Consider the following 65,415-nt stretch of genomic DNA (forward strand, 5'->3'; position numbering starts at 1 on the left):
TCACTGTTCCAATTTCGGTTCTTTTGATGTTTGCAGGACGACAAGGTCCTTTTAGCCAAGGATCAATGTAATTTGTTTATTGCGTCGTTCCGTACAGCCCATAGAGCCCAAAGCAAAGTGAGAGAGGAGGCCAAACTAGCTTTTTTGCCCAATACAGAGCCAGAAAAGAGCCGGAAACCGAGACGGGAAAATTAAAACCGCTTTACAAATTAAACTAAGAGTATAAAAATATGCCTCCGCGGATAAATAAAACTACTTGTCTCAGTAGACCAATTTTTTTAAATTGACAGAATTTAAAACCGTAAATAACACAGGAACCAAATGAAGCACCAATTTCAATAGTTCAATAGAGACAAAAAAAACGAGAACAGTTTTCCAGAAACTACAAAAAATTATATGAAATCACTTATTCTGGTCAACAACAAGAATAAAACGGATATATAACGCCAAACGTACAAATGAGAACTAGCACGAGACACGGAAGATAGAAAAATTGGTACAACCGACATCCAGTCGAAATTTTGTCTTCAAGAAGACAACACTGTGCAAGACCGAATCCGAAATATTCTACGGGTACACACACACCGTTTTACAATAAAAACAAAATCAAAAGATAAGCGATACGAAAACACAGCCGATCAATTTATTTATGCAATGTTTGAAACAATTGCCGACCTTTTAGCGAATCCAAAGGCTTTGGTCACAAAAACAGGGTTTAGCAAGACAACAGGCAAGGGAACCTCATCGAGAGCACTTATTGCAAGGTTTAAAAAATTCACAGCCGATAGAAATGACTGGAACGGAACTAATAGCAAAAGTTGTTTGACCCTGAAATCCCGATCAAGAAACAAAAACCAGAGGTACAACCTGTCATATAAGAATACACAACTAACGGAGGAAGCACAATTAAATTTCTGCTAATATAAACAGATAATTAATTATAGATAACGAAGGTAAAAACTCAAAGTTTCCCAAAACAGACCGACAAAACCCAAAAAGACATGAACAAGAAAAATGGTTTCCGCAAAAGAAAATAAACTTCTGAAGCCTTGCAAAGACTAAAAGACATCCTCAACTAGCAGGAATGCCAACCATATCAACTATACAATTAAAAACCACCCAATACATCCGACAGAAGGATTCCATGTGGCCAAAACAAGACCTTAAAAAAGTGATTTCAGAACCATAGAAACTGCTTACAAAACACCGCTTACAAAACTTGTTCTTGTTCCGAACAAAAGGAATGAAGAAACCCCCAAACAGAGGAAGATCAAAAAACAAGAAAACTTCACCCGATTCAAACCACTCGCACTCATCCTACACGAGCTCAAACATTTCGGTATTAAAACAGCTCCCCAAGAACTATGGGAATTCCTTGTTTCTTAACACTGGACAACGGAATAAACTTTTGAGACCTACCTGAAAGCTTAGAGAGGCACTTAAGGACTGATAGAAAGCCGAGGAACAAAAAATGTAAAAGTGGAAGAAATTTCACAACGAGACAAACAAACAGTTCTACACTCAAGCCTATACCGCTGCTAACGTACCCAAACTTGACTGCAACCATCAGAAGATCGATTAGCAAATTTAAACGGTTAGCAAATAGGGCAGAAATGAGAAAGCCGACTGGAACCCCTTCAATTCGAATCGAATCCACTCATGATGGGACCCAGTAGAGGTAGTGATACAAGAGATAATAGTAAAGGCAAAGTAAAATTAAGCAGATTAGGTAATTTAGACCGAGTAGGCCGCCAGAACAATGAGCAATCAAAAATTAACGATGAACCATAAACCAACAGACAAGGAGAAATCTAATGCACATACCAACAAATTCATACGCAAGTCAAGTGACAGATAAAAACGCAAATATGTTCATCTAGTGTGATAGAAATAATATTGATTATTTTTTTCTAGATCGTCATGCAGAGTTTTGAGTAAATCTCTGAAAATGGTCCAGCAACTTAAGAGAGGATTAAGTCTAACAAGACTTTTTAGGTGTATTGGAGAGCTGACAACAGGCAAGCAACCAGATGTCGGAATACACCACAAAAGTCACAACCCGCAAACCCGAAACAAACCCAAACAAAGAGACCGAAGCCAAAATTGGTCTGAAGAAGACAGCCGGGTTCTATTCCCGTAAGAAACTATATCTGTAAAATCTATATCCCGTCAGAATAAATAAGGTTGTCAACATGATCTTCAGAGTTCAACCTCTTATCAATCGTCAAAACTAATATAATTGGGAGTGTTTACTTTTTCTTTTTTTATTCTTTAGCGTGCTCCATGTATTCGCAAACTGTTTTGTCTCTGTTCAGAGTTTGTTTGATTATCCAACAACGTGTTTCCGCTCTATTTTATAGTTAGTTCTGTGACTCCCTATTTTTTATAAACGAAGTTTCAATCACCTTTAAAAAATCTTAAGAAAAGGTGTAGTAGTGCTACTAATAAACTTCCTTTTTCAGAGGAGCAAAGGACCTTTAAAGTTTTGTAAACGTTACCTTCAGTTCCCATGTTTTGTGTTGTTTTAGTAACTTTTAGGAATTTTGCTAAATATATGGAAAAACATTAACACTAGATTCATTGGTTTTGCGAAGAAATATAAAAGAAAGTTACTGAATTGTTTGAAACAACTCTATTGGCTAAAATTTTGATTAAACAACTCTTTGAAAATTCAGCATATTTTTCTTTTCATGAATAATGGCATGACATTTGTTTTTTACCCCATTTTGTCCAATTTGACCATTATTGCAGACATGGAAACTGCTGACAATAATTTTCGCGTTCTCAAATGAGGGCTTTTTATGTCCAGCTTCTAAGAAAATGTTCTGGGACAAAGAATTTAGCGGCCTTTCGCTAATTTAATCGATATTTTTCAAAAATAATTTATTTTTGATAAATTAAGATTTCCGCTTGCCATAAAACTTATCGGGCAATTGTCGTGAAAAATGACGTTTTTAACAGCCGTTCAGTGACAGCAAGGCCAGCTCTGGTCCTATCTCCATTTTTGCGATGAAATAGGCTTGGGATCGTTTTTTGGGTCTGTCCTTTTCAAAATGCTTTCCGCATATTTTTTCATTCCAAGTAGAGACATGTATGATTTCTTTCAACAGTCCTCTAATGAGAACTACTTGTATGTTCAAATGATACCCAATGAATAACTACTTTGATTTCTGAGTAAATTTCAGTGTTTTTTGGCTCCGACAAATTGTTTTCGTCAATTTGGTAATGAGTTCTTAAATTTTGCCAGCATTCTTTTGGTAGTCTTTTGACTGAGTATCATTAATCAAAGTCCTTTTTTTATATTAAATATGCTACCAGCGAAACTATCTATTTCATTCAAATTCCACCTAATGATTTTTTGCTAATTTAACTCGATAAGTATCCAAAATTCATAATTTAGTTTTGATTTAGATTTTTTTTCGCCAAATTAGCTATTTTGGTACCATTTTGAACACTTCTTCGTTTTGTTGGATGGACAGCAGTATCAAGATAGTCTGCTTTTTGAATTTTACAATTCAAAAATCATCGGGATGAAATGGGCTGCTGTCTTTTTTATTTTTTGCCGTTTCTTTCTTTTACGTTAACTCATAACCAGAATCAATTCAAATAAAATTTTACCTATCAACAGATGTATTTTAGGTGCAAAAAAACCAATGCATTCACGTAATAATTTTAGCGATGAGTTCATCAATTTTTGGCTTCAACTCTGTTTGCCTAAAATTGTTTGTGAAAGTTCATCTTCATTCGCTCTGCCTTTATTCGTTGTTATTCTGTAGCCTTCTGACTAATGACATGTCCGATCCTATTCTTAAAAGCTAAAAATAAATTTCACTGTTTTTTATTCCAAAGCTTACGGTTTTAGAAAAAAATTGTTTTTTTTTAAAAAAAGTATCTGTTTGAGATTTGTCAATTTCAACTTTTTAGCGTATTCTCAGCAAAGAGAGTGGTTTTTTCGAATGAATAATAATTGATTTTCACTGTTGTTTTAAGATTTTAATCATGTTCTTTTGGCAATGATACTAAGAGTTTTAAAACTTTTTTTATTTTCGACAATTTTTAAACTTTGAGGTTCTTTTTGCTGTAATGTCAGTTCATGACATTGGTGACACAATACAATGACAATTGACTAGAAACAGTAATGGCGTTTAAATAAGGCGCAATCAATAACAATTAATGTTTCCATTTAATAGATTATAATTTTTTAGGCTTCAAAACCGTTTTCTCGAAAAATTTAACTGAATTATTGAGTTTTTGCCCGAGTTTGTTCTTTTTGTAGTCGTATGTCATTCTGGTTATTGGCAGGTCTTAATGGTTTTTGGAGGAGAAAATGAAGTGATTTGATGATTTCTAATGATAGTTAATTGTTTTTGTGGCTTTGAAGTTATTGGTATTCAAAAAGTATAAATTTCTTCTCTTTAGTCCGTTTGTTTTTTGTGTGCTTTTTAATTGTTGTCAATAAAGATAGGTCCGGTATCTTTTTTGTGAATTTCAAGTTTACTTATTTGGTCAGTTTTTTTCGATGCTTTTTTGATTTTGTCATCAATTTTTTTTTGGAAATAGAAAAACATGGGGTTTTGGTTGTAATTAAGGCTTATTGTTCCGAGCCCTTTTAAGGGTGGGGGGGGGGGCAGGAATTAAATATACTCAAATGAGTTTTTTAGCCAATTTTGACCGAACGATATGTTCATCGTAGAGAGTTGAAAGTGGTATCATTGAAATGCCCCTCCACCGTAGAATATTGATTTAAAAATATTTTTTATTTTTGTTTGCTAGAGCGAGTTATCTTGGTTCAAATTTTTGTGAATATCAGACAGATTTGAGTTACTAATATTTGCCTAACATTTTCTCAATTTTGTAAAATTGTGTAAAAATGATTAATAATAGTCCTGTTCAAATTATTTATAAAGACAAAAAGTATTGTTCACTGTTTTGATTCAATTTTTTTGCCTAAAATTTTGGCTAAATACTTCAAAATTAAGCCTGTTTCAAAATGCCCGAATTAAGCTATTTTAGTCCACTTTGATTAAATTTGCCGGAAGTACAGGCCCAAAAACAACTAACACGATCTTTGAAAACTACAATGGGAGCTATTCCCGCTTCCACTTCCATTGCATTGAGAGTAGTCTGGAAATAAAACTTTGGCGTTTTTGGCTAACTTTATTCTATGATTATCAAAAACGCAGCCTTTGTTTTTGATCTTTTAACTAACAAATTATCTGGATCTATGACAATCGAAACAGTTGTGTGTTATTAATGGATGAACAGCAATAGCTAGGCTGGTTCTGATCCAAACTTGGTCTGTTACAAACCAAAAATATTTCAGATTGTAATCAGTCAGTCTTTTTGTTGAAAAAAATTAGATCTCTTTATGTTTAATTAAAGAACAGAATAATTCAAATAAAAGCTCACTGTTGATAGTCCAAAATAGTTTCCGAATCAGTTGGTATATACGGTATCTTTTTTCTTTTCTCCGAGGCTTTTGGTGGTTTTGACTTTTAAAAATGGTTGAATTTTAAATAAACAATGGCTTATTGAACTTTGCCACTATTTTTCTATTATTTTGGTCAACTTGTCGCTTAGTCTCCGCAAAAAGGAATGCTTCGTCTTCCTCTTTTTTCCTACTGACTTAAAATATAATCATTTTTGCGGTTTTACGCGTTAAGTTTTGACTATCTGACTTCGATACTAGTAGATTTCGCATTTTTGTTTCTGATTTTCAGGCATTGGCCCGTTTTTCATGTTTTTATCTCTTTTTGTCACATTATCACTTTATCGACAGTTCAAAAATTATGTTATTGGCATCCAAAATCAGGCACAATTGAACATATAAAAGTCTTTAAAGGCATAAATAAAGGTTTTAATGGCTTCGGCACCCCTTTCTCGAAAAATTTGATTTATTTTTTTAATTTGTCTTTTAACTAATGTTTTTACTTTGTAGTTTTAGTCCAATGAAATTTCCTGGATAATGACAAGTCTCATTGGCTTTTAATGGCAGAATAAGTGAGCCTGTTTTCTGAATTGTTTTTTTGATCAGAGATAGCTGATGGCTTTCATGATTTTGAAAACAATTGTTTTCAATATTAATAAACCTTTTCCAGTTCGCTTTTTTTGTTCTTTTTTCGGTATTTGTTTCCTAGTCTGGATATTGACAGGTCAAATAAGACATTAGTGTTGTCAAAAGACGGTTCCATTTTTTCAAAACCTAATGTTTTTGACAAAGCTCGTTTTGAATTTACTGGCTTTGAAACCGGGATTTCGAAAAAAAAGTAAATTAAAATCTAAATTTTGACTTTATTCGACGTTCTTTTTGTAGACATAAAACATATCATAAATAATTATAGGTCTCATGCACTTATATTGGACAAAAAAAGGAACCTAATTAATTATTTCGTTTTGTAGCTTATAGCTTATGACTTTCAAAAAAATTGTTTTCGATAAATAAAAAATTAAAACTTAATTTTGAGCTTTTTTCTTTTTTTTGTTGTGTTCTTGATATGCAACCTCTCATTAATGAGAGGTCGCATACCACGTTATTGGTGTTCGCGGAAGGCTCAACTGATCATATTTTGAGTAGCAAAACATGGCTTTACGGCTTCGACAGCGTTTTCTCGCAGGTTGTAATTGAAATTTTAATGGTTGTCTCTATTTGTTGTTCTTTTTGTAACCGCACAAAAAATTGAATAAAAAAGGTCTTAAAACCCTCCTAAAGAGGCGTATGTGATCATAAACAGGGTGGATGCGCTCAATTGGTATCTAATTTTTTTCATTACTTTGAAATTAATTGTTTTTAAAGAATTTAAGCCAAGCCTTATTATGGAGCGGTCCCAAATCTTTTCTAGTGAATTATAAATTATTTTCTCTAGTTACAATTTAATTTAACGCTATTTTAGCGTTGCTAGTAATTGTTTTTTTAAAAAAAATGGATTTAATGTTTTGGATGTAATTAAAAGTTTGTTCTTATTGTGGTTTGATTTTTTGTTCGTCTTAAACTGTTTTCCTAATAATGGCTGATCTCAACAATCTTTATCAAAATTTTATTATTTCACTGAGTTATTTGCGTCGGAGGCGATCTTTTTATTCATACACAGTTTTATTTTTAAAAATACTTGGATTTTTGGGGGTTTTCTATCTGTTCCTCATTTGGTAGACATTTATGCCAAAAATGTGGATGAGCGGGGTCGGAACTCTATGTGCAAACGCACATTGCCGAGCCTCCTTGCTGTTTTATATGATTTTATTGATTGTTTTTATCTGTTATTCTTTTTATTCGGAGGTATCATCGACACTCGAATGAAGCATTATTTATCTTGTTTAGTGGTTAGCGCTTAAAGGGATTTTTGAAATGGGTACACTAACTATTTTTGAACAAAATTATGAAATTCTTAAAATTTTCTTTTTCTCATTTCGTAGACAATTAGGTCGAAAACGTGTTTGAGCGTGTTTGGTACATTATATGCTAACACACTTTACTGAGCTGCCTTGTTTAAATTGAGTCTTAACTTTTTTGATCAAATAATTTTCTAATTTGTTTTGCTCTAAATCTCCACCGTACTTCTCGTACTCCTGAATATAATGGTTTTTATCACATTTTATTTTGTCCATCGCAAAAAATTTGTTCGAACCGCCTATCAGAAGTTTTCAATATCTCTTGCCAACACCTCGCATTTTTCACTTCTCTTGAAATTTTGTTGCCGTGCAGCACCACAAGATCTTGGTATGATTTATCGTGTTTTATCAGTATTTGATGTAAAAACTTTTTATTGTTATATTAGGTTTTTCTTCACTGGCAAAGCATGTAAAAATTTTTCTCATTTTCCCAACTTCCCATTTTGATCATGAAACTGTTTATAAATTTCTAAGTAAGTTTTCGAAGCTCAGCGCATCTCAAATTTTTGCAAAGTTCTTAGTACTCTGTTAATTTTTACTTGTAAAGGAGCTATATTTGCTGGAAAATTCAATGATGTATGCTTTTGATACGCCGTTGATGACGAACAAAAGAGTTGATCAATTGCATCTTCAAAACAAAAATAACCAAAACCATTCTCTTACCACATGAACATAATTTTGAGTGAATATTTTTACACGAGCATTCATTGACTGCTGTTTTACCATTACTATACATATCATTACTTGAAATGATTAACTATATAAAAATAACGTGAAAGCGCAGAATAGAAACTGTCAAATCTTTTTTTAAACATTGGATTGATTATTGACGTTCAAAATCAAAAAAATTAATTTTTCACTTTGTCTTTTGGATAGTAGCTTTTGTCCATTTTAGGTTTCTTCTGATTCTTATCAAAATTTGATTTATTAATTAAAACACTTGCTACTTTGGAGAAATAAAGTCATTCTTTCTGTCTGGATCTCATTTCAGCTGATTTATCAATCGAAAGAAAATTGAAAATTGAAAAAAAATAAATTAAAAAAGTCATTCAATTACAATCCAACGAGTTTTGATTGCTTTAAGAATTAACCGGTCGCTACTATATTTTGTTACGGATAATTTGTAAAATTGTTTTTAACGAAACCTTTGAATATTTCAAACACAATTTTGTCCACTGTTGTTTATCTAATTACAATCGCTGTGCACTTTTATCAAAATTAAAATAGAAAATTTTCAGATATATTTCTTCATCTATAAGCTTTGCTGAATGTCTCTGAGAACGAGAATCAACTGTTACACAGCCTGGGTCAACTTCCGACTCTTAGAATACGATGTCAATCTGAACAATGTCATCTCTGACATCCTGCAGGGTTCCAATTTGAAACTGTTGGTCAACTCGATGGTCGGGTACCCTCCGAAGCGACTGGCATCCTTGGATGATCTCACTCAAAATCAGGTATAAAAAGTTTGAAGAAATTCACACCAAAAAGGAAATAGTTTTTCCTGCCTCATTGTAATCTGTTGCCGACTACAATTGTGCATAAGAGTTTTGTAAATTAACGGTTATACTGTAAACTCTTGCAAGAATTTTACAAAATAACAGTATTCTTGGAAGATTTTGAGATTTGGCAAGATAAAAGTCCCTCACAAAACCAAATGAAAGAACCGTTTTATGCATGAATCTTAGAAGATAACTATTGGAGTTCGACTATGACATGAAAAGAAAACAAAATCTTTGAAAATTGGACTCATATGCGAGGCCGACTTGTTTTCTTCAGTCATTCTTCATTAGATCATTCAACAGTATTCCATTTTTTTATTCATAGGTCATAACCAGAGTCGAATGGGCTGTGAAGGAGCTGAAAAGCATCAATGTGATCCCAGCGAAGAGTGAAATAGACGGAAGACTGTTTGCTATGAGGAGTTCAGATCAGATATTCAATTTGTTAGGTCTTCTAGTCCAACATGACATCCAGTTTCTGTGGGATCGGCAGGAGTTCCTGAGGTCAGGCCATGTTAGCCTAGCTCATAAAAATGATAATATGCTAAACAAATATAGTATGCTTATCTTGCAAGATCTTAAAGAATCTGGCAGAAATTTACAAGTTGATACATTCTTGAATGATCTTCCTTAATAAGCATCCATCTGCAAATATACAAACTCTCTCAACAAGTTTGAGCATTCCATCAGCATATAACAAAATGGGTGATTCCGATCACATTTTTTAAATATGGCACTCTCTTATTTCTAAAACAACTGTAATTTGAACTTTGTGTGATAAATGAAAATATAAGTTGTATTCGAGAAAGAACACATTATTTCCTTCCAAAATGAGAATTATTTTCTTCCAAAATATTTATGAGAACTTAGTCAGCCTGCTGAAGTCAAAATTGTTTTCATGCCTTTTTGGTGACGAGGTAGTTTTCTAGCTCGCAGTGTTTGATTTAGTTGTCAAAAATCTAATGCCGGAGGCATGGAGGCCTCGAGAGGTAACCGAAACTCAGACAAAATTCGGCTACGTTCGAATTCGAAGTTTAAAGACGGCACAAAAATGACCTTAAACGAATTTTTGAAATTGTAACGGAGTTTCAGTGCACGATTTGGAGATTATTTGGAGATTAAACAAAAAAATAATGTGATGGAACCATATAGGTGCGAAAACACACAATCGTTAATTTAAATTGATCGAGATCGATAACTGCATTCAACAACGTATTAAGGCAAAAAAGCCCCTCTCCATGGCCCGGCAAATCCAGCTTGATCTTTTTTAGCAGGTATTTGTCTGAGTCGATTTTCGACTCAGATTGGTCACCGATACGTTTTCGAAACATAAAAATATTAAGCCTAAAAAGAGCGCAATCGATTCAGTATATTAGTAGGCTCAACGAAAATTATGTTTAACGAACTTTTTCTGAGCTCTCTACGTATAAAAGAACGGATATAAGGCTTATATGGTTAAGAGATTACGTAATAAACTTTCTCGCTGGATAGCGCATAGATTTCTCGCTGCTCTTTTATTTAAATAGCGCTTTAAATAGATTGTTCATTTAGTTTACTCGGTAACATCCTCCGGCCCGGAAGAAAATGTTGGGAGGATTGGTACAAGCTTAACGAGTGGGCGGACGAGCGATCCGGATGACGTGCGTAAGACGGCGGAGCGGGCGACGCTGTCGGAGCCGTACCGAAGTTCCTCAATCCGAGCGGTTGGATAGTAACTCCTAGGGTTGCTTTCTTCAACGATCCAAACTAAATCACCGACCTTGAGGTGCTGCTCGGCAGGCGTCTGCCACTTAGATCTACGGTTCAACGCAGGTACATACTCCTTGAGCCAACGTGCCCAAATTGCATTGGCGTAAGACTGTGCACGGGCGTACCGCTTACGATGATCGAACTCGTCGACGCCAACGATAGACGGAATTCGGGTTGCTTGGTTACCGAGTAGAAAATGGTTAGGTGTTATTGCGCCTAGGTCGGACGGGTCGGCGCTTACGGGCGTTAAGGGACGTGAGTTTAGTGCGTATTCGACCAGACAAAAAGTAGTGTTCAACACCTCATCTGTGAGGCGACGCGTACCGAGGATAGTGTACAGTACCCTTTTAAAACTTCGAACTAGCCTCTCCCAGATGCCACCTTGGTGTGGCGCACTGGGTGGATTGAACCTCCACTTAATGCCCTTATGTGCAAGTTCGGTGGCAATGTTAAGCGTATTCCATTTTTCCACACATTCACGGAGCTCTTTCTCCGCTCCAATGAAGTTCGTACCATTATCCGACCAAATCATAGCAGGAGTACCCCGACGGGAGACGAACCGCTCCACTCCCATTACACAAGAACTAGTGTCCATGGACGGGACAACTTCAACATGGACAGCACGAGTAGTGAGACAAGTGAAGAGAAATCCCCACCTCTTCTCGGTAGTCCGACGAACTGTGACGTAGAATGGGCCGAAGTAATCAACCCCGGTGTTGGTAAAGGGAGGAGACTGGTATGCCAGTCTCTCCTTTGGGAGGTCTGCCATGATAGGTTGAATGGTTGCTGCACGGAACATTCTACACAAGACGCAGTTTGATTTGATGGAACGCAGGGTGGAACGTAGTTTTAGGATGGCATAACGTTCCTGTACCTTTGACCTTAAGTAATCAATGCCCTGATGATGGTTCTTCAAATGAGTATGCCGCAGAAACAGTTTAACAAAAGTATGACGTGCATCCAGCACGATAGGATGCTTAGTGTCAAAGTCAATTTCCGCTAGCCGTCGGAGTCGACCAGAAGAACGGATGAGACCCTGAGGCCCAATAAACGGAGTAAACTGAGCAATGCGGCTGCTCTTCTTAACAGATTTGTTGTCAAGAAGATCCTTTCTTTCAGTACTAAAGGACTCTTCCTGAACCAAGTACTGGAGATGACGCTCGGCTTCGTCAAGCTCAACAGGATCGGCTATGCTGCCGTCTACGGTACGGTAACTTTCATGAGATGGTAAAAGACGGAGCACATATGCGGTGACACGCAGTAATTTTTGATAAGAACTGAACTTATCAAACGGGATTAGATTGATACTTTGTTCCTTAGGGGGCTTGGTTACGGATGCGGCTAAAGATGAGATGGAGTCATCATCTTGTTCCTTGGTTACAACGCCGAGTTTGATGTTATCAACGACGTCAGTATTTGGCACAAAAGGGAATTGCTTAGTTGTCAAGAAGTCAGGACCCCTCACCCAGCTACTTGATTGCAAAACTTCAGCGGACATGCCACGCGTGCCAGCATCTGCCGGATTATCACAAGTGGCGACGTGGTTCCATTGGTCAACGCTGGTGTTCTCCAGGATTTCACTAACACGATTTGCAATGAAGATGGGGTGTTTGTTTGTTGAGTTTATCCACTGCAAGACGATGGTACTATCTGTCCACATAAAGACTTTATCCACAGTAACCGTTAATGCTCGACAGATTTCCCTTTTTAAACGGGCAGCGAGGAGAGCGGCTTGTAATTCCAACTTAGGAACTGTCATTACCTTCATAGGTGCAACACGGGCCTTGCCCAAGACAAACGCCAGCTCTGTTTTAATCTCCCCGGAGGTGCAAGTTACTTGAGCCCTGAGAAAACCTACTGCACTGAATACGTCTTGCGAGCTATCACCAAACATGTGGAGTTCAAGATGTTGGAATGGTCCTGAAAAGTAACTTCTCGGTATAGTGATCTCAGCTAACCGCGGCAGTTCAATACACCAGGCAAGGAATCTATCAACTGTGTCCTTAGGTAACTCGTCATCCCAACTTTGCCCATTGACACGCCAAATGTCTTTCAAGATTAACCGAGCACCAACAGTGAAAGGTGCGACAAGACCAATTGGGTCGTAGACCTTTGACACAAGACTTAAGACCAAGCGCTGTGTTAAACTTTTCGTGATGGTGCTGTTAGTACCCCTACTCACAACCAGAGTATCGTTGTTGTGATCCCACTTAAGCCCAAGCACGTGCATTGATTCCTCCTTTGATGAAACGATGACCTTCGGTTCAGTGGATTGAGCAGACCCATCAATTCGGTCAGCCAGATCTGGTACATTGCTTACAAACTTAGTAAGCTTGAACCCACCTAGATGGAGAAGATGTACCAATTCCTTCGACCTAATGAGGGCCCTCTCGGGGGATTCCACTGAGTCCAAGTAGTCGTCCATGTAGAAGTTCTCAAGGACGGCTTTCGCAGCTTCTGGGTGCTCCTTAGCATTATCGCGTGCCGTGCGCTGAAGTGCGTAGTTGGCGCAGGTGGGCGAATCTTTTGCCCCAAAGATGTGGCGCGTATACTGGTGTACCACAACATTTGATGTGGGGTCCTCCCGCCACAAAAAGCGCAATGATGGCTGATCACATGGTAACACTCCAACTTGGAGGAACATTCCCTCGATGTCGGCGGATACGGCAAATGGATGTTGTCTGAACCGTAGGAGTACATAGATTAGGTTTTGCAGTAGGTCAGGTCCGGTGAGTAATGACTTATTGAGAGATGCGCCATGGAATTTTGCTGCTCCGTTTAGTACCCTACGAACCTTGCCCGGCTTGTTCGGGTTAACAACCGGATGGTGTGGTAGGTACCACTCTCGTTCCGAGCGACTTTCCACCTTATGAGCATCTTTGACCCTTACTACGTAGCCTTTGTCTAAGTCCTCTTTGATTCGAGTACTTTTCCCTTAATGTCTGATCTTTCGTTAGCCGCTTTTCCAAAGACTTTAATTGAACAAGCGCTGAGAAATAATTGTTGGGCAGTTCGATGTTATCTTCAGCCCATAGCATTCCGACATCGTACCTTTTTCCATTATGCACGGTGGTGTTTTCAAGAATTTCATGCGCACGTGCATCCGAGGCGGATCGTGGGTCTACTTGCTTAAGTGCGCCGTACGACTCCATGTCGTACCAAGATTTTACCTGACTAGCGAGTTCAAAATCCTGCTCCAAATTAGCTTTGAAACAAGTCGAGACTAAACCTGAAGACGACGGTAGAGGGCCGCTTAGAACCCAACCTATGGGCAAGCGAACAGCGAAGGGCGAGGACTTCTCGTCGGCAGCGAAGTACTCTAACGGGCGGATGGCATGATACACATCCTGTCCAAGTATCATCTCGATGTTTCCGTAGCAATATGTAACTGGGTCTAGAACTGCTAGGTGCGGGTATGTTTCCTGAAGTGCTTTAATGTTGATGATATCGGCGCCTACATTTAAATCTTCCTTTACGTAAGGGCTTACTTTAAATGGTTCAAATGCTTGGTTGTCGCGTGGTGTTACAATTAGTTCAACTAACTTAGTGTCTATAACCTCCTCGGTATTTATACCCTTGACTGTTAATTTCAATGCTGTACCGTGCAAACCAAGTCTATTTGCAAGATCATTGGACACCCAAGAGTTACTGCAAGCGGTATCGCACAAAACTAAAGCCGTGGTGTCTTTACCGGAAGAGCTCTTCAACTGTAATTCAGTCACCTGAAGGAGGCCTTTCACATTACTCACAGATGACAAAGTAGTGGTCTTACTCGATGATTGGACACTAGGAAGTTTACTTTGATTTGCGCCAGCATTAGAATTAATGTTGTTGTTGTTTGAAGGGGATTTTGGTGGATAAACCCTCTCAGCTCCATGAAGAAGTGTGTTATGGGAGCTGTTGCAACCGTCCTTCCTGCATTTCCTGGGGTTTGGGCATTGCCTGAACATATGCTTTTCTCTCAAACATGAGAAGCACAGTTTTGCTTCAGCCACTACCTTTGCTCGCTGAGTGGGAGACTTTTCTTTAAATACCCTACACTCCCAGATGCGGTGGATACCTTTACACACAATGCAGCGAGGGGTTGCAGGCGTTGCCGATGTTGAGGCTGGTCTCTGAGTGCCCTTAGTTTGTGTATTAGCAGCAAAAGTTCTTGAGGCAACTTTGGTCTTTACTACTGAGTTGGTGTTATCCTCAGTTCTTGCCTTCGATGAAGTTTGTTTCATTAAATCATGTGCCTCTGCCTTCTCCTTCAACCAATCGTTGAAGTCAAGGAGTGTTGGCTTAACCCAATGTTTCTTCACTGTGAAGAGTGACCAGGATTCTTTCAGATTGGGCGGCAATTTTTGCACAGCCGTGTTGAGAAGTGAGGCGCTCTTAAGGTCTGCGTCATATGAAAGTGATTTAAAGACCCCAACAAGACTTGAAATTGTTGCAGAATAGTTTATGATGTTATCACTATTGTGCATCTTTAGTGGTGGAAAAGAGCTGAGTTTTTCTAAGTGTGCACTGACTACTGCCTGTGGTTGGCCAAATTTACGTTCGAGTGTCTTAAGTGCGTCCTTGTACATTACACCGCAGTATGCGAACTCAGCGATGGCGGTTTTAGCTTTTCCAGTTACAAGAGTTTTTAAGTATGTTAACTTGACGTCATCAGTCAAGGACTGTGCGTCTATGGCGCTTTTAAATTGTCCGAACCATTCGTGCCACTGCAGGGGATCACCATTGTATTGTGCCAACTTCCACTCGGGCAGTGGATCGTTCTTCTTACAAGTAATTGCGTCCGCCAACTGCTTTATCAAATCCGCAGAGTCCAAAGAAGGAGCCGAAGGTGTGGGATGCGGCGGGCCACCCCAACACAACGGGTTCGGAACGGTAGCTCCATACGTTGGCGGAATGATCGGAGTGACAAAGGTGGGGGCGGTACCTGCGGAAGAACTAAATGGATTCGCTTGCATGAAGTCTGATGTTACGTAATTTTGAGCGCCTGCTGCTGCTTGTACATGAGGGGAGCGGTGCGATGTAGATATATGAGGGTTGATTAACGGGGCCGGTTGTGCGGTGTATAAATTTGCAGATGTACGTACAAGTGGTAATGCATTTGGTGGGACTGCTGCCGGAAAACGCCAGACATTTGGATCTGGAGGAGCAGGAGGTGCGTGGGTTATGGGCACAAAGTTTTGGGGCTGAAAATTCTTTTGTGGAGGTGCTGGATGATTTAATTGAGGTACGAAATTGTTTGCGGAGGAAATGAATGGTGCAGGCGGAGAATGGGGTAACAGATTGACATTATTCGCCACGGGGTTAGTGGCTTGTAGTGGGAGTGCTTGTGGCGGGGAAGGAGGAAAGCGAAATGCTGGTGGGATTAGCGGAAAATGCGGTGGTGCGGGGTTTAGAACGGGGGATGGAGGGGCTGGTACATTTATGTGTGCTTGTTGCGGATTAAGTGCTAGCGGAGCATTAACAAGTGTGTTTAAAGGTAGTGAACGCGAAGGGCTGACTAAATTCAACTGTCCCGGCATGCTCGACCTGCGAGGGAATTGATGATCTAACTGTAAACTATCGAAGTGCATTGTTGCTTGAGACAGTTGTCGGGCTGTGTTTGGGGCGTTTAGTTGAGTTGGCATACCAAAGTTTATTGGTGGTGATGGAGGCGTATATTGGGGCTGTCGCTGCTCTTGCATGATGTTGTTTGCAACATGTGCATCATTGGTTACATTGGTTCCACTACTTGGTTCATGGACAGGGAGATTGATGTTGGCCTCAACTTGACCATGTGTATTGAGATTGAAGTGTGAGTTTGGAAGTTGAGCTGAAGAAGGTCGGACAATTGCTTGGTTGGATTGGGCGATGGAACCAGAAAAGTGCAAACTCGGTTCGTTTGCAACATCTGCCATGTTCCCGGCTGGTGACGAATTAACCCAATCTTGAACAAGTTTCTTGCTCTTGACTGAACTTCTTTCCGTAAAGAGCCCACTCATTTTGCCTGTACCAGACCCGTCCGCTGATGATTTTGTCATCAACTCAATTTCCTCAAGGGCTGCAGCAGCTACTTCCTTGCGATGATCTTCCTCAAGCTGTTCAATTTCTAATTCCCGCAATTTCGTTTGTTTTTCAATTTCAAGACGTTGTCTAGCAATGCGGAGTTTTGCCTCATGTTGTTTCTCAAGTTCCTCCCTTTTGAGTCTAGATAGTTCTAAGTCTCGTTGACGCTGACTTGATCTTTTTGAGGAAGTCATATGTGAACCTGATCTTGATTGGTGAGAGGTATACAGCTCTGCTGTCTCTTTGTCATGGACCGAATTGATATACCCTCGAGCAGCAGCAATGAACTCATCAGTTTTCTTTGTTACAGTCTCTAACCATTTCTCAAGATTCTTACAGGCAGCGTCTGGATCTTCAGTCTTTTGTGCCAGATCAAAGAGCTCTTCATTCTTATCAACTACTCTAGTAAAAGCATCTTTGCACTTCACAATCAGACGTTCGAGCTTAACTTTCCTGTCTTGCTTATCAACAGCATTGTTAATTTCCCCATAGATGTTATTAAGTTCAGCCTCTAATTTTGCTCTTGCGCTATAAAGTTTGTTGAATTTGTCCTGCAAAGTTGTCATGATCTTAAGAAAAACAGGAACCACAAGTTTAATTTGGTACTAATATAAAGTACACACACATGCAACAGCACAACACAAATGGGTTATACCGAACCCTAGTGTGACGATTTGCCTAGCAAACCGCCAAAGAGCAAAGATGTTCGTCGAGTACAATAGTACCCGGCGAAAGAAAGAAAGAACGGTGCGCAGGAAGCGCGAAACGGGACAGGACGGGGGACGGGACGGACGGGAAGAGACGCCGAACGAATAATGCACGACGCAACGGGAAACCGGACGGACAAACGAGAGCGTCGGGCGAAGGGCGCGCGACGAAACGGGAAAACGGCACGGGCGGGGCGGAAACGTCGGGCGGATGGCGCGCGACGAAAGGGGAAAACGGCACGGGCGAGGCGGAAACGTCGGGCGGATGGCGCGCGACGAAACGAGAAAACTGGCACGGGCGGGTGCGGAAACGTCGGGCGGATGGCGCGCGACGAAACGGGAAAACTGGCACGGGCGGGGCGGAAACCACAAGCGAGGAGGCGGGAAGATCGATGCTAACAGACCACAGCAACAACTCAACCAAACAAGCTAGCCGTAACTCCAGAATAAACTTAAGTCACACCCTAGAACGAAGGAGACGAGCTACTGCCAGGTACACTAGCACAAATCATTATGGGGCTTTAACAACGGCATCAAAACATTAAACATGAAACAATTTACGGCAACAGTGTAGTATAACCAAAAGTCGAAAAGGTCAGGAACTTTACTAGCCGTAACTCCAGAACAAACTTAAGTCACACCCTAGCAAACCACCCTACCCAGACAACAAAAGTGCATACTACAAAATTAATAAAGGTACAACAAATTGCTAGCAAACAAGTGTGGTGAAAGTCACGAAACAAACCATCCGTAACTCTAGAATGAACTTAAGTCACACCCTAGCAAGGAACGAGACTAAACAACAAACCAGCATACTAGCAAAAAGAAATTTTACTACAGCAAAACTCAACATACTACATCATACAACAAATAAAGGGGGGATAGAAAGAAACAAGGTGACACGGAAACAAAAAGGACGGAAACTGAAAATGAAACCAGATAACCTGCGGAAACGGATGGTAGTGAATAACTCAAAGAATGGGGAGAGCAAAACGTTTAGTAAAGCACTATTGGAAGGAATCAACCACAAACTAACCCGCGCAACAACGCAAGACTAAGAGACATTTAGGTTATTAAAGGCTTGAGTAAGTTCCGCCTCCTCGTACGCATGGCGGTTGCGGAGCGTTTTTCGACGGCGCTTGGAAAGTTTTTTCGGTCGGGACCGTGTTATCAAGGACCGGAGGTTGTTCTTATGAGCTAAGACTATAGTGAGTGTTTTCAGCTCAAGCGCAGGCCTTTGGTGTAATGCTCTGTACTCTTTAAGTAAACTAAGATCTTTCTGTTTACGTTTAGACACAATGTCTTTCACTAAATGGATGGTAACTAGAGTACTACGCTTGAGCTGATTGTAAATATCAGGAGTTCCCTCTCTGGGGCAATACACTATAGCTTCTATGCGCTCCTGATACTTTTCAAGCACTTCAATAAGCTGCGAAGGTGTTAAAGGCTTATTGTTGTTACTGCGATGACGGGACAATGAATTGTTCACCACATCATGCCATATAACTAGCCTCTTTTTATCACGGAAGAAGTGACTCAATTGAAATTGCGCGGTTTTTCGGACTTTCAAAGCGTTAGGATTAAAACTCAGACCCGGTAATGCGTAAATTCCTTTTTTATAATGGTCTTGTAACGCTTGAGGCAAGGTTTTTATGGCGTGATGCAGTGAACTTGCAGCTAATATAAAAACCATATAATGTTTTTTACAACATAATTGACTTGAGCTTTGCTCAAACTCCGAACCTTGATGTTAAAGGCACGATTTTCACGAGTTATCAAGAATAAGCGCTTATTTGAGAAAAAAAACTTGAAAAACTTGACCAAATTGTCTTTTGATTTTCTTTTAAATCGACAACTTTATGCAATTGTTACATCCGCATTTAATAATTTTCCTTTAGAATGATAGGGACAAAGGAATTTTTTTCAAATTTGGTCAAATTTTTCCAAGATTTTTAAGTTTTTGCTACGCTTTTATGTCAAGAACTGTAAAAAACACCGCAATTTGATTATTTCTGGATTTTGACAAAATTTGTCAAAATTATTGTTTTTTCAAAAAAAAATGTGTATGGGATGGGTTATCGGTGACTAGGGGTAATGTCGCAAATACCAGATTATAGGAAATGAAACCGAAAAAAGGGGGGTTAATAGATTTGCCGGTTTAATAAATTTAGAACGTCAAATGAAAATTAAGTTGAAGTTTGGGTAAGTCTTACAAGTTTTTTTTTTCTCGGTTCCAATGTGCAGCTCTTCGATAGATTTGGAGTCGATTTCTAGATGTGTCGCCAGTTCAAGAGTTGCCCTGTCATTAGAAACCACAACACACTGTATAGTTTTATGTGCCCTCAGCGTACACAATCATTTACAACCCTGTCTCCATTCGTGCCTCCTCCAAAAGCGACCGATTTTCGGGACTCCAGATCGCCAGGAATTCCAACATGGTCAATTTTTTTTTTGGTACAGGTTCCAAGGCTTCGATTCCTCAGATTGTAGATCGGCAAATTTCACACTAATCACTTTTCTCATTCAATTTTGAGGGGAATTGAATCTCAAATAAATGAATTGTGTCAATTTTATTGCGATTCAATTATTATTGCAAATCGTTTTCACGTTAATAACGAAAGCCAATGCCAATTAAGGCCCGCCCCTTCCGAGTTGATTCTCTGCAAAATGCCTGCCAATTTAATGCCACACGGGAAAGTAACCGATAAGTTTTGGTCACAATCAGATTGGGATTTGCTAACTAATGGAAATAATTTTTTGGGACTAAGGAGCAAGATGAAGGTATCAACATTCCATGATCAATAAAGAGCGGGGAACGATAATTTGACCGAACTTAATTGCAATCAGAAATTATTCTTTGCAGGTTCTTCCACAAGAGTAGAGGCAATCAATTGTACACTTCGTAAGGGTAAAGCAAATCGTTTGATTTACAAGACGCCCAATCTCGAATCGAGGCCCCCTCGAATTATAGAGGGTCGCGGCACCAGCTTTATAGGTGCGAAAACACACAATCGTTAATTTAAATTGATCGAGATCGATAACTGCATTCAACAACGTATTAAGGCAAAAAAGCCCCTCTCCATGGCCCGGCAAATCCAGCTTGATCTTTTTTAGCAGGTATTTGTCTGAGTCGATTTTCGACTCAGATTGGTCACCGATACGTTTTCGAAACATAAAAATATTAAGCCTAAAAAGAGCGCAATCGATTCAGTATATTAGTAGGCTCAACGAAAATTATGTTTAACGAACTTTTTCTGAGCTCTCTACGTATAAAAGAACGGATATAAGGCTTATATGGTTAAGAGATTACGTAATAAACTTTCTCGCTGGATAGCGCATAGATTTCTCGCTGCTCTTTTATTTAAATAGCGCTTTAAATAGATTGTTCATTTAGTTTACTCGGTAACAAACCAGATTTTGGTATTCGATTGGAAGGTTTTCTTAATTTTTAGCGTCTGCGTGAAAATTCTGCCAAGAACAAACTCTGATGAACATAACTGCCATGTGAAATTTATGAAATGAAAAATTTGTGAACAAATAATGATTGCTATTCTTCTCTTTTTCCAGACTGCGAGATAACAACAAACTGTGTGAAGTACCACTGAAATGGGTTCCAGATCAGGTTCCAACAAGAACCCTCAAAGCCAATCCCACCACTCAGGTAGAATTATTTTATTTTTACAATTGCATACCTAATTAGGTTGAAAGCGGTTTAGAATAAAAACTAAATGATCAGCTAGATAATGGGCTAGTCATATTTTCCATTTATTTGCTTTAAAAAACAGAAAAGCTTGAGTAGAAAATATCAAAAGAATTAAAATTGTAAATCCAATGATGCCAATACAACAAAAAATGTTGACAGAACTGAGAGTAATATGGAGAAGCAAAATTAAAAATTGTCTACAATTAGCCATTTGCTAGAGCAAAATTCTAAGAAACTGCCTTTCTGCTCATTAATGTCAAACGAAGATTCAGCACCGCTGCAAAAAAAAAATCACAAAAAACTGTTGCGAATCGTTCTAAATTTTCTCTTAAGTTATTTCAAGAGAACCTAAAAATTGTTCGACGCAGTGCTATATATTCGCGGACATTTATTCGCGCAGTTATTATTAAGCAATCAAATCGTTTAATGAATCGAGCACAGCAATTAAAAAGTCAGATGTTCACCAATAGTCGGAAAATTTTATTTCAAGATATTATAATTTTGACTCTGTATGGTGCTCTTACATATTGAACAAGAAGACGTGTGCTTGTTCTTTGCGTGGCGCAGAATATTCCCAAATTTGCCTTCGGGAGAATAAAATATATCAATTAATTAAAAATGATCTTCCAGAAAAATTTGTTTCTGTACCGAACATTGTTTTTTATCAAGTTGTTACGAAAAAAGCTGAAAATGTTTAGCTGAAGGTTGAAACGGAAACAACCGGGAAAATTATTTCAATTTTAAGAGGAACCAAAAAACCTGAGTAACCTTTATTTTCGAAAAACTCAGTTGCACTTAAATTATGATAAATATTATAAACAGAGCTTTCCCAAAATATGTTGTAACTAAACTTGGACCTTTTAAATTTGATTTTTTTTGCATTATTGACATTTTTGATTCAGCTTGACCAGCCTTTTAAACAATTTTTTGAGAATTTAAATTTTTAACAATTCAAATGTCATATTGATGATTTGTGATTCCAAGTTAACAGTTTCTCATGCTCTCTAACTTTCTCAGCCAGAATGCTTAAGTCAGAAACATTGGTAAATGTGGCTGTATTTTTAAAATAGTTGTAATAAAACAATAAAAATTTCAATTTTCATCAAGATAATCGACAACAAACCCAAAAATGTTTAAGGAAACAACGGATCTTTTTAGCCGTAATACTTTGTTTCAGAAGTGTAAAATATTGTAGATTGAAACAAAATTTCTTTTAAATTGTCATAATCTTCGCGATTATGGGGCTTATCTTATCAACGTAACAAAATTGTTGCTTTTTTCCATTCTTTCCTAGCAACATTCTCCGACGGTGTTTTGCTGAAACAAATTAAATATCATGTTGAAATCGAACTGAAGGAATGCAGTTTCTTATTCAACCAGATGTAGTAGGTGAACCGCATCTGTCTCTTTGAGAAATTCATAGACATAACTGGACAAGTTTGGCAACATAGAAACCGCAATTGTGACTAAGTGACTGACATAATGACAACTGATGTGTTCTTTTAACGATAAAGCAAACAGGGTAACACAATTGAAAAAGAAATATTAAATATGCTCTCTGAAATTTGTGATTTCAAAGAAATCAAAAATCAAATTAATATAGAGATCAAGCTATGATTACTAAAGACAACCCACGCCACACGTTGATGAAGTTACAACAAAAGATACTATTGAGATCCAAAGGTTAGCAAAAATTAGCAAAAACAGGATTAAAAAATTTGATTTGATTTTTCGGAAATGGTGACGTCTCAATTACTCTGAAACATGCTAAGTTTGATAGCATTAGATAGAACGAAAGATATAATTAATATAATGCATAAAAATGAATACGAGATTAGTTTTTGACAAAGAAGTGGTAAAATATTTGTTATTCACATAAGAAGAAGCTCAGTTTTCTTGTTCACCTATTGAGAAATGTTTTTCTATGTGGCAGCATTGAATTAGTAGGAAAGTTTCTAGGTTAACAAATAAAAGTTAGCTAATATAACTGTGAAATTAAATGAAAAACTCGTTGACGCATCCTGAATAATCGTAAGAGATTTTTTTGCAGTTTTCTTTTTGACGCTCCTAAAATGAATAATTTTATAGTAAAATCAGTTTTCATACTAAATTAATATCCATTTTGATAGAACTATTATCTAAGTACAAGCCGGGACAACATGGGGACAGTATTAATTACTAAACAGCAATTGAGACCCAATAAATGCTTTTGTTTTGGACAGAAAAACAAAAAATTCATCAATAGTGGATTATATATTTAACTTTTTTGAAATATAATTTTGAAATCGTTAATTGGCGTTCAGTCAATTATTCATGCGGAAAAATATCGTGCTAACAGTAAAATTTTAATTTTGTATTTGTTTTTCATGTTGAATGTGATAATCGTTATTTTTTTTCATTTTTCTATATTGTTCTTATCGATTAACAACTAATAGACAGATCATGAATGATGTTCTCCCTTTTTATGAAGAGCTATTCAAAGTCGAAAAAGGAACTTAACATTGGATGAAAAGATCGATTTACACATGTTAGGGACGGGCTATGAGCACATCACATCATCACATCACAATGTCTGAGAATTGGCTGAAAGTTTGCTGCAATTTTTTTTCTTAAAATCTATTTTGTTTTGTATTTCTGTGGTCTATTGGTACATTGACAAACTGATAAGATACTTGTTTGCAGAGACTTCCTTGAACAAACCACTATTTGTCGTAAATTATTGAATTTTGACCAAAATTTTAGCTAAATTTGAGCGAAAAGAGAAATTGCCTAAATATATGGGTAGAAAATTGTGAAATTTTTTTTCCAAAAAACAGAAATCCTCAAAATCGATTCATGAAAATGCAAAATAGTTCGAAATTTATAAAATTTTGAGAAAATTGAAAGTAGACGAACCTTTGGTGTAGCTGAGATTTTTTTGTTGTTGAAGCTTTTTTTCTGAGGTGGGGTTGAATTCCTGGTTTCGAATCTTCAGTCAAGAGATAACTAATTAAGGGGTTGAACTATTGTTATATTATGGTGTGCATTATCACATCTTTAGAATGGAACAGATAGATTAGCATAAATATAATCTATCCAAATAATTAACTTTGCAATGAGACGTTTATAATTAGACTTTAAACAAGAAATATAAATAGTGTGGATTTATGGTTCAGTCAGGGTAGAAAATTCCGGTCACAGGACAATTTACCCAGTGCCAATATATCCAATGCACTTCGATGTTTTCAATAAACCGAGTTTAAATTAGCAGTCGCTTTTACACGCATACTCAAGCCGATAACTTAATTGTTCCATTGTGATGGTTTCATTCCAAGTCCCATGGACCGCTGAGGCATGGCCATTGCCCGCCGATAAGAATATTCGATAAGGCGGGTAAATGCATATGTTTTTATAGATTGATGAGGATGATGCAATGCTGATGGGATTTGGGAACACAGTTGCAGCTCAACACTCTGTCGAATACGAGCCCATTCCCGAGGATTTTGAAAGGTTAAACAGTTTTATTATTTTATTCACAGTTTTGTTTTAACTTTCGGGTTTTAATTTGTCACCCACGCACGAAAAGATCCACTTTGTGAGCCAAAAATAATAATTACAAACTCATTTTCAACACAGTTCAGTATTTCAAATCAGGATTAGAGGATATTTTTTGGATGCAAAAAAGATACAGATAACATCTAAAGCTAAATACTTTCGATTGAAGAAAGTTAAAAATGCTGAAGCATGAAACGTTTTATGTTCAAATTTAGTTGCAATTTTGTTGCCGTATTAGAGTAAGTTTATTCAACAGTAGATCTTTGCCCTGGAAAATGGTTGCTCGAAATTAAATTCTGAAATTTTTTTTAGCTTTTTGGGAATTTGATACCAAGTCCATTAATTACACAGCATTGTTGTTATCCATGAATCAGTTAATACTCTTCGATTTATTTAACATTATCATACACTTTGATTTAAAGCATAAGTAAGTAGAACTTTATTTGAAAGTATAAGGACTTTATAAGTTAATATTCTTTAAAAAAGAACCTCGTGGCTGTTTCAGCTGTCAGCCCGAAAATCAAATTGACTTTTAAAAAACATGACACAATACGCGAGGTAGCCTGTTCAACTTCAGTAAAAATCTCATTGTTTGTTTAGGCATCTTAAAAGGTGGAGAGACATCGTTTTTCGGCTGATTTAAATTAGTTTTTCTTAAAAAAAATTGAGTTGCATATTAAAAATGAATGATTTTAAAAAAGTAAGTTCCAAATGAAACTAAAGGGGAAACAAGGCGGCTCGGTAATGTGCAATGGCACATAAGGTTCCGACCCCGCCCATCCACAATTTTGGCATAATTGTCTACCAAATGAGGAACAGATAGAAAAACACAAAAATTATTTTTTGCGAATCCCAAAAAAGCCCAAGTCTTTTTCAAAAAATTCTGTATGAACGATAAGATAACCTCCAAAACAAATAACTCAGTGCAGTAAAAATTGATGCATCAGATTGCTGTAATATGTCAATATTAAGAAAGCGAGTCAAAATGAACAGCAAAATCAAACAACAACAACAACAAACATTAATTACATCAAAAAATTTATGTCCCTCTTAAAAACTAAATTTAATAAAAGTCAACATACCGTCAGATAAACCTGAAAATAAACAAAAATAACTTATAAATCACCAGAAAACATATGCGACCAGTCCATAAAAGGGTTTGGTAACAATTATACAAAAAAGAACAAAAACAGTAAAGTAAAAAAAATTAACTTATTTTTTTGAAAAAATTAACTTCAAAGTAATAAATAACATTAGGAATAAATTAATATTACAACAAATTTGCGATTACCACTGCTTCTAAAGAAGGGCATTAGGACCTGACCTTATTCATTTTTTAGAGCGGCTAAAAAGAACAATAAAGAACAAACAAAATTTAAATTGAAACTTGCCAGAAAACGCTGTCAAAACCGTCAAGCCAAATTTTGGCATTCAAAATATATTTGATTGCGCCTTCTTCAAACAGCTATAATGTAGTACGTGGCCATTCATTAGTAAGACTAGGTAACAAGTAGACAAAAAAGCGAAGTGCTAAAGATTGTAATACTTTTAATTTTTTTTTCGAAACAAAATTACATTCAATGTCATGAAAGGCATTAATTACAAAAAGAGCTATTTAAATGAAAAGGAAACCCTCGAGACCTGTAATTATCCAGAATACTTCTTGCATCTGCAAAAAGAACGTCAAATATGACAAAAATCAAATTAATTTACTTTTTTTTTGTGAAAAAGCGGTGTCGAAGCCAGTAAGGTCATAACAAAATCTTTAAAAAAAAGATTTTGGGACACCAATCCTTTTTATTCCCTTGACACCCATAATGTCATATTTGACCTGCAATCAACTAACGAGATTAGGTAACAAAATGAAACATAAAAAGAACAAAATTGCGAAGTTAAAAAAGTTTTTTTTTAATTTTGGAAAACGATGGGTTTGAAAGTCATAGAAGCCATCAGCAATCTGCTAATATCAGAATATCGGTTTTTCTATTCTTCCATGAAAAGCCAATGAAAGCTATCACTATACAGGAAATTTCATACGACCGAAACGACAAAGTATAAATGACAGTTAAGACAAAATTAAAAAATTCAATTGATTTCTTCAAGAAAGAGGCGTTGAGGCCATTAAAACGATTATTTGTATCTTTCAGGATTTTAATATGTTCAATTGTGCTTTAATTTGAATGCCAATAAGGTGACATGAGAACTGTCAATAATGTGATAATGTGACAAAATTAGAAAACGTGAAAAACTGGCAAATATCAAAACAAACAAAAATCTACCATCTTGTAGTATCAAAGCCAGAAAACAATAATTTCAGGCTTAAAACTGCAACCGAGAATAAATGTTAACTCAGTAGAAAGAATAAGCAGTCTTTTTTTGCTGACACTAAGCTGGAAGTTGAACAAATTAAGAAAAAATAGAGGAAAAGTTAATTAAGCCATTATTTATTGAAAAGTCAATTATTTTTAAAAAAGAAACGACCATAAACTTTCAATTAAAAAACTAAATGCATTAGCCTGGAGCTGTTTAGCAAGCGAATTGGTTGGACCTATCACTCCTGAGCTTTGATTTGATATGTTCTGTTCTTTATTATTAAAAAAAAAGTCTTTTTTTTTTTAAAAAAAAAAGACCGACTGATTACAACCCGATTTTTTTTGGATTGTAACAGTCCAAGAATGGCACAAAACTACCCTTGTTAATACTTATTGTCCGTTAAGAACAATTGATTTTTCGAATGTTGTAGATATAGATAATTTCTGAGTTGAAACTCAAAATAAATTTTGCATTTTTGATAATCAACGAGTAAAGTTAGCAAAAACGGCAAAGTTTTAACTACAAGGCACTCTCTGCGGACTCTGAAGTAGAAATAGCCCCCTCTGAGTCTACAAAGATTGTATGAGTGTTGTTTGGGGGTGTACTGTAGGCAAATTTAATCAAAGTGGACTAAAGTAGCTTATTTCGTGCTGTTGTTGATGAAAAAGGCTAAATTTTGAAATGTTTATCCAGATTTTTTGACCAAAAAATTAAATCAAAACAATCAACAATGCTTGTTCGTCTTCAAAAATAAAATCAACGACACTATTCTTAAAAATTATAACAAATTTTAGCAAAATTGACAAAAATTTAGGCAAAAATTCCGGAAAATGTGAATAAAAACAACGTGAATTCACTCTTCTTTTCTCAGAAGTTTAAGCCTCGATAACTCCCTGTAGAAAATGAAAATTAAAAAAATCTTTTTAATTCCATATTCTACGCTGGACGAGCTTTCTAATGATACCAGTCTCAACTCTCTACGATGAATATATCAAGCGGCGAAAATTCACGGAACAAAAAAAAACCCAGTTGAGTATATAGTTCCTCCCCCTTCAAGAGGGTCGGAACAAAAAGTAGTTGTTGTCTACAACTGAGTGATTGCGGAACTGCATTTGAGAATCGTATTTGAACTAAAAAAGTTAAACAACCAATAGCTCGAGATCCGTAAAAAATCAAAGTGCTAAACGTAGCTTTATTCCCACTCAATCTTGAATATATTCATCTGGGTTTGAATTTCGTTCGTTGAAACTGTTTTTCTCAATTATTTCAAAAGCGTCATTTAATTAAGATACCAACTTTTTGATGGAATAAAGAGCTCATGAAAAGAAATTATCAAAATTTTAAACATACCTCTCGTTTCAACAGCCATATCTAAAAAGGATTTTTTTGATAAAATGTTTAGAAGTTATAAAAGAGCAACCAAATTTAGCCGTATGAAAAAACAACAGAAATCTGAAAAAAATACGAAGGAAGTAAAACGTTTGCTTTTTGTTTTTCATGTCTTCAGGATGTAAGAAGTCTTCATTTTCTCTGTAATCTTCAGTTTCTTATATATTCATTTTTTTTTCTAGTATATCCACTTTATTCATTGCAAAGGGCAATTCAGAAAATCATTGAAAAAGAGACAATGAGAAAGTTTCAAAAAAGAAAAACAACAAAAAATCAAACAAAGGGGGCCAAAAATTTTGATATATTTAAGATTCTGAAATTACATTGACAGTTTTAATATTAAAAAACATTTACTCAGATATTTGATTTCTAAAGAATGATGGCTCGTTTTGAAAAGAGATTAAGGACAAGATATCAGCGAAAATCTTAATTTCTCAACTATAATCCAGCAATTTGTTGTATCTTGAAAAAATGATGATTTAATTGTAGCATTTACTGATTTCTTAATTTTCAGTTCAAGAATAATTGTGGGTTGAGTTTCCCCAATTTTTTAGTAGCTAAAAGCTTTGAGTTGAATCAGAGGCAAAATTTAACAGACATTTTTTATTTTTAACACTTTTCCCGAAATATCTGTCCAGGTTTCTTCTTCAAGATTTTGAAAAGTCTTTTCTAAAATTGTTTATCACATAAAATTTTTAATGTCCACGAATTTTGTAATTCAAAAGTTAATTGCGAATTCTTTTTTTCTTTGACAAAGACATTTTTGAACTCAACTAATCTGGGTTCAAATTTTTCCCCTAAATTGACAATATCAGATATGGTGCTCGAAGATTTAGCAGCTAAACAAAAGGAAAATTTGTTGGAACCTCATAATCTCAAAATGACACTTACAAAGCGCTTGGAGTCCATTTTAACAGACAAGTAGCATAAATCACCATTAACATGGGGAATTATATGTATTTTTTATATCGCAGTTGAAAATCTGTTTTCAGTTATTGGCCTATTTTCTAGGAATCAATTTAATTCAACGGAACAACCTGTTCTGATTTTGAATTTTGATGTTTATTCATATATATATATATATATATATATATATATATATATATATATGTATATAGTTATATATGTATTAACATATATGTATATATGTTTGTATGTATGTATGTATGTATGTATATATATATATATATATATATATATATATATATATATATATATATATATATATATATATATATATATATATATATATATATATATATATATATATATGCATATGTATATATATATATATATATATGGATATATATAAAATCTGTTTTAACCAATTTTGCATTACCACATTTTTAAATTTTCACTTTGTTCGCATTTGACGACAAAGTGGCTTGGCAATATGCAATGGCACATAATGTTCCGAACAGAGCTCATCTGCATTTTTAACTAAAATATAAACCAAATGAATAGATGCTCAAAAACAAATGATTGAGTTAAAAAATTGGTAAAGACCCAAACTACTAAATGATTTATATAATTCCATGTCATATTAGAGCACCAACACGATCTGACAATAACAAGACTACGAGAAAAAAAAATAATCAGAAACAAAAACGTATTTAACGGCAAAAATTCAATATCTAACTTCAAAAGCACCTAGTAACAAAGCCAAAATACCATCTGTTAAAACCTTGAGTAAAAAAATTTATTTTTTTCTTTAATACAAGGCAGTTGGGACTTGTACTTGATGACAATCGGTTATAAATCTTAAAAGAAGAGGCCAATGGAAAAAATTCGTCAAAATAAACCCAATAATTTCAAAAGTCATCAGAACAATTAGACTTCAACTAAGTTCTTTTTAAATTCACTATTATGTTTCTAAAAAACCAATCTGACATGTCTTTGGTTGGATTAAGCCATCGAACCGGAAAAACAGACGCAGAAATATTAAAAAACCAGCAATTCACAAAAACACAACGTATTGAAGTCATTAAGATCATCGGCTATTATTTGAATATTCTGTTTTATTATTTCAATGAAACTCTTATCAATACAGTAAAAAATAAACTAATACTAAACAATTAAATATATTCACTTTGGTATCTTTTTTGAAAGATGCTAAAAGACATGAAAAAGAAATAAAAATATTGACCGCCCACAATTTTTTAAAATGAAAACGCATATTGTCCAACAAAGAAAACTTCATTTAAGACGAATATCAAGACACGCATAAAATATTGAATTAGAAAGTTTGGATTAATAATTGTGAACTAGGAACAAAAAAAGATGGGTTTGCTCAATGATGGGGAATTAATGCAAGTTGACAAGAACTTCAAAAAAGGAAAACTTAAAAAAAAAATCTTGAAAACGAATGAAATCATAATTTTTGAAACTATTGGCAATCGACTGACTGCAATGAGTATGTCTATTTACTTCTCAATAGCAAACTAATGAGACCTGAAATTAACTGGAAAAAACTTTTACGACAACATAAAGAATAAATACGGGCAAAAAAGATAATTCAATAAAACATGCGAGAGAAAAGATTCGAAGCCATTAGAAAACAAGCGTTTTAGTAAAAAAAAATTTAATGTTAAATTATTTTTTTTTTCAACAGCAATAGGATCTATATCATTGTACTAATGTGACTTCAAAAAATCAACAAATATGAAACATTATACAAAAAACACGAAATTTTGTAGAAAAATCGCCGTATCAAAGACATTAAGAACAATAGCTTTTAACAAAAATTAATGAAAAGGCTTTTTTTGCTTCCATGGGACGTCAATGAGATCTCTCAATCAGCAAAAAATCTGTCATTAATCACCGAAGGAATTAAAACAATGAAAACTTCAACAAACACAGGCGAAAACCAAATTTTCTGTAGAAAAGTCCGAGAAGAATATGTTGCCGCCTTTAAAACTATAAGATTCTCTGAAAAATTAATATATGGTAAACTGAACATCTTCTCAGCGCCAAAGGTAAGTTTCATTGTAAAGATAAGTTGATTAAACATCAAAAAACCAAAATTATGAACAAACATCCGAAAACGAAAAAAATACGAAAGTTCTCAGCAGCGAAGTTATAACACCAATAGTTAGAAGATAAAACCCACAAACCACTACATAATATTTGGCTTCTGTACAAAAAATTTGGTTTCTGTGATTAGTGGGACCGGGCTTCAACTTCAAAGATAATTTTGAAATCGGGCATCAAATTTTGAAACATATTTTTGAAATCGGTTGACAAAAGAAATTCATTTTTTGATGAAGTTTTTTGTTAATGCCTTAAGAGCCATTAGATTTCTATCAGACTACAAATTAGTTCATTGAACATTGAATGCTCCTTATGCAACCTTATGCGCATTTTATTCAACGAATTGATGGCATAAAACTCCAAAAAACAATAAATTCTCAAAATGAAGCTCAAATTTCCATTAAAAATTACGAAATCATTTTCGAAGCCAAAAAATGAGAACGATTCCTTGAAAACAAATGTTTTGTTCATTGGGCCTCATTTGACTGTAAACGAGGTTTGTTATTAAGGGATCCTGGGTCTGAAAAATTGACAGGCAGAAAAAAATACGAAAAGGTTAAAAAAATACAGCGCTCCAATAGAATTCGATTTATTGTGATAGTAAACTTCCCGAAGAGACTCAAACGAGTCGTTTTTATTGCCTTTGGTCTATTAAGAACATAAAAATGTTTCATTTTAGCGTAAAATCTAATTTTAAATTAACATTTTGATGGAAAATATCTTAATTTGGGCAAAAATTACGCTAGAAGTGAACAAAAAGTGCCAAATATCACGTGCTCACACAAAATTGAAACCTCGATTTCTCCTCGAAAAAAGCGAAATTCAGAACGTCTTTTTTCAAATTCTACGCTTGAAGGGCTTTTTAATGATATCACATTTCTCTACGATGACTATATCGATGGGCCAAAGTTGACTACACAAAAAAACCTATTTGAGTATGCAGTTTCTCCACCTCCACAAGTGGGGTCGGAACAATAGAAAGAAAATTTTTTCAAGAGGTAAAAGAAACTGATGTGAATTTGAATCTGATTTAGGTACTCTGGTCAGCAGATCTGTCTGAACTACAAGCCTGTTCAGAAGAGGATGAAAAAGAGACTGTCGCCTGAAAAGGCAATGTTGGAAATACTGCAGGGACAATTTAACTGCACAGAGGAGGGGAAAGCATTGGGTTAGCGTGCATTTCATTGTTTCTTGATTTGACATTTCAATTGTCTATCGCTAGGTGAATTTAGAGTAAACCTTCTCAGCTTTATAGCGGGTTTCCCTTTTTGCATCTTAATGCCGTGCTAAAGTGGACACAAATTATTTCAGTATAGCTGTAGAAGATCTTGTAACAGATCTTTTAAACAAAGAATGAAGTGTCCTAACAAGATTCTTGTGCAAAACAGTGAAGATATGTCCAAATCTTCAACGTTTCTGCGCTTTAAAGAGATTAATAAAAGATTTGTCCCAACCGGGGTGTCAAAACTTATGATGATAATTTAAGATCCAGCTAACTAATAAGTTTTCTGACAAAAACCAAGGTCTTGCCATTATAGAATTTTTGTTGAATACTTAAAGGACAGTTGAAGAATAGAGACCAGAGTTCATCCTTTGCTTTCAAATTGTTCAGAATTCTAAAACAATTCTGGTTTCGATGACAACAGTTGCATAACTTACCGATGAAATAATACTAGCGTCCAATTAACATAATGAAATCTAACTCGCCATTGATCTACTGGCTTATCACACTGTTTTATAACCATTGTTCGTATATGGACAGTGACGATAAAAGTAAGTGATAAACTCGTAGTCTAATCACGGTTGTGGTACGGTTGTACCATAATTTAGTTCGCATTTAGTAAATTGTACTTAATTAATTTATACTTGTCCTTGTAAAACTAAAAGTCAATGTTCACATAATTATAAATTACCGCCGACTAAAAAGTCATTATTTCTTACTGTTCACACCTCCCAATTTTACTCAACTATTTCATTCTCTTGAATCTTCTTATTGAATTCAGTCGTTCGCAATCTAATCTCTTTTCCACTAGATAAAATCTTAGCGGATTTGAAGGAGAAATCCATTCTCATTTAATCTGTCTACATTCGCACCGCGATTGTGGTTAATTCTAAAAGTAACAATCCATTTGACGTTGGAAACTTGGATTCGCACCTCGAATCCATACATCTAAATCTACGTGGATTCACAGCACGATTGTACCCTATAGTCAGGGTTATCACATGGCGCAGTCAGCTACAAAAGAACGCGCACTCTTGGGAATCGAGCCCTTTTGGGAAAAACCGACGTTGAAACCTCCATTGCAATGGGACAGATGGCAGGTCATGCTAAAGTTAGCCATCATGGCTAAAGAAGGAATGTCAATCGATACTCTTCGTGACGACCCCCCAGACAAGGTTACCCTACCTCCAGAACCCATCTACGAGGAAGACGTTCAAAACAGCACAGCTCAAAGCGGAAGAGACAGACGTACTAGGAATGAGCAGCTAAAAAACTCATGGCTTAACCGATGCCAGAAAGCAGAACTTGTTGGCATACTATGTGGGGAAAAGCCTTGGAAATACTGCGACAGTAAAGCAGTATCCCTAACGTATCTCAGCCTGGGAGTTGAAGGGAGACGAATTTTTGGTTCACAGGAACCAAGTATCCAAATTGACAGAGTGACCATGAAAGTTCTTTGGGAATGCCTTGATGAAGTGTTCACCAAACAAAGGAATATTACATTTGACAGATATACATTCTTAACTCGAAAACAAATGAAAGGCGAACCAGTGGAAAAGTTTTACGGGTGACTTCGAGAACTCTCCCTAAATTGTGATTTAGGAAGCCGTGAGGAATCGATAATACGGGATGTGTTTATCGCTAACATGCAAGATGGAGAAATCCAAAGAGAATTGCTAAAAGAAACACGAGAACCTAAAAAAGCTCTCGAAGTTGCGATCAGTATCGAAATGGGCATACAAACACAACTCAAAATCTCTGGAACCCCAACAACCAATTCAACTAATGAAGTCCATTCGATAAACAATGTCCAAGGATCGTGGAATAGAAAGCGACCATCTACAAATCAGTTTGTAAAACTGACAATCTGTCCAAATTGTGGGTATGGTTGGACTCCCGCTCATAGACAGAACTGTCCCGCCCGTGGGAAAATATGTAAAAACTGTGGAATCTCTAACCATTTCGCTAAGGTTTGTCAAAAACCAAAACAAGTTAGCAAACCTAGATCTCGAGTAAATTATGTAGATGACTCAATTTCGGAAGCGGCTACGGTCGGCACCACGACATCAGTAACCGAACAAGTAAACAATATTAGCAAACTCCTACAACAAAAGAGCATATACGATGCCAATTACGATTCAGACTACGATGATTACGATGACAATTGTGTAGCGGCAATCTCATACAAAACTGACACCCGTGAGGTAGAACCCGTAAATTTGGACATTCGAGTTGGAAATACAAGCATGAAAGCATTGGTAGATTCAGGAAGTGTTTGTACGATCGTTAACAAAAGTCTAGCAGACAAAGTGGTATCAGAATGCAAAGATAGCTATTGGATACAGTCTCCTGAAATACACGATTTAAAAACTTTCTCCAATGACATAATCAAGATAATAGGTATAATCAAGACATCAATAAAGTGTAACGACTGGATAGCCACAGATGTTGATGTAACTGTCGTTGAAGATGGTCACCGACCAATTATTGGACGAGATCTTTTCCCAAAACTAGGTTTCTCAGTAATCCAATCAAAACAAGTGGCGAACATTGATCAAAATCAATGCCCAATTAAGCGGCAAATTTCTTTTGACTTTCCTGAACTTATCACCCGCGTCGGTAAATCTTTAAAACATTCAGTAAAGTCTACATTTCATAGTGAATTTACACCTACTCATCAAAAAGGAAGACGAGTACCTATTAATTTACAACCATTAGTTAATATAGAACTTAAAAAATTACTTGATGAAAAACACATCATAAAATTAAATAGTTGTTCCGACAAAAATTTCATCTCACCTATAGTTATTACAGTTAAAAGAGATAAAACAGTTAATTTAGCTCTAGATTTAAAATTTTTAAATAAGTCTATTCACAAAAACAAATATCAAATGCCAAATATTGATAATTTGATTGACACAATTCAGCAAAACTTAAATACATCCGCATCAAAAGAAACAGCATATTATTCCACACTGGATTTGAAGTACGCATACAGTCAACTTAAATTAGACCCGGAAACGGCTAGACATTGTAACTTTAATATTATCAGCGGTGATAGAACGGGAACATATCGGTTCATTACTGGTTTCTACGGTTTAACTGATATGCCAGCAGCTTTCCAAAAAGTAATGGACTATACGTTAGTCGGACTAAAAAATACTTACTGCTTTCTAGATGACATTATAGTGGTTAGCCGTGGGTCCAAAGAAGACCACTTAAAACTTGTTTAACAGTGCTTACAAAAATTAGATGAGGATAATCTACGAATTAACTTACCTAAATGTCATTTTGCAAAAACCGAAATAGAATGGTTAGGACATAAATTCAGTCAATCTGGAATAGCTCCACTTGAGTCAAAAACAGCGGCAATCGCATCACTAACAGCACCTAAAAATTTAAAACAACTCCGATCATTTTTAGGTTCTGTACACTACCTTGGTAAATTCATTCCTAACTTATCCCAATTATGTCATCCTCTTCGTCCATTATTAAAAAAGAACACAAAATTTAATTGGAACATAGAACATGACACACATTTCCAAGCAATTAAAAATAGAGTAGCAAACGCCACAGAAAACACACACTACAATCCCCACTTGGAAACGCGGATCAAATGCGATGCTTCCAGAGCAGGGTTAGGAGCAGCACTAGAACAACGTTCACCTACAGGTTGGCATACAGTTGCATTTTCATCTCGATTCCTTAACTCAAATGAGGAACGTTATAGCATTAACGAACTTGAATTACTAGGTGTTGTGTGGTCCGTCGAATATTTTAAATATTATTTATTTGGTAATTCATTTACAATCATCACAGATCATCGAGCATTACTCTCAATCATGAAAGAACACAGATCAAACAAATCTAACAATAGTAGATTAACACGATGGATTGATCGTCTTTTACCTTTTGACTTTAACATTGAACATATCCCCGGTGCAAAAATGGGGCTGGTAGATTATATTTCCCGCCAACCAAATCAAAAAGCAAAAGTTACAAACAAATATGACGAGGAATTTGCGGTAGCAACAATTACCCGCATTCGTGACGCAATTGCAGCAATTTATGTAAATACCACACCACAAACTTGTCAATCACGACACTTTAACAGCGTCATTAACACACATTCCACACGTGCCTCACATCCTCGCTCAACAAACTATTCCAATTTGCTTTCTGCCATTAATCGAAACACAAATCAGTTGCTTCTTAAATACTTTGCACACGCAGCACAATTGCAATCTCATTCTAATACCAGTACAAATTCAACTCAAATCCAATCACAAGTAAATACTAGACCCAACCAAACTCATATCCACGTAATTGAAAACCACAAAATGAGTACTTCTCCTTCACACAGCCGAAACCCGCAAAATCCCCCTACCCACAGCCGAGTGACATTTCAATCCACTCCAAATTCAGGAACGACCCGATCCTCAAATGATGGACACCCTTCTCCTAGTGTCGAATTGTCAAAAGAAGAGGTGTTTGAGAACAACCTGACACAGCTGTTCACAAAAGGCTTTCTGGCAGTACTGACCAGCAAGGACGCAGTTCTGAAGGAGGTACGGGATTGCATACTTCAAGATGACCCCCAGTGATGCAAGGAAGTCAACCCGTACCTATTCTCGTACTGGCGAGACTTGCACGTCCGCTCAGGATGTGTTTGTGTGGACGAACGCGTTGCGATTCCACATTCCATTCAAGACTCGGTCTTGGAAAGCCTCCACTTAACGCATCCAGGAAGTTGGGGGATGATAACGCTTGGCCAATACGCGTTCTGGCCGTATATGCACCGCGAAATTCTAAATAAAGCGGCCACGTGCAAACCTTGCACGGATATAGACGCTGATACTGTCCCTGTTGAGGACTATCTGGATGAAAATGGATGGGTGACGGGAGACAGAAGCGACATCCTGATTGAAGAGGCAATGCAACGGGCACAAGTTGACACCGGACGCCGCTACAACGGCGAACACAACAAATCTGTCTCTCACTTCATATTACATCCCAAACTGAATAACCCCATCCCCAGATCGGAAAAGTCACTGGACTTGAAGCTGGCTCGCAAGGTGACTAAACGCTCCAAACGAAACCTTCGCGGTCTTTGGGAAACACTGGCACCAGGAAGTACGGTTGTTCGTACATCAGACACGACAACCGTCATCAAAGAACCAGGAGTACCGGAAGTAAGTGTTCGCAATAGCGATATTGCTAAAATCGGTACTCGCGCCGAAAGGAATACTGAACTCTGGCAATATGCGCAACGTCTACCCCTCCCTTACGATAAAACCACGGAAGAGAAAATCGCACAGCACACGAAGGACTTAAAGAAGAAGTTTCGCGGGGAGATCAAAATTCGACACCGTCCAACACAGTCAGATGCAGCATCGGGTGTGTCGTCTGCCAATAGCAATATTTCAAAAGCAATGTTGGCACGAAAACCAGGAAAGCCCCAAGTCGGGGGAAAACGATCACGTAACACATCGGTGAGTATGAATACGTCAAATGCATCGTCTGTTGCTGCCCCTTCAGTAACGTCTTCAACCACGTCTCCCTCGAATACTAGTACTAAACGAAACCGACGAGCTCCAGAATATTACGGATTCGAAAGCTCGGTTAATTCGGTTAGTGATGATTCAACAGCTCCGGTTTCCAAGAAACCAAAACGAACAAATCCGGTGATCGAAACGATCCTCCATGAAGAAGCTACACGCCGCCAGTTCCAGAAACCGACTATGAATTAACGATTGCAAGCCCCTCTGCACCACCACCAGTGGGAACTTGGTCCCCTGAAGAATACAACTACGACGATTACGCTCGTGAAGTTAGCATGAGTGTATTCGATGCGGAAAACCAAATTTAAACTCAAACTATTTCAAACTGTCATTGTTAACTTATTAGTTCCAATCTGTAATTGTTAAAATCATTTCGGAATTGCCCTGCTTTTCCATTCATTTTATGTTTTCGTTTAATTTTAATGTTCATTGTGTGTTAGTTCTCCATTTCTTTAATTTGATGTTGCATTTGTAACGCTAATTCGCGTATTATAAATTTGGATGGATTCGAATCACGTTTGTGCATTAATTTATATCACGTGCATAAAATTCACTGCATATGTCGTCAGTTTCCGTTATGTTCGTTCTCTCTTACATTCGAGACTCAAATACACTAATCCTACGGCACTCATTTATCGTTACTCAATATGTATACTATCTATAATAACCAGTACATATTTTAATATTATTCTAAATTTTATACTGATGCAGTTTAAAATTTTTCGTTCAGCGCAGGATATGTGGTACGGTTGTACCATAATTTAGTTCTCATTTAGTAAATTGTACTTAATTAATTTATACTTGTCCTTGTAAAACTAAAAGTCAATGTTCACATAATTATAAATTACCACCGACTAAAAAGTCATTATTTCATACTGTTCACACCTCCCACTTTTACTCAACTATTTCATTCTCTTGAATCTTCTTATTGAATTCAGTCGTTCGCAATCTAATCTCTTTTCCACTAGATAAAATCTTAGCGGATTTGAAGGAGAAATCCATTCTCATTTAATCTGTCTACATTCGCACCGCGATTGTGGTTAATTCTAAAAGTAACAATCCATTTGACGTTGGAAACTTGGATTCGCACCTCGAATCCATACATCTAAATCTACGTGGATTCACAGCACGATTGTACCCTATAGTCAGGGTTATCACAACGGTAATAGTGTGATAAAGTTATGCAAATGTTGTAATTGCAAAACAATGCCACGCAGCTGTTATCAGCCTCTCGAATTTATTCAACAATTCGGCCTTACCTCGCAGCTTTATAACTTCACGATGGATACACTAAACGCGTGATAATGCTTTAAAAAAATTGGTAATTGAAAAAAAAATTAATTGAAAACAAAGTAGCATGAGAAATTGTTAACTTTGAATTTATATTGCTTGAAAATACCCTCCGCAAAAATCACTCATGATAACAATATTCTTAACAAAATGCCGTTAGAAACCAAGGCATTTCCCATTAAGACCAATATGAGTTTTCTCTCATTTTAGCTAGTTAACACATTTGGACGTGTCTGGTTTTCCGCGAAAAACGCAAAACATCAAACAAAACACTGAAACAGATGAAATCACTTAATTGGCTTATTTTTTTTCGTTTACTTTCAATTAAGTATCAGATTTTTCAGTTGTATTAATATTGAAAACCTTTTGCCGGTGTAATTTACTTAATTTCAGGTATTTTTCAAGCTAGCCTTTTTAGAAATCTGTTTTAAAGGTGAACAGGCAAAACAGTCCCAGACAAAACAGTCCCAGACAAAACACTCCCTAATAGCAATATATTCCCAAACAAAACAATCCCAGACGAAATAGTCCCAACTAAACATAGAGATTACACGAATTAATATAGAAACTCCTTAAGTTATTCTTATGACTGTAAGTCATTGAACAAATATTAAGATGATTAAAACATAGTTTTTGCCAGAAAATATATATTTTGAAACAAGTTTATGGTTTAACATTAATTCATATCAATTAAAAAGAATGCATTCAGATGCTTAACTCATAAATTATTCTTGTTAATTGTTTGTAGAGTATGTCTACAATTGTTTTGATATTTGTTCGGGACTATATTGTCTGGGACTGTTTTGTCTGCTTTTCTTGGACTATTTTGTCTAGGAATATTTTGCAATTTGGGACTGTTTTTTCTGGAACCGTTTTGTACGGACATGGTTTCAAAAGGTGCATGTGTTCATGTAAATTTACTCAAAATTGTTATTGATGTCCAGGATTGTTCTGAACGTGTCAATAGGAAAACAGATCAAAGAAAGACGAATTTGTAAACAATCGCATAAAAGACTACCATTAAAAATTGGGGATCAAAAGACAAATTGCAGCAAATTAGCAGATGTCGACAGGATGTATATTGAAATTTTTTCTAATTTTATTAGCATAGAACTTCAAGAATGTACTTTAGTCTTATTGGCGCTTTTTCAGTGATGTCGGTATGGACCTGAAGGAGTATATTTAGAAACGTAATGAAATGCTTAGCTGTTTTTCCATGATTTGTGTTCTGTTCCTATAAGTGTTAGAAAGTATGTCAATTTAGTTTATTTATAGGTAGAATTGTCCGTGATAGATCGCGACACAGTAAGGAAAATGATGCATTAGTTAATAGAGTCCGTGAAATGAGACTCGTTTGCTTACTAGCTTGCTTCTTAACGCTTCAGCTTGCAATAAAAAAATTTTGGTTTTCACTGAAATGGCTGAGGCAATGCTTTTATGTCAGCAATGAAGATATTGCTGATTCCTTAGATGTTGTTCCTCCAAAGACTCGTTCCAGGAGTCATAACTCAAGACCAGACGACAATCTTCACAGCAGTGAGTTTGGTGGACGATTCTACTATAAAATGTTATCAAGATTTTTAACAAAATTTTCTGAGTGCTGTCAAGAATGTTTACCTGAGTTTATCTTGACCAGACCATACCAAGATTTACCATGACAGGTTGGTGTTTCAAGTTCTTAGCATCACTTTTGAAGTTTAGCAAGAGATGGCAAATGTCATGCATGTCCAATGAAGGTGTCTCAAGATATGTCAAGTTTCGATTCACTGGTGTGGCTTGCAAGAAAAAATACCTTTTTAAGAAAAATTATGCGTGGCATGTATGCAAATGTTTTCCATAATCACAGTGTATTTACAGGTATCAAATCATTACGTGATATGACAAACAGCCAAGCATTCTGTGCTTTGATCAACACTTTCATTCCTGACACGTTTTCAAACGAGATTCTACTTCGAGACAGATGGGCTTTCAATTTGGCTTTGAAAACTTTCGAAAAAATGACACACTTGCAGTCACCCGTCACAGCTGAAGGCAATGTTTCTTCATGAGGCATAATTTTACGTTTTAATAATTTGTGCTCAGCTAGCAGAAACAAACAAATCTAATATGGCGCATAAACTTTTTTCTCTTGCTAAAGTAGGAGGCTATATTTTCCGAGTTCTAAATTACTTGAATAGACCCTTGGAGTTTCCAAATATGGGAGTAGACACAGAAAAAAAATATTTTATATAATTTTAATTAAAATTATATAAAATAATTTTTTTCTGGAAAGTTGAAGTCAACTGAAACAAAAGTTTGAGAGCTTTACACAATTGATTGTTTTATCCCCAAAAGTTGGGAAAAAATGGCGATCCTGTTCAAAAATCAACCAAATGACTTCATTAATTATTACTTTTTTAAACAGCAGAGCACTGACCAAATTTGAGCTCATTTATTTGTTCCGTTTATGAAATGATTCCTCAATCTCTTTCTCATCTTTGTTCGAAAAAAACTAGAATGTTTTTTTTTGTTGAGAAACCGGAAACATTGTCCATTGCTATACATGCACAGACCTCTCAAACTACGACAACCAATGCTTTTGTGCTTATCTTTGCACGTTCTTCATGCTAATGTACAAATTCAAACAATGCCAATCAGTAGTACGTCGTTTGGGCGAAGTCAAAATGATGATTCGCAGAGCCGAACTCGAAATAGGAAAAAATCCCGCCCCGACTGTCGACGAATATGGTCTCCCGATTAAAACTCCGACAAGCCAGCCCCAAAATGAGGCCAAATCACACTGGGCGCATGTTTTGAAGTCGTGTCAGGACGAACTTGAATCGCTCGGGAAGTTATACGACGTGTCGTGGTGTGAAAATTGGGTTAAGCACGTGGGCGAGGTTCAGAATCAAACTCGGCAAATCATTCGGAATAAAATGAAAGATCGCTTTGATGTTATTATAGTGCCTCAAAACATGTCTGTTAGTGAGCTGGTGACGTCACTTAACCTGAATTTGTCAATAACAAAATGTCACGGATTCGCGCAGCTTTATTCAAAGGTGGGATTTGGAGTAATTTTGCAAAACTTTCCTGTCTAAAATTAGTATTTAAAGAAATTATATGTTTTATTTTATATTTTTTATTTCTCTTTTTATGAAATTCAACAATGTTACAAAAGATGCATTAAATAAATTTAAAACTGTTTTCGCTCAAGTCGAGGAATTTTCAGAAAATAATTTAAGAAATTATCAAAAAATAGCTCAAAACAGGTTATAATAATGTGCTGAATTTATGGAAAAAATTCGTGTACAGAATGAGCATTCATAATTTCAATGCATTATTACGTATGGTTTTTTTTATAATGATTGAAAAGATTGGTGAAAATAGGATGAGAAATTTTGCCTGCAATGTGAAATCAAACAATAAATTAAGTCAATTTTCCAAATAGTACCGTTCAACAAAAATGTTAACTATGATAGAATGAAAAATTATCATAAATGTTGGATCAATTGTTTCAAACACGGGTTGAATTTTAAGGAGCTGGTGGCGGTAGACAAAAAGATAGTGGTTAGGAACCACAAAACTGGTGAGTTTCTGGACGACTTCAGTGGATCCAGTAAAGACGACTTCTCAATTCGGAAGTTCCTCGGATACAACTCGGGCATAATGGTCGAGATCAACCCAGAAAAGCACCCCAAATACGACATATTTGTTGAAGTTAGTCGGAATTCAGCATCTTAATTCACTAACAAGGTCGAGGCTCTCGTTCTAAATTGCTCATGATCAGAACGCCAAAAACGCTACACAGTAAAACATGCATGGTGCCTAAGGCATTTTAAATTGGACCTAAATTTATGGATTAAGCAATGTGGAATTTTTCTGTTGGGAATGTAACTTTCATTGAAACAAGCGATTGTTAACTTCGTCCTCTAACTTAAATTTATTATCTGAGTGACCCTCCTCCTTTTCCATCACCAGTTCTGTTCATATACAAAAATTGAAAGTAGTATCATTTACGACGTTAAAAAGTGAAACACTAACCGGGTGCAGGGGCCAACATAATTATCCACGCACAAAGATGTGTGTGTGTGTGTGTGTGTGTGTGTGTGTGTGTTTGTTTGTTTGTGTGTGTGTATTTTGGGTGGTAGATCCACATTCTATCTCGCGATAGCTTAGCTTCTAACTCTATTCGTTTTATCCAGGTCCCCACCCTGAGCAAAATGCTGCGAGCAGGGAGTGAGTACCTTTACATGGTGTTCCCTGGAGGAATGGGACTGTATGAGAACATGTTGCAGAAGGCAGTCAAGAATGGGGAGTTTGAGATGGTGAGGAAGTTTGTGGTATTCTTCAACTCCAATAGTTACGTCAACTCGAGGGACCCAAACACAGGTAGTGACCGATTATCGATGTATACCCTGTTTGAGAAGATCGAAAAAAAACTGATGAAAAAGTAGCGAGAAAGCTTGGGCATCGTTTGATCGAAAAGAAAGAAAATCTTCTTCGCTATGTTCAGTTCATTTGGTCTTTCTATTTTTCAAACACTGACTTGTTTTAAAAGGTAATAAACCGTCTCTATGTTCTCAAAAAAGATGCTAGCAAAATTTTTTTTATTAAATAAAGAACTAAACGACGATACTAGTTAAATATACGGCTATCTTTTTCGTTTTTTTTAAACTGAATTCTTTGTCCTGTGATTTAATTTTTTAGACAAAACCAGAAATATCAAAACCAAGAAATAGTTCTCACAAACTCTTGACAACAAGTATATTGCTTCTTGATAACGACCAAGGAGATATAAGGACCACAAAACAGTTAAAGCATACAATATAATCCCACTTGTTGTAACAACTGCTCTTCTATTAAGGGCAAGGAAGCTTTACACCTGCCTGTTCGCTTCGAATCTCACCTGATATTACGTTTTTGCGGTTCACCTTTGTGAACTGTATTATCTGCTGCAATCTGATACTCAATTAGTCTCAGTATCTGTTCAAGTTTTGGTTCATAACTCAATCTACCAACAAATTTAAGAAATTGGCTCCTAGCAAAAAGACAAAGAGGAATTCAAATAACAGTCCAACAAATCTGAAGTTTCTTGCAAACCTGGGAGGTGCAACTCAGATATTGTATATCTGATTTAAATTTATAAACTGAAATTTGTGTCTCAATTGGCTTCAATAACACAAATATCAAAACTGTGCTAGGCTTCCTCAAAATTGGTTTGGGAAACTAACTCTGTACTTTATACAAAGTTTCTCTTACTTAAAAAAAGATTGCTTCAGAAAGGAATATTCGGAACATCAACATCAATTCTTTTTCCCACAAGCCAAACCTAGTTAAACTGTACGATCACAAAGATCTCATACAGAAACGAGACACAAGAATTGTGCTTCAATAGGCACTCTACGTAAAATTTTTTAAGACAAAATCATCGAGTTTCAACTTATGTTTTGTAGTCTTCCAAGCCCCATTTCAACTGCTGTCCGAGTTGTTTAACACGTCAGAGCTGCATCATTGATTGATTGCTGACACATTTGTCGACCGGTTCTCTGTTTTCACTGAGTTTGAGTTTGGGATACATAATATACGAGGCCTGGAGACAAAAATTTAATAAAAGAGTGGAATCAACTTTGCATTTTGCAATTTGTCACAAAACCAATTCGTTCCTAAGGTGAAACTTTTTGTAAGCGGAGAGCAGGTTAACAAAGCTCTTTTCGCAGTGGCATCTCACAATCCAAGTTAAAGGATCACTTCCAATTCAAATGTACAAAATGTGAGAGTGAACCTTGACATTCAACTGTATGTCTTTGATGTAATGCATATTTCTGCGGAGCTTGTTTTTAATTTGCATTTTGAGTCAGTTTTTGGAGAGAGCTATCTGAAAGCGTCGTACATCATTAGTGCTTTTTGTTGCGGAACACTGATTGATGGTACCATTCAGGTGAGCTATATATAATAATGGCTAAGATCTTGTTGTTCAGGCAATCACTTAAACCAAGTCGTGGCAGCAAAGAAGAAAAAAATTAAATCGATGTCACAGAGTGCAGGTTTTGATAATCAGGCGCTCAAATTTTGTTAATTTGAGATGTTATTTCGTATCTAGGTATAACATGTTATTGTTCAACTTGTGAAATAGAGTTTTAATGCTCAAAACACGTTTTTCCCAACCAACAATCTGTACAATCTATTCTGGACTGTTGGAGGCCTGTCTCCAAAACTAGCCCTACCTAAGAACAAGGTGAGAAACCAGGTTGCAGTGATTTCGAGACCTTGCTGCGGTTAGGCGCCCTTTCATACGAACGATAATTTACTAGATTATCCATGGTAAAAAAAATCATGAGCTATCCTGCTTTCAAATTTTGGAGCCTAGTGGTATAGCGCAGTGGTAAAGCGCAGTGGTAAAGGGCCAAACGCCTAAATGGGGGGGGGGATGGAAACCCCTACCCATGCCTAATTCTTGGTCAAAATGTAGTATTACGAAAGCCGTTACAAATGAACGGATAATTAATCCCGCATTAGAGCGAACGTATCTAGGCGCTAATTAACCATTCTTTCGCCGCGCGCTAAACGAACTAACGCTTGTTAAGACTACCAGTACACAAGTATTTAAACAACTCAGTTCGACTTATTTAATTAACACAACTTTAGGCCTGGATATCCTCGCTTATATCCAGGATAGAAAATGTACGTTGTTGAACGTAGGCGGCCTGTAAAACCACAGTTTCTTTTGATTTAAATTACTTCTGCTTTTGACAGTTGCAATGCAGATCTTTCCCCCCAAATTCAATAAAGATGAAGCAGATTGCTTCAGGGGAAAAGACAATAGAGTCTCATAAAAAGCCCCCAAGAAAACCATAAATGTTGCGGTTTTAGAAGAGGGGAAAAGCAGAAAACAGGCGCCTACGAAATCAATAATTGATGCTCTCAGCTTTTTAGATTTTTATTATTTTTTGGAGTTTCAATAATTTCTCCGTGAGATAAAAAAGAGTTAATTCTCTTGCCTTCTCGGCCAATAGGAAAATTAAGAAGCACCTCACTATGAACGTGAGTTTGTGATTCGCTCCCTATCGGCCCAAACGGAGCTGAGAGGAATTAATTGTTTCTCTCAGCGAAGTGGGACGGAATAAAATTAGAGAGACAGAAATCACTCCCAGAAGCAAGCAGCAGACAACTGCTTTCATTTTTCTCAAAATTTAACTTCACTTTAACAATAAAATAGTCGAACAAAGTTGTTTAATAACTTAGACAAATAATTCCAGATTTGATTTTATAACTTTCCTTTTCGACAAATAACATAACTGAAGAAACACCCAAGTGAACGATCGCCCAGCAGCTCACCTCCATTTCAACACTACACAACTGGTAATTAGTAAGCTTGTTCATTTAATTTATCTATTTAATTAATTGAACTTTTCAGCCCCCCAACTATTTTAAATTGAGACTTATAGCACAGACAGGTATTAGGCATATATCTTTGCCTTCGATTTGTTATATCTTTTGTCAAGTTTGACTGGCATACATAAAGAGATCCCGTATTGTGTGATCTGTAGCAGCCCAGCCAAATTTGATAACTGGTGCGCCCAGAGGAAAGAATCACGCCTGAATTTTTGTTTTTCTATCCGATCGGATTAAAATAGTAAAATAACCACTACCACAGAAGTGAAAGCACACTAATAGACAAACAAATAGAGTAATTTATATCAAATTTTCGGCCGAAATACAGTAAATTTACATTAAAATAGTAACAGGCAACTGATTCTTTGCTCTTGTAATTTTGTTCTGACCCGGGTGGGGGTAATCTATGTCCGATTTTGAGTTTATTTATATAACAATTGAAGTACTTTCACAATTTATAGTCAAAATTTAACCAAAAATCATCCCCCCAAAACCTATTTAACCTAATTTTCACCCAGTTTTCATCAAATTTATGGTTAAATTTTAGTATTTACACTTTAAATAACCGAAATTCAACCAGATTTTATCCCCCCAAAACATATTTAATTTGATTTTAACCCAATTTTCACCAAATTTATGGTTGAATTTTAGTATTTTCACTCTAAATAATTGAAAGTTATACAAAATTCATCACCCCATAACCTATTTAGTCTATTTCTAACCCGATTTTGACCAAATTTATGGTTAAATTTTAGTATTTTTACTCTAAATAATCGAAATTTATACAGAATTTATCCCCCCAAAACTTGTTTAGACTATTTCTGACCCGATTTGGACCAAATTTATGGTTAAATTTTAGCATATGCACTCCAAATAACCAAAAATTATCCAAATTTCACCGCCCCAACACCTAATTAAACTAAACTTTAGCCGATTTTCACCAAATTCACAGTAGATTTTTAGCATTTTCACACTAAATAGCCGATTTTTAACCAGAAATCATCCCCCCCCAAATCATATTTAGAGTAACATATGTCTAATTTTTACTGAATTTTTGACCAAAATATAGCATTCTCAAACAATTTAAGGTAAATTTAACCAGAATTCAGCCCCCCAATACGTGTTTAGTGTAATTTATATCCAATTTTCTACACATTTAAGCACACGTTGCTGCACTTTTACATTAACTAACCCAATTTTGGTTAAATATAAGCCTTCCTTAGTTGAATATTCACTCTGTTTTATCAATTCCTTGACCCGGGTGGGGTAATATTAATCAAAATTTAACCAAATAAACATCATTTTGACCTAAATTCTCAAATATTAACCAGATTTTAATAAAATTAACGTCAATTTTATCATAATTTAACGGATACTAATCACATTTAAGCCTTAAAAACACCATTCTTATCCAATTTTAACCAATATTACTCAAGAAAATAGCAATATTAACGTCATATTTACACAAAATTAGTAAACATTAACCAAGTTTTGACCACATAAATCTCAATAAGGCTCAAATTTAACAAAGAATAACGGGTTTTAAACTAAATTTTATCCCCCCAACATAGATTTTTAGCCTGAAAATAACATAAATTGATGAGAATTCCCCCATTTTAACCGGTTTTCACAAGTACAATTTCACCAATAGAGGTTTTAAACAGTGTATGGACCAAACTGGAATAGTTATTGTAGAACATCTTAATCTAACAGCAAAAGAAAACACTAGAAGGGGTAAAATAACACGGTTTATTACTGACGGAATTACTTTCTTAGCTATTTTCTACGTGTTTGAACATAATTCTCCGGCTGATTTTTGTATAACTTATGCATCTGAGAACCCAAATTTTCAGAATTTACTAACTTTGTTAAAAACTAAAAACAGTGTGATCGAGATTCCCGCAGAAAATTTAGCCAATAATTAATTAAAACAGCGTAAACTAGCCTTTTTAACCCAATCTGTACACAAATTTATCATAGAAAAGTTGTTGTCTCATGTTAAAATACGGTCATTAACAGACTCAAGCACTTCAGAAACAATATTTTAACACAATAATAGCCACAAAAATACTACTACTGATGTACTAAACATCCCGTACTAAACGTTTTTATACTGTCTTCTGTGTGTTTCATACAAAAATACAATAATAAAACAACAAAAACAATTGTTCTATGTTATTTATATGTCATATATTAAAGTAAACGTTCAAGATTTAAATATAAGTATTAAAGTACATAACGAAATAGGCAAAGTTTCATATTATTTAACTGATCAGAACAGAAACTTTTTATGCATTTACCATCACTCTTCTAACGAAACACAGACCGAAATCTACATTACTTATAAGTGGACTAACCCAAACTTTAATGAACTTTTGGATGCTCTAAGAAATCAAAACAGTGTAATAGAATTAGCATAAACGTTATCATCTAGCGTGTGGATGAGCCACCAAAATATAATTCCCCCGTTTGGTTTACAAATCTTAAAAATCATTAAACCCAAATACATCAACGTTTCTCCTGACGATCCGAGTTTACCAGATAGAGTTAAATTACTTATAAAAACAGAATTTGTCACACAAATTAGATTTTCAAAAATAAACAGATTTCACCAATACTCTGTTGAATTTAAACACTCTGAAAGCACTTATCCTTGGTTATTAAATTTTACCGTTGAGCAAACCGATATTTAATTTGGGTTGAAATTTTTAGCACTGATAACGGCAAAAACTTTGAATTTAAAATACAATCATTAAACGATCCTAAACAAATAAAATTCATAACACAAAACAAACAGTTCAACTTTCTACTTTAGTATTAGTGTTTTATTACTTAATTGTTATAACAAAAATATTTTCTACACTAATTACCCAAACTAATAGTACTTTCGTATAAAATATTCTTTTCATATACTAAAACAAAAAATGGCAGCGAACGTTGTTGCGTACCCCGACATAGCGTTAGAGAAATTTACAGGTTTAGACCCATCTGAAGATGCCCAGGAATTCTTTAGTTTAATACAAAGAAAAATCCAAATCTCACTAGGAACAAGAGATCCTGCGGATGCTGATTTGCAAGCAGCATACGACGCTAGACAAAAAGCATTGTTTGGTTCGGTTTTGCGTGGGCCCGCAGCCCAATGGTTTGAAACCTTAGCACCAGGTTTAGCATGGAACGAAGTTAGAAATCAGTTCATTGACCGTTTTACTGATGCAAAAGACAAGTATAGGAAAAGAATTGAAGTCGAGAGTATTAAAAGGCAACCAGATGAGTTGATAAAAAGCTATACACACCGAGTAACAAAAGCAGTTGAAAAAGGATGGCCAGATCCAGATTTTAACAACGACCAGCGTAACGCTAAGTGTATGGAATACTTTGTAAGAGGATTAACGCCACCTACACTCAAGCAAAAGGCACATCAGCGGTTAATAGAAAACCCAGCTACAACTTGGCAACAATTACAGGATCATGTAGCAACTAAAGACTTAAGTTTTTCTGTTAGCAGTGAATTCACGGGTACTGCCTCAAGTAGTATCGACAATAAAATAGAAATAGAAGGGTTAAAAAACCAACTCACAGAAATTGCAAATCTAATGAAAGATCATAAAATAAACGCCACATACAACAACGACAATCCCAGATTCAAACAAAACCAGACTAGATTCTGCAAGTTTTGCAAACGTTCAGGTCACACAATAGCTTTCTGCTTTAAATACAAGGACTTTGAAAACGAAAATCGAAACCCACCTCAACAACGAGAAAAGTTCACAGATAATTATAAACGTAGTAGGAGCCATTCACCAGGTCAACAAAATTACAAATCAAACAATTATGACAATCGAAATTCTAGGGACAGACAGAGAAATGGTTATAACCAAAATCAATCCAATTATCAAAACAACTCCAGATCAGACTACCGTCATCGATCACCGTACCCATCAAACTCTTCAAACAATTACCGATCATCTTCTTACGATAACCGATCACAGGAACGACAAAATAACTATCGAAACAATTCTTACAGAGATAACAATAGGCAAAATAGTAGGGACAGACAAAGCAACGGTCCTCCAAGATCAGATAATCGATATCGTGATAGGAGTAGAGATCATGAAAGGGATAGGACACCTACTAGACAAAACAATAATACTCATTCAAGAGATAGCAGTGAAGGGCGAAGCCCTCGAGTTCACTTTACCAGTGAAACTTCCAGAGACTATTACAATAATGAGAATCACAACGACGAGTATTTAAACTAGACAGGTCTCCGTTCATAAACACTACTGATAACAAAGCAAGTTACTCACATATTTATATTAATTTATACCAATCCGTCGGAGACAAAAATAAAAATAACGGCTTAGAAACACAGTTTTTGTTGGACACAGGAGCATCAAGCTCTATAATTAATTACCACACTTACTTTGAACTATGTAAATTACAACACATTGAAATGAAAGCTTCAAAAAATCATACTTTAGCGGTTAATGTTGAGAAACTGAAACTTCTAGGTCAAATTACTTTCAAAATTTCTTTCGACATTGAAGGAAAGTATCAAGTGGAAGTTACCGCATGGGTTTCAGCCAAAGATGGTTCCAAGCCGAATTTGTTGGGAATGGATTTCCTTGAATCTACAGTAAAATCTATTGACCTAACCACTCCAAAAATTGACTTAAAAACTTACCATGAAGTAGCCGTCACATTATCTAGATACCAAACGAAAAGCTATCCATACATTAGCTCTTACAAAATTGTAACTCTTGACCAGCAACTACCATTAGCACCAAAATCAACTCGAGTAATATCAATAAGACCTCCGAATGAATTCTTCAGAAAGGGAACCTCCATCGTAATTGGAAGTGAACTGCAAGCTCAAGGAACTTATACTTACAACGTTCAGTGTTTTAGAAAAGAAAAAGAATTACCAATAATGCTAAACAATCCTCAAAACAACAAGGTTGTCATCCAAAAGGGTCCTATTGGGCACACTTTAGAAGACATTGAAATTAGACAAGACCCAGAATTTTCTGTAGTTGACAATGTTGCATTCATAAACCATCTAATGAATAGTGACACTAATTGGGATCAAATATTCCATGTTAGTGAAAAACAAGGTCCAAAAATTCAAAATTTCTTTGCAGGCAAAACTCCTGAAAAACAAAAGAAAACAGAAAAGCGAAAAGGGCAACAAGATTTTACCAACAACTACGAATTAGAAACAGACTTTAGCGACGACCTCAAGGATCTTAAGCCACAATTAGAAACAACTGATGAGAACATCAGACCCGTTGAACTTCCCAAAGAAAAACTTAACAGATTTGACAAAACCGATCAAGCGTTTCTCAAAAAATTTGATTTCAGTCAAGCTGATATCAATGACGAAAACTTAGACAAGTTACTGAGGACTTTAACTAAAAATAAAGACGTTTACTCTCAACACAAATACGATGTTGGAAAGATAAAACAAAAGTTTCATGTTAAACTTTTACCTAATTCAACTTTGACAAAACAAAGACCATCCAAAGTACCATTACATTATCAGGAAAAACTAGAAAACCTTTTAGAACAACTGTGTAAAACAGGTATAATCCGGGAAATGGGTAATGATAAAGAAATGGGATCAGAATTTATTAATCCAATCATAATCCTACCCAAGGGGAACACAGTAAAACTGGTTATAGATGCCCGATATTTGAATTCAATAACAGATCTTAGTCGATATTCATGGCCACTAGAGCCAATCGGAAGCCTATTAACTAGACTTAAAGGTAATTTCTTCACAACCAGTGATCTTTGTTCAGCTTATAATCAGTTTCCTTTAACTGAGGAAACTAAACAGCTGGTAAGCTTTGTAATTGGTCCAAAGCAATACACATTTGAACGCGGATTTTATGGTCTATGCGGTCTACCTAATTTCTTCAGTCGTATAATGACTATCCATTTTGCACCATTAATTAGAAAAAAACAAGCTATAACCTACATTGATGACACCATCATGCAAGCGCAAGATGAAACCGAAATGTTTGAAATAATTGACAAGTACCATGAACTTTTAAGGAAATCAGAATTGAAAGCTCAACCTGAAAAGACTAAATTTTTCCTCAGGAAAGTACAGTTCTTGGGACACGTAGTAGGTAAAGATGGGATACAACCAGTCAAGAAGCGAGTAGCAGATTTAAAAGCACTCAAGTCGCCCGAAAACAAACGTGACGTCATGAGAGTTCTAGGTTGTTTAGGATTCTACAGCATGTACATCAAAAATTTGCATGTTGACTGCAAACCATTCTATGACTTAACCCGCACAGAAACTAAATTTGTTTGCACAACGGAACACGAAAAACTGTTTAACGACATTAAAAACAGAATTAGCGAAGATACTATCTTAGCAATACCTGATACTAAATACCCATTCCACGTGCATGTAGACGCTTCTTCTATAGGAGTAGGCTCAATTCTCGTTCAAGAATTTCCGGAAGGGAAACGAATAGTGTCTTTTAATTCTAGAATTTACACTAAAGAGGAACAAAAAATGAGTACCACAGCACGCGAACTTTGCGGTGTAATATCGGCATTACAAACTTATGAGCATTACCTAATTGGTTCTCCCCATCCTGTATACGTGTACACAGACCATAAGCCCTTAATGTATCTATGGGGTAGAAGAGGAAAGCTCTCTCACAGGTTTTTTAGATACCAGTTAGTAATATCTCAATTTCAAAACTTGAAAATTATTTGGACTGAAGGAAAAAACTTAGCCTTCCCCGACATCCTAAGTCGCAATGTAAAACTTAAGGATTTGGACAAGTATCAACTTAAACACAAAAAGATACCAAAAGACATTAGTTTTTACGACGAGCATGGTAACGAGGAAAAATACTTCATTTTGCGTGATAATGAAAGGGGACCAGCAGATGATTTTTTTCCAATCCTAAAACAAAGCATAACGGGTATCGACAAATTCAGTTTCAAAAATGACAAAATGGTAAAGCAAAAGTACGACAATAACCAAAACAGACTTTGCTCAATAAACAATATTTCGGAAGATTTCTCGTATGGTTCATCAATTAACCACTATAGGCGTCATCGCAAACATGAAATAACCCCTGTATCAGAACAGGAGGAAGACGAAACGTCTGATCACTATACAGAACTTGATTCCTACCCTGATGAAGGGATAACCGAACAAAATTTTGACCCAATTTCGGAATTTGAATTGTTCAATGAGAACCAGTCACCGGAATTAGACTTTGACAAACTCTACATTGATCAAACTAATACCACAGACTCGGAGTACAGATTCCCTCTAGAATACGATAAAGTTTTTTTCGTGAAAAATAGCACTTGTATAGATAAAACCGAATTAGCAAAAAAAATTCCCGAAAATACAAAAATCCAAGATGCAAGAGAACTCATCGATAAACTGACAATCTTCTCTAAAGAAGTTGATTTAAATACATCGGTAATTTGTCAAGAACAATTAAAAGACCCAGTGATACAACAAATTCGCCAATTAAGGACGAACAATAACAAAGACGAGAAGAAAATTGAATTCCGACAATCTAAAGCCATAATGTCGTACATTAATAACTTTGAGAAACTGAGTTTTGTAGGTAACATCTTATGTATTCAACAACAAACTGACGAACCAGATATTGAATACTTAAAAATTTGTGTACCACTGTCATTGTTCGTTAAAGTTTTTCAGCTAGCTCATTGTGAACTGTCAGGTCATATAGGCTTAGATAAAACACTTGCTAATGTAAAACGATTTTTTTATTGGCCCGGAATGTATAAATGGATTGAAAACCTAATTGCTGATTGCCTTGAATGCCAAAAAAATAAACAAAAACGGAGAGATATCCACGAAGCACCCCTCGAAAAGTGGACTGATACAGTCCCATTCCCCTTTCATACGGTCCATATTGATCACAAAGGACCTTTAAATCCTCCATCGAAAGGTAAACATCATTGTTTAGTTATTGTTGATTCATTTTCGCGTTTCATTCAAGTATACCCTGTACGTTCCACAGACGCAGTAGACACCATAAAAGCTTTAGAAAAGTTCATCTTGTCTTTTGGAATACCACAAAAACTTGTTTATGATAAGGGTTCGGCATTCATGAACCAAGATTTTGCGAGTTACATTCATGAATTAGGTATAACACCCGCACCTCGAACTGCTTATGCGCCTTGGACTAATGGCAAAGTCGAGATGCAAAACAAACATATAGGAGCACATTTCCGAATTTTTCTAGAACAAGCTCGAGGTAAATGGGACGAACTGGCACCAAAATTTGCTTTTTCTCATAACACGGTTCCAAATGCTAGTACTGGAATCTCACCTTATGAAATTGTGTTTGGACAAAAACCACAGATACCTCTGTCACTTAAGTTAGGACTCCTACGAAATTCACAACTCACATGCTCTTCCGAGTTTTGCAAAGACCTGCCTCTTCACAGGCATACCCTGCAAACTTCAAAAAACACCGAAATTGACAAACTTCTAAAATAAACTATTAACAATTCGTTGCTTATGCGAGAAAACCAATTCAAACAAATTTACAATAACGCTTATAAAAGGAGCTTAGAAAACAATAACAGCGCACATAAACATAGAAACAAACACAAATTAGGCAAGCCACTTGAGGTTGGACAAAAAGTTCTAATGGAAAACCATCAAATTGAGTTAGGAAAGTCAAAAAAACTACATGAACTAAGATCAGCTCCTTATACTATAGACAAAAAACTAACCAATGTTAACTATGAATTAACTTTAGATAGCAACCCGGCCACCAGGAAGGTCGCTCATAGAAATCACCTAGTCGAGTACTACCCAGCTACTGAAACTATACCAGAGTTAACCCTAGAGTATGGTATAGATAAAAATAATTGTGACACATTCTATAATAATCTAATGACAAGTCAGATGAATAAACTCAACAGTCCCTTGACTAAATTCTCCTTCCAAAGCCCCACTAACACCGAATATTTCCCCGTGGATAATTTCATACGAAGAGACCCCCTGTGCAGAACCTCGACCCTGACCGAACACCTACCAATTTCGATTCTGGTTTCAACGAAGCAAGTTCAGGTGGTCGTGACAACCCACCTCCAGTCCAAACACACCTGCCTAGCGGCAGTCGAACAAGAAGTTCAACTCCTTGCCCACAGCACAATTCTAGAATACCTCTAGACCCTAATTTAAGTCCTCTCCGCCCTAATACATCGGAACAAGGACCTTCTAATTTACAAACTTTAGAAAATAATAATAATAGGCGAACCTCTAGTCGCTCGGCCAAGCCGCCATCACGTTATCAAGCCGGATTTACTTAACTTTGTTTTAGGTACCAAAACCCAGTCAACATTTTCTGGACGTGCCTATTACTACAACTCTTAGCCTTAACTCCCGGCTTGAAGCGCTAAAAAAGAACAGGATGAAAAGATATCTTTGTTTTGAAAAACTCTATTTTTCTTATTTACTTATAAATCTTTTCTACTTTTGTACTCCTTTTATAGTTATTAACTCTACTGAACCCCTCCTTGACGATATTAATGATGTATCTAACAAACTAAGGGTCATTCATTATGACTGTTCTAAAATGAAAGAAAACAAAATGTATGCTCTAACACAAGTTTCTCCTTGCAAAATTACACCCGAAAACATTCAGATAGTTGATACACATGTAACACTTTACCAACGGTCTTATCGGACCTTCGTCAAAGCTCTTATGTGCAAAGTCACTGCAATGCTCATTCGTTATAGTTGTGGTATGTTTTCCCATTCTTCAATTGTACACAACGCTCCAATAATAACATATGATATTATTGTTTCGCCTGAACAATGTTTAAATGCTAACAAAACTGGAAAAATTGCTGTTACAGAATTTGATGATGATGAAATGGAAATTGATATAAAGCATGGAATAAAAACTGTCTCCTATAAAAACCATGGAGTTGATCTTGAAGGTGATTCATCAACATCCTGTGATAACCGTGGTCAAATCAAACATTTTTCTTTTGAAACCCTGATGCAAGAAACCGTACTCGATATTGATCTAAATGACAGAACTGTCTATAACAGTCAAGGACTAAAACTTCCTTGTGCTTTCTCAGAAGGAGGTTGTCATTCGACATCACTCGACCCCTTTGCATACAATTGGGAGTCACCGGAAAATTGTATAGTTACTAAAAGATTTTCACAAAACGCAAAAATGCTAGAACATGAAAACGAATTTGGTAACGTACAGTATTTCATAGTGAGTGATGAAAAACCGGAGACGCCCTATGAAGGACCAGGAACGTATTCTCCTGCTGAAATGGATATAAAAATTAGAGTAGTTGATGAAAAGGAAAAGGTGTGTGGAAAACCTGAGTTTATTTACAGAACAAATTTAGATTCTTTATATGTTTCTTATACAGGCGGATTTAATATGAAAACTGGCAAATCTTATAAATCAAAAACTCAACAATTTTTTCATAAACTTCGTTTTGATTCTGACAACAGCCGAAGTGTAAATGGGTTTAATAGGAAGCCTTCAGATGATCAGATCCGAACATCCGACAATGGTTTTGTTGCATGGGAACACTTAGACAAAGACAAGTTAGACTATGATCTTAACCTTGCGGTAAAAATGGATTTTGTCATATATCATAATTACATGCAAATAAAACAAGCATGGAAAGGTTTGGTCATAGAGCAATGCGAACTTGATCGAACTCAAAAACAAATGATACTAATGCAGGCTATCCAAAATAATCGTTTAGCTGGATACATGTTAACCGGCAACCGCTCGATGTTCTTAGACACAGATGGTAGCATAGGTTGGCTGTACCACTGTCCAAAACGAAACTCACCACTTAAGGTTCTTGATCAGTGTTTTGATAGGATTCCTATTCACTATGATGATAGGACAATGTTCGTCGATCCAATTTCTCGACAAACCTATCCATTTGCTAACGAAGTAAATTGTATTGGAGGCTACAAAAATGCCTACCAATTAGATATTGATAATGATAATTCATGGTACCATTTGATGCCAGCACCTGTTCCTTTACAACCGCCAAAAATATTCTCTTCAAGAGTTGTTAGTTCTGTTCCAAAATTTACCGGTTACGAATCACAACGTGCCGGAATTTACACACCAAATCAACTAAAATATTTTGGGACAATATCTTGCATTCGGAAGCATCAAAATCAGTTCTGACAAAAATTTCAAGAGAAGTTCTAGAAGGAAGAAGCATAGACTACTCTCAAAAAGATATTTATGCGTCCGCGATGGGCGTAAATAGACAAATTTATCTAGACTCTCTACTCTCACCTACATTTTTTACCGAGCAGTTTAAAGGCACTTTTGGAATTATCACCTTCTATTTGGAAAAAATTGGAGTTCATTTTGCTTGTTTCCTGTGCATAAAATTTTTAACTGATGTAATCGTAACAATCATGAGAGCGTTCGAAATCCACAAAATATCCAACAAAACAATGGGTTTTTGGAAAATTCTATTAGGAGCAACATATAATCTTTGTATCTTATCGTTCTTTACACCGGTATTCTCTAACGGAAACAAACCGTCGGCCCCGCAGAACAACAATCATTTTTTACCGCTTAGTAATTATCAACCTTACAGCACAATAGAAAAAACTTACAAATGCGTTGAGGATCAACCTCGAGAAAATAAAATTGATGAGCATTGTCATACAGAAAATAATAAAGTAGAATACCCAAATCTAGCGTCACATCAACCACAACCACAAAATGATGCAACCATTCTAAGTGTGGTGGCACCTCCTTAAAGCTGTTAATAAAAAATCATCTTTTTCATAAAAAAATAATTTGTCTCAAAAAAAAAAAATTATTTGTATTAGACTCTATAAGTTAATTAATATCTTGTTTAGATACACCTAAAGGATGCTATGCTATGCAAACCAAATTCATAAAACAGCCTAACGCTTTATTCATTCGATTTGGACAATACACCGGACAAATATTATCATCAAGTATTTCCGATTTAAAAACCACTGTAACTATTAGAGTTGCATCTTTCTACTTCAGTGACATCATAGACTTGGATGTACCGCATTCAAATTTTCAATACTTCTCATTGTTAAGAGCCCTGATTGATGACACAATTACTTTTGTAAACATTGGAGTCGAATACAAAATTGTTTCAAAGCGTCTGAAGAAAAATATTATTAGACTTTGACTTTTCCTGTAAGAGACATGTGTGGATTCCTTTCTTGCTTTTTATTTCTTATAATCCATTTTCAACTATGTAATCGCAACTATGTCTATCTAGCTATTGCCTGCACTCTTCCCCTACTCCGATTTTGCTACATTGAATCCGATTGATATATTATCTGTAAATATCAATCGTTGTCAATAATCCTCTTTTCAGAAATAATTGACACACCCTTTTTTATCCTTTTTTTTACATTTACATACTTTTATACATAGTTTTGAAATGAAGAACAATAAGTTAATTAACAACTAAAACGCTTCCATTAATGTACTTTTTGTTTCAAGATAGACTCGTTACAATTTATCAAATAAAGAAAACTTTGAAGAAAATCACGGAGACATTTTCCCTCAAATTGTTATAAATTTTGAGTTTTGGGACACTTGGGAAAACGATACTGTGATTTTAACCCCTCATTCGTTGTATTGGAATTATTTCGTGTATTTAGCATAATTCGACCCTAATAGTTTGCCAAATGAGCTAGATCAGCAACATGATTCATTTAACTACTAGAAACTTACAAATCAGAATCGGAAACCAAAATTTTGAGCTATTAGCCGTATACTATGTTTCCGCTATAAGTATAATGACTTTCGCAAAAAAACCCATGACAAATATTTACAGACTTTTAACTATTTTCATTACTCATCCTCAGTTCGCCGATTTCACCATTTTTCTAGCATTCAAAGAGAACTCGGTATTTCAAGTACAACACCCAATCTATATTGCTTAAGTATCATTCTAAACTATGATATTTGCAGTTAACAATAAATTTGTAGAGTTACAAAAAATTCAACGATCTTTTGATGCATACCCAACTCCTGTACCTACTATGCTAGTAACGCTCAAAGAAATCCAAAGTGAAAAAATTTGTTTAATAAGTATTAATCCTCTTTCAGTTCATTGGAAATTTTTCCTCTTTGTTCTAGAAAACCCAAACTGTGTACCTCACAATCTTTATTTTGAATTGCCGAAAAGTGATTCTTCTCAAAACGATTTCATTACTAAAGAATTGGAAACAATTAACAATTAAAAAACAGCAATGATATTCTCATACCAAAATTGCCTTATACAAATTCAATTTTTTGAAAAATCATTTGTGACAACAAAAAGTAACAGAGTTATACCACAACTAATACTCCATTTCGAATATTTAAACACTTGGACTGATGGAACCATCATCTTAACACCATCTTCCCCCTATTGGACATTCTTCATAAATATATCCCAAGCTTTAAATGGTTCCAAAATCCCTTTTAATTTAGATCTCCTATAATGCTGTTCCACTTTGGTGAGCGACTAGTCAAAGTAGAATCTCTCGAGAGATCATTCATTGAAACTCCCACTGCAGAAATAAAGCCCTGTATAATCATACATTATACTGACTACGAACGTGGATGTGAGGGTTCTACTCGAGTCACCATGGGAATGATGCATTGGGAATTCTTTCTCGCACTCATCGATATCGAAGAGCACTTCCCAGTCAACTTGGGCGCTCTTCAGTAAAGTAATTTGTTTTACATAACTTGCTTTCCACAAAAAATTTTTTTTTCTCCTCTTTTTCATTTTTTTTCTATCCTTTTTTTTCTGATCAATTTGTTCTTTTCCCCTCATTTCTTTCCAAATTGTTAAAACTAAAATGATTTTGTTTATCGGTAAGGAAAAAATTAAAATTGTTAAAGTAGAAAGATGGTTCAATATTTGTTTCACACAGTATAAAGCATGTATCAAGATAACTTATATGTTTTTAAGCACCGGTACCATTAATCATTATTACGTTTATCCAAACGAGAAACACTGGAATTTCTTTTTTGCTATTGCAGATTTAAATGTAACTATTCCCAACGAACTCGAACACCATGGATTAGAACTCGTATACCCGGATCTTTCTGATTTGTCCTTATAATGGGAAACATTCTGAAAATATCGTCTCAGCAACCTCAAATTGATACAACCCCTAAAATTGAATGCCCTGTTTGTTATCTCCCTTGCCGTCAATTCAAAAAATTGCACAAAAACCCAAATGGTCAGCCCCCCATTTTGCTTGCATTCCTTGTAGAAATGAATTATTTAAATATTGGAACCAACCTAAATGTCCCATTTGCGTAACTCCCATTTATACAATCAGTCATTGCCATTATTTCCAGTGTGATTCTTGTCAAGAAGTCAAAAAGTTATCCACCTGCCACAGTCACTTCAGGGATTTTCACCCAAAACAATCAATTTGTTTGCAGTGTATGACCTTTACAACTACTAAATGCCCCTTATGCAAACAAACAATTGACCCAAACAACCCGTGGTAAAATCCTTGATTCAAAACTACCTTCACAAATTATACAAAATGTTTATCCCCAAAGTACTTGATTTTTTATTAATGGCCCTCATGATTATTGCAGCAGCCTTCTCCTTCGTTTTAACCGTTTTCCTCGTTGTTGTAAGTATTCCTTTCAATTTTTTGATGTTAATAGTTATATTAGTAATAGACCAAACAATAAAATCCCAAAATAACCAACAACCAAATCCTCCAACCATACCAGTCCCATAATCCCCTCCAATAACAATCTTCCAAAAATGAATACAATTGACAAAGAAACCAATACTATAGACTCCAAACCGGTCTCATTAATTTGTTTATGCTGCAGACGCGAAACAATTGTTTTCAAGAAATTACACGAAAACCCCCCTAACGAACTACCCCACGTAATGTGTCTGCTCTGTTACCAATATGTTATAAAAGATATGGGCTATGATTTTTGTCCAAAATGCTCTAAATTTAATGTTATCTTTTCAATCTTTAACTGGTTTCAATGTGATATCTGCAAACAAACAAGATTTCAATATTCTGTTGCAAAAACGTTTCATCACAGTGATCACAAGCCCGTCAACTTTTGTAAATTTTGCGTAGAAGACTATAAATTATGCCCTCGTTGCGAAAAAATAATTACATAATGCATCCAAGAACTCCCAAAATTTTAATTCTTTTCCTGTTTTCATTTTTGATCCACTCGATATCCCTAATTCAATTCAGTTTTTACCAGGAGCAAATCACCTCCTTCACCCTAGTTCTACACTACTCATTGAATTGACAAAACGCATCCCATAACATTGTTTATTCTTCTTTTTGTCCTCTTATGCGCATTGGCAATATCCCTTTTTATTAATCACTACCTCCTTTCCATTTTCTCCAGATACGGAAAATGACCAATCTAGAGCTATCCACAAAAATATTTATCTTAATCCTAATTACCTTGCTTGCCATATCGTTCCTCATTAACCTCATCCTACTGCAGTTTCTCAGAAATTTTCCTGTTTTTGTCTAAGGAAAATAAGAGAACAGTCACTCGATGGGTCTTTCACAATCCCTATTCGACAGTTTCCGTTGGCTCTATCCCCATAAGGACATAATCTGCCCCATATGTTCACGAAAAACCGTTATTGTAGAAAAACTACACAGGCAATTCCCCAAAGAAAATCCTCACTATGTATGTATTCCTTGCAGAAAGGCACTTTTTAAAAAATACACAAACCCTAAATGTCCCATCTGTCTTCGACCATGTCTTCCCGTCCTGATCACATCCTATTTCCGATGCAATTTGTGCAAAAAAATGAAAACGGAATTAGGAGTAACAAAACACCCACATTTTTCCCAACATGAGGATCATCGATTCTGTCGAGTATGTATAAATAAGCAGAAAAAATGTCCCATTTGCAAAAAATTTTTTAGACGACGTTGTCTGATAAACCAAAAACAACTCAAGTCCAAACGATCTTTTTTTTCCTTTTAACTTTTCCTCGGGAAGGGGTTACCTCAGCTTTCTCCAGCCTGCCCCCCTGGCTTTTGAACCTAAATAATTCAGAACACTAACACGATAACTGAAATTTTCAAAAACGACCCGAAAAATTTTTCTTTCAGCTCAGCATGGTTGTCTCCCCAGCTGCACGGGTCGTTGCAGCCGTGTTAGTGTGACGCACGCCCCAAGACTCACACCTCCGGGCAGCAGAGAAAGACGTACTTGTGCCAGGGCTGCCCGCCTGGCATAAGTATAAAAATTTTTTAATTTATGACCCCCCTCCCTTTATTAAAGTTAACTTTGCATTTAGCAAAACAAACGATTTTCTACCAAACTTTATTAACAAATGCATTTAGCATTATAATTTTTAAGTAAAGCAGTTAGCAACAAAACCTCACAAAAACATTTTTACAATAGAATACTTTTCTATATTAGCAATACATTTGCAAACATGAAAAGAAGCCATAATGTGTGATACTAATGACACAGGCTAATAATATCAAAATATTTTAGACCTCAACCACAAAATGAGCATCAAGCACAACCTCTCAAGTGTAATCGTCCCCGCTGCTTCACCATCTTCATTAAGTCAACAACCAACACTACAACATCAACAGAAACCGTCATCAACTCCGCCATTTCGACCAATGCGAGAACAACAGGATCAATATGATCCCCAAAACAACTGGCAAGTTAGCAGAAAGCGACAATTCCCAATCCAACAAATTAGCAATCACAAAAACAAAATCATTAAGATGAACAACATTGAAGATCTCGTTCCCGACGCTATCAGGAAAATACCCTCAGAATGTTTGAAATTACAGAAACCGCGAGAGGAAAACATGAATAAAGAAAACCCGAGGTACGTTAATACCCTCCTCTATTTCCTGAAACCAAACTACAACAAATTTGAGGTTGCTAGTAAAATAATCATCATCCAGTCAAATGGATATCAACAGATACTAGTCAACAGCGAAAAGCTCCCAGTTCTGAAAACCTTCTCGCTCCCCACAGAAAACAACAAGTGGAGAATTAAAAATCGCGACCCTATGAAGGGCACTTATACCCTTAGGAATAATATGCTAGACGCATATATTGAAGTCCCTTACGACGCAATTTCCGCTTTTCCTGTTGAGATGCCAGAACTATCAAACATCAATACTAGCAGTTTAATAGAGGAAAACACCACATTCAGGTAGGAACTGTTTCAAAAGGAAACAGAGTTGCAAGAATTGCAACTGAAATTTGAACAACTGAAAATGGAATCACAGAAACCACCTGAGGAAAAGCAACTACCTAACGACTATTGGCGGCGCCAATATGTTGTTGCCCATCAACTCCAAAAAACCAGCGAATCCAACGCGCAAACTATGTTAAAAACGTTCTCCTTCAAACACTTAGAAATAACAAATGCCAACAAAAAACTTGGAGAAAAGAATCTGGAGCTAGGAAAGAAAATAACACAATTAATGAAGGAAAACGAAGAACAAAAAGCCAAAATTTCCGAGCTCAAAAGAAAGAAAAAAAAACACAAAAAGCGACAATCAAGGGATAATTCCGAACCAACTGAGGACGATGTACAAGAAGTCCTTCTAATCGAAGACGATAACAGTCCAGTACCAAGCCCAGTCATTTTGCCCCCAGAATTTTTTGAATAATACAGCACAACATTATCGCCCTTTGCGATTAATTTTATAGCATACCATTGTCGCCCTTTGCGATTAATTTCATAACTGTCTGAACTTATAGTAACTCATTTCTATGTCTCAAGCGCAATAAAATTATATACGATGCAATATATTTCTTTTTTTAATCAGTTTCTTTTCTATCTTAAAAATCGGGGTGAGCTGTAGTATTACGAGAGCCGTTACAAATGAACGGATAATTAATCCCGCATTAGAGCGAACGTATTTAGGCGCTAATTAACCATCCTTTCGCCGCGCGCTAAACGAACTAACGCTTGTTAAGACTACCAGTACACAAGTATTTAAACAACTCAGTTCGACTTATTTAAATAACACAACTTTAGGCCTGGATCTCCTCGCTTATATCCAGGATAGAAAATGTACGTTGTTGAACGTAGGCGGCCTGTAAAACCACAGTTTCTTTTGATTTAAATTACTTCTGCTTTTGACAGTTGCAATGCAGATCTTTCCCCCCAAGTTCAATAAAGATGAAGCAGATTGCTTCAGGGGAAAAGACAATAGAGTCTCATAAAGAGCCCCCAAGAAAACCATAATTGTTGCGGTTTTAGAAGAGGGGAAAAGCAGAAAACAGGCGCCTACGAAATCAATAATTGATGCTCTCAGCTTTTTAGATTTTTATTATTTTTTGGAGTTTCAATAATTTCTCCGTGAGATAAAAAAGAGTTAATTCTGCCTTCTTGCCTTCTCGGCCAATAGGAAAATTAAGAAGCACCTCACTATGAACGTGAGTTTGTGATTCGCTCCCTATCGGCCCAAACGGAGCTGAGAGGAATTAATTGTTTCTCTCAGCGAAGTGGGACGGAATAAAATTAGAGAGACAGAAATCACTCCCAGAAGCAAGCAGCAGACAACTGCTTTCATTTTTCTCAAAATTTAACT

General features: G+C 36.0%; 1 protein-coding gene across 1 annotated transcript; it reads left to right on the forward strand.

Moving 5' to 3' along the window:
• Positions 1 to 8,148: 8,148 nt before the first annotated feature.
• LOC142350417 (uncharacterized) lies at positions 8,149 to 60,545 on the forward strand. Its single transcript, XM_075402264.1, has 11 exons — positions 8,149 to 8,843; positions 9,214 to 9,392; positions 20,957 to 21,050; positions 24,487 to 24,581; positions 32,393 to 32,526; positions 40,707 to 40,736; positions 41,289 to 41,462; positions 41,982 to 42,469; positions 42,948 to 43,127; positions 43,613 to 43,818; positions 60,305 to 60,545. The coding sequence occupies exons 1-11, from the start codon at positions 8,655 to 8,657 to the stop codon at positions 60,543 to 60,545; spliced, it is 2,010 nt and encodes a 669-aa protein (XP_075258379.1). The 5' UTR covers positions 8,149 to 8,654.
• The last annotated feature ends 4,870 nt before the right edge of the window (positions 60,546 to 65,415 follow it).

The sequence above is a fragment of the Convolutriloba macropyga genome, chromosome 12 (assembly GCF_964194025.1).
Source record: "Convolutriloba macropyga chromosome 12, txConMacr16.3, whole genome shotgun sequence".
Classification (NCBI taxonomy): domain Eukaryota; kingdom Metazoa; phylum Xenacoelomorpha; order Acoela; family Convolutidae; genus Convolutriloba; species Convolutriloba macropyga.

Bases quoted from the DNA above. Each gene is read 5' to 3' on its own strand.
- LOC142350417 (XM_075402264.1), top strand. From the start codon at position 8,655: ATGTCTCTGAGAACGAGAATCAACTGTTACACAGCCTGGGTCAACTTC. The intron at 21,051-24,486 runs GTAGAATTATTT...ATGTTTTTATAG, and splicing joins AAGCCAATCCCACCACTCAG to ATTGATGAGGATGATGCAAT. The intron at 43,128-43,612 runs GTTAGTCGGAAT...CGTTTTATCCAG, and splicing joins AATACGACATATTTGTTGAA to GTCCCCACCCTGAGCAAAAT.